General features: G+C 38.3%; 1 long non-coding RNA gene and 2 pseudogenes across 1 annotated transcript; all 3 read right to left on the bottom strand.

The window, feature by feature from the left end:
* Positions 1-1,290: 1,290 nt before the first annotated feature.
* LOC107786452 (uncharacterized) lies at positions 1,291-2,887 on the bottom strand. The gene is made up of 2 exons (XR_012701043.1): positions 2,793-2,887; positions 1,291-1,563 (listed from the first exon to the last, which is right to left on the bottom strand). It is a non-coding gene; the product is annotated as an uncharacterized LOC107786452 (long non-coding RNA).
* Positions 2,888-6,238: 3,351 nt separating this feature from the next.
* LOC142171680 (subtilisin-like protease) lies at positions 6,239-17,161 on the bottom strand (annotated as a pseudogene).
* A 910-nt stretch (positions 17,162-18,071) lies between these two features.
* LOC142171679 (sodium/hydrogen exchanger 3-like) lies at positions 18,072-23,890 on the bottom strand (annotated as a pseudogene).
* Between the last annotated feature and the right edge of the window lie 37,058 nt (positions 23,891-60,948).

Genomic DNA, 60,948 nt, shown 5'->3' with positions numbered 1-60,948 from the left:
CATACCATGCTCTTGGATCCTGCTTGAGCCCATAAAGTGCCTTGTCAAGCTTGTACACATGATCAGGACATTCCTTGCTTTCAAATCCCGGAGGTTGCTTGACAAACACTTCTTCCGTTAGATAGCTATTGAGGAAGGCAATCTTGACATCCTTATGATGGAGAGTGAATTACATGTAAGTATCAAAGGCTATAAGGAGTCTAATTGCTTCCAATTTTGCAACTGGAGCAAAGGTCTCATCATAGTCTATGCCCTCCTCTTGACTATATCATTGAACCACTAATCTTGCCTTGTTCCTTATAGCTGTTCCATCTTCATCAAGTTTGTTTCTGAAGACCCATTTTGTGCCTATTACTGATCAGTCCTTGGGTCTTGGTACCGGATGCCAAACTTGACTTCTCTCAAATTGGTTGAGTTAATCTTGCATTGCATTCACCGAGTCTACATCATGCAAAGCCTCAACAACATTTTTAGGTTCAATAAGAGATAGACACTACAAAAAAGTGCTATATTTGCGGAGGTTTTATTTACATATTGTGGCGGTCAGAAACCTTCGCAATATGCTGTTACGATGGTTTTCAAAACCCCCGCAATAATGTTTGCCGCAATCAAATCTTGCCTTGTTCCTTGTAACTGTTCCATCTTTATCAAGTTTGTTTCTGAAGACCCATTTTGTGCCTATTACTGATATGTCCTTGGGTCTTGGTACCAGATGCCAAACTTGACTTCTCTCAAATTGGTTGAGTTCATCATACATTGTATTTACCCAGTCTGTATCATGCAGAGCCTCAACAAGAGTTTTAGGTTCAATAAGAGATAGACACTACAAAAAGCGCTAAATTTGCGGAGGTTTTATTTACATATTGCGGCGGTCAGAAACCTCCGCAATATGCTGTTACGACGGTTTTCAAAACCCCCGCAATAATGTTTGCCGCAATCAATTTGCGGGGTTTTTTTGGGAGACCGTCGTTATCATATAGCGACGGGTATTTAGCGTCGGTCTAACCTTCGCAATTCGATATTTTGACTTTTTAAGAACCCACTTATAAAAATTTAGCGGCAGTCAAAACCTCTACAATATTTTTATTTAACCCCCGCAAGTTTTAACACAATATTGTTATACATTAAATTGCAGCAGTTATAACCTCCGCTATTCATTATTTATTTTTTTTGGCAATTGTTACCCATAATTGATCCGATTTCAATTATGTTAATATAATGAAGCATCATCAGATTATATAATTTGCTTACTAGAATCAAGTAACATCAATATATTAATAAACCATAAAATACATTAAAGTAAATTATCATTAGTCTCAAAAACTTGCTTTAAACACAACTAATCCATCCATTAAACACAAAACATCAGTATTATAGTTAGTCTTAAAACTAACTTTAAACAGAACATCTACTCCAACTATTATGGACAAAAGATCTACTATGACCATTCAATCGAGTACGATACATTTGCAAGCAACTTCAATGGTTGTTGTTAGGATTACTTCCACCAAATGATCTTCTTACATCCATGGGTGAAATGGATCAGCTAGCCGCATCACTTGGCTACAAAAAAATCAAAATAAAATATAATTAACAAAAAGCACCTTAACAATACCTTAATTAATAATCACTTAGCTTCAGTCAAGTATCAGTAACTTCTATGATTCGAATACATAGTACGTTTATTGTTGAAAGTAAAGGTATCACAACAAAGTTTAGCTCTGCTAATGGTGGCACTGTAGCCATCTTTAATTACTCCGTATGAACTGAAAGCTATTGTGTGTTAAATGATTCGGTTGCAAATAGTTTTTCAAACTGAGCACTTAAGATTTTCTTTAAATATTTTACAAACTTTATGGTTAATTTTAAGGGGAATTTTTTATTTTAAAAAAAAAGATTTCATCCAGAACACCAAGAAAGTTTCCTCTAATCCTAGAAACCACAATACCATAAACTGCACAAGACACCTGAAGAATCAAATCTGGGAGTATTGCATTGATAGGAATTTGTAGACAAAGTTACGAAAAGATGGGTTGGGAAACAGAAGAAAAATATAGGACACGATAACTGCAAAGATAATAGACAAAATGGTGATTCAAATCTCAAAATTGAAGGTCAAAATCTAGCAACATCAGAATCGAGGGAAGGTGGAGGATTCTGATGCTTAGTACGTTCATGTGTTAGGTGAGCTATACTTATCATGGCCACTGATGACTATTGGATGAAAGTCTCATATGTTGTTGTACTGTGTATAACATGCATGTTTATTGTTCTGAGTTCTGAGGGAATTAAACTACTATATTTCTGGCTCTGTGATAAAGAATAATGACTACAAATTTAGTTTGCAATTTTAATACATTTCAGTTTTTCAGTACTTACACATTTGGTATTATTCATAGAAAGCATATGTATTTATATCACAGACCATTCAAGGAAGCAAATTAAGTTAGCAACAGAACCTTACAAAAACTTAGCTTTTGTAATTACATAAGCTACTTAGCTTATGTGACTTAGCTTTTGAAGAAGAATCTAAAGCTCAAAACTTTAAATCAAAACCTCACAAAAACCTAACATTTGGAGAGAGCAGCAACTAAGCACAAACTGAAAGTGGGAAAAAAAGCACACTGACAACAAAATGAGAATGCATGTGTAGATATAGGAGTGAAGAAAGTGAGAAAAAGAGTCAAACACCACATAGCACAAAAGTTTTCTTCTTTCTTAATTCAGAGTCACATTTGGACTGATTAAGCACACTTTCAAAATTAAATAAGAAAGTTATGAACTTTTCTTACCGTTGAATGAGGAGGAGAAACAAAGATCCCTGCAAATTCTTCAGGTATCCTCCCTTCTTTCATTATCATATACGCCTTAAAAGCATTCATCATTTGGGTGTTAACATTCATCATTTTTCTGTAGTTCTCTTAGATTTGATTGTGAGCATTAACATTTGATTGTACTTCTCTTGCTATTGGGAAGAACATGAACCATTATTATAACTTGAAGCATTCAAATCACTATAATGATGTCTTGTTTGTCTAAAATCTCTGCCAGGAACAGCTCCTAATCCCAAGCACCTTACCCTTCCAGAGTGCTCTTTTTCCAGCACCTTACCAACGGTATCATTTGGCAAAATTTCAGACTCATCCACGGTGCTTTGGCTCAATTCTAGTTCAATTTTTTCCTAAATACATTGCACACCAAAAATCAGTGTCCTACCTTCAATCAGTGATTGATAAGTTATTAAAAAGGAAAAACAAGAGAAGAAGAATATCTTTTTCTTTGTATCAATTACAACAGCAAATTTATCATACTTACCAGCTTCTCATTATAAAGACTCAAAGATATGATGGAAAATTGTATCTATATTGAATGCCAAGCTCAGTTTAAATACAAGTCTTCCTAAGAATACTCCTTGAATTAGGAGACTTATTCAAATCAAAACACTATCAAAAGCTAACTAACTAAATGATAAATATGAATTGAAAGTAAAACTTCTTCGGTTTTTTATCTTCGAGGACGGGGCCTCTCTTCCTCTTATTATCTTTCGTCGGCTTTGGGACGGAGGCCGAAGCCTCTTCTTCGACGGATGAGGGCCTCAAAACCGCATCCTTGCCCACACCTGCATACGGAAAATTTTATTGAAGTGTGTGAAAAGCATCTTATTTGAATTACCAAAAGATACGAGAGAGGTGCTTACCGTAATTTTTGGCCTCCCATTGGCCCTTTGACAAATCGCGCCATGAGCACTCGGCATATGAGGAGGTCGAAACCAAATCACGTACCCAGTTCTTGAGATCGGGCACTGTGCCGGGCATCCAGGGAACCACTGCATCACAAAAGGGGAATATTGGTGAGAAAAGAAATGGAAGAACAAAATAATAGGAGATAACAACAGAATTACACTTACGCTTCATGTTCCACTCCTCGGGAAAAGGCATCATTTCGGTTGGGATCTGGTCCAAAGTCCTCACTCGAACGAACCGACCCATCCAACCTCGATCCTTGTCCTCGTCTATACTCGAGAACAGAGCCTTGGAAGCTCGACGTTGAAGTTTTATTAACCCTCCTCGAAAAAGGCGAGGACGGTATAATCGAACAAGATGATCGAGGGTGAAAGGCATCCCCTCGATTTTACTCACAAATTATCGGATCAAAATAACGATCTGCCAAAATGAAGGATGTATCTGACCTAGGGTTATTAGGTATTTATGACAAAAATCTATGATAACGGGGTCGAGGGGACCTAACATGAAAGGGTAAGTATACACGCTTAAAAATCCTCTCACGTGAGTAGTAATATCCTCTTCGGGAGACGGCACTACCACTTCCTTGTTCTCCCAATTACAATCCTTTTTTATCCGCTCGATATGCTCCCGGGTTATCGAATAAATATATCTCGATACGGGCTCATATCGTCTAGGAACCGGTGAAACTTAATCGATTTTGAAATCGGAGGTAAGAACACATGCCGCCGGAATGCATTCCTTAACACGAGGATCCACCAGTGTTTTATCGGCGGCGGATTGGGAAGAAGAAGCTTTTTCTTTTTGGGGGACGGTTTTAGATGTCTTCACCATTTTGGATTTAAAGAAGGTGACGAAGATTTGGTAATTTGGAAGAAGAATTTTGCAAAGAGGAAAAACAGATTTGCGAATAAACTCAAAGAATACGAAAAAGAACTTGGGAAATTTGGAAGTTTGAAGATGTAAAAGTGATAAATGATAAAAGGAAGGGTTATTTATAGGTTTAAAGCAATGGCGATTCAGTATTAGCGGTGGTCGAACACCATCTGACATGCATTAAATACCTTAAAAGACTAAATTGACGGGACAACTATCACGTGCCTCATGGTCGAGCCCAATGAAAATGTCAGCTTATAATCCGATCGAGCCATTGAAAATCATATCATTTTTCACCACATTCTTTCTGAGAAACGAGGGGACTATCTGTATGCGGTCGAAATAGATTTTGGCCTTCGTACGATTGATCGAGTTCGAGACGTGATCGATCGAAGTGAGACTTCGAGATGGGTTCTGAAGATGGTACAAACAAGCTTCGAGCCCGATATCATTATCAAGCTCGAATCCAAATCGAACTATGATGCAAAGTAAAGTTATCGAGCTTATGATCCACAGACCGACCAACATTGACTCCGAATCAATTCAAAGGTCCGAGTCAGAATCAAGCTCAAGCCAAGATCGAGAGCTCGAGTCAAGACAGAAAACTCGAGTCAATATCGAGCTCATAGACAAGAGTCGTTGCAATCCCACTAGAGGAGAGAATCTTGGCAGGAATTGTGGAAAAGTTGATTTATTATGGGCCTCCCACTGTGTATTTTTAATTATATCTATAGTAAGATCCCTCTACTGTAAAGGGGATGGTTATCATTTCCGTAGAGGGAAAATTTTTGCTAACATTATAATTCAAGCACCATATTCTCCTATAGCGAAGAGTTGTTCTTTCGAGCTTCTTAATTTGATTCCACTTGTTTAGTCCTGAAATTCATCTTCTTTACAACCTTGTTTATTTTGCATTCTTTGCAATCCATACTTGATATTTCTATTTATCCTTACGATTTGTATTAAGCTACACCACATATATTTAGAACTACGTACAAATTCAACTCTATCCGTTTTTCGGGTAAACAAAGTCGTATTTCAAGAATGTGATCCGTCACCTCAGTTAACTCAAGACGAATGTAAATCGCATTTTATCGAACTAGTTGTAAACATTCTTTCACTTTTGCAATTGTTTCAACAAGAATCACAAGAGCATACGCATTTGATTTTTAAGCAGCAAAAAATGGCGAAAGAACAAATAAGGAACCTGTTTTAGTTCTGTCACTTTATTCTCCTGCAAAATGTTTTGCTCATAAACTGATTTTCCTTTTTCTCATGGCAAGCTGTTGTTGTTTTTGTATTTTGTAAATAATGAAAGATTCTGTTTTTGTTGATTTCTGCATTGTTTCTCTCTTGAACGAATAATTTCCATGGTAAGAAAATCGGATACTTGCTTTCTCTTGCCAACTTCTAGTCTAACTATGGTTAACGGGGAAGCTAATTTTAAATAAGTCTTGATCCTGAAAGTGTATAAGTGGAAAAGATCTAAGCAAGTTCTGGACCAACAGGAGGAAAATGATAATGGAGGGGAGCCTTATCTGCATCCATACATGTTTATTGTACAAGGACAGAATATAAGAAATAACTGAAAATAGAAATTCAATAATCTTGCAATTTGACTAGACTAGCACAACTGCGATGGGGCTTCTTACGAAGCGCCTACTACTAGTCCATTTCAAGAATCCTTGAACTACATCAATGTTTGAGTTGTTGGTTTTTTTGGAAAAGATCACTTGGTACGTCAACTTCTGGTTCAACTTGGAGAATTTTAGAGTAGAGGGCTTAACAATCATTGAAACTCCTCGTGGTGAAACTATCTCCACACTGTAAGATGATTTAGCCTCCCCGACTTTAGTGACTGTTCTTGTATATGTTTGAGAATTTGCTCCGAGTGTGATAGAAAATGAAGGATAATTTAGTTATGCTTCGGGAATACTTTTCACTTTCGAGCAATTCACACTGCGTTGTAAAATGCTTCCAACCTCTTGATTTGTGTAATTCAAACCACACAGATAAGGTAAGTAGTCCTTAAAAGGGGTATCATAAATTAGTCCAGGATCATTTGCTCTTGATGGATTGACATGTCCTGCTCCAATGGCAAAGACGTTAGCAGGTAGAAGCCTTTCATCCAGGATGGGCTTGTTGCCAAGGTTTTCTATATCGGCAGTTGTCATGATTGCTGACTTGATAGCTGCAGGAGACCAAGTGGGGTGTGCGCTTTTCAGCAATGCTACTATTCCACTAAGGTGAGGACAAGACATAGAGGTGCCAGAAATAATATTGAAGGTGGATTTTGTATGTGTGTTGTTTTCCATTGAGGTAGGCAAAAGAAGCAAGAATGTTAACACCAGGCCCAATAATATCAGGCTTCAAGATTCCAGGACTGGCATAATTTGGTCCTCTAGAAGAAAATGAAGCAACCACTGGTGCACTTTTATCTCCTATTATTGTTCCTTGGAATGTAATTCTAGCAACAGGTTTATTTGTTGAATTCATGTATGCAAGAATTTTCATTCCATCTGCAAAAGTAACATCCAGGGCAGGAAGGACGTGAGCATCGGCTGACATTGTGAAACCATCTTCCTCTCCATTGATGCTAATCATGCCAACACCTCCAGAATACACTACAGCTTCGTCTTTCTCAAATCTGGTAACACCACCACCTAACTTACACAAGACTATTTTGCCTTCATTACGTGGGAACGTTAAATCCGGTTGGCAAAAAGGGCTCTCATCAGAGTCACTTCCATTTTTTCCAGGTTCATATAGAGGGAAAAATGCTGAATTGAAAGCCTTTGGATGAAAAGATGATTCAGCCTCGAATTCTTGTTTGTTTCCAAGCTGAACGGTGGCCTTAATTTTCCTGTCAAGAGTACTTGCTCCTACGGTGAGAATGCATGGGGCTGCGTTTGCGACAGAGCTATTATCTGGACCACAATTACCCGCAGAGCAACTTACAAGAATACCTCTTTTTGTCGCACTATACGCACCTTGTGCGACAGGATCACTGGGGAAGGTCCTAGTGTTTCCACCAAGGGAAAGGGATAGGATATCAACACCATCGTCAATAGCTTCATCCACGGCAGCCAAAATGTCACTGTCATCACAACCGTCATCACCACAGGCCTTATAAATAGCCAGGTGAGCAAGAGGGGCAATCCCGATTGCAGTGCCATTAGCATTCCCATACACGTTGGCGCCTTTCACGAAACCCCCAGCAGCTGTGATGGCAGTGTGAGTACCATGTCCATCAGCATCTATAGGTGAGCCATTGACTTGTATGAATGACTTTGCTCCAATTAGCTTGTTGTTACACTTGCCAGCGAATTTTGATGCGCACTTGCCCTTCCATTTAACAGGTGGAGGAGGCATCCCTTCGTCGCTAAATGAAGGATGGTCAGGTGAAATGCCCATGTCCACGACTCCAATGATCACACCTTTACCATAGTTGGAATCCCTCCACAAATCCGTGTTCTGCTGCAATCCAAGAAAGCTTGGAGTATGTGTAGTGTGTAAAGCCAATACCCTCCGTGGTTGTGCAGATATGAAGCCCCTTTCGCGATCAGAGACTGACCCTTTCGCGACAAGGCTCTGTTGGCCAATGCTGCAATGCTGGAGACTATGTGATCCCTTTGGATGTTTAATTGTTCAGTAAGTTTTGGAGCTGCTAGGTCATAAGTTACCAGAGCTTAATGTTGAAGTTATAGCTGAGAGGGGTAATCCGGAAATGAGACCAGAATCGACAAACTTTACATATATAGGACAGTGGCAGGATAGAGGGTAGACGCCCCTGACTTTGTTTGGATAATTGATGAAGATTCAGCATCAGCGCGATATAGTAATGGGAATTGCTCTGTGGCTTCTGTTTAGGAAGAGAGCAGGTATTTATTTGCTTGAGCCTTGTGTAGTTGCAGTGCTGGTTCTTGTGGGAGCATTGGGAGCTAAATTGTAACACTCCTCAAATCTATAAAAGTTTCAACGCATGCTAATTATAAAATTTAATTTTTTTTTATCTTGGCTTAAGTGCATAAAAAAAATTATACTTCTATTATGGATTTAAACCCTGGCGATTAACTTTTGAGTTACTTCTTTATTTAAAAATAATTGGATATACAATTAGGGGAATATTAATAACTTTAGTATTATTAATTATTAAAAATGGGTTTCATTAATTATTAGTTAAGTTAAAAAAAAGAAGGGGACAAGCCTAAAGCCCATAAAGTGGGAAGGCAAAAGGATAGCCTTAAACAAATCAGAATTAAAAAGCCTCAAGGCTGAAAAGCCTTATACGAACAAACAGAAGGCTACTTCTATTATTCACACAAAGGCGGAAGGCTAAAAAGCCTTATTCGAAATAGAGAACAGCAAGCACAAGGCTACGAAACTTGCACGCAACGAAAATTCTAGGATTCTTTACAAATCACTAATTCTTAAACTCAGGTATATAAAATTCCCTATTGTCAACTATCCTAAAGTAGTGGTAGGTAAGAATTGAAAAGTTAATTTCATTCTTTCTCTGTATCAATATTAAATTTCATGTTTAGGTGTTAAACTTTGAAATTAATTAAAATGCACTAGTTGTTGTAGAATCAATTGTTTGACGGGTATAAATTGGACTGGGGCCTACGTATTGGCTCGAGGAGTTTTGAGGTGAGTTGATATAACTCCTTACTAAAGTGGTTTAACTCACAAAAGCACACATATAAGGTGTTTGATTAATTGCTTAAAAGATTTAATATGTACCTAATTGGAACGAGTGAGTACCTATTAACTTAGAATTGTTCTAGCTAAAATTTAGATGATTTATTATGATATATGTGCATAAATTTTCCGATTTTTATGTTATTCTTATATGCCATTTTCATGTTGAAAATTCATGAAGAAGCAAGAATCTTTAGAAATACTTTTGAATGTTTATTTCATTCTTATGCCATGCTTTACATTTAAAGATACCAATATGAGTATGTATAGGATGTTCCAGAAAAGATTTAGACTTGAAAAGTCACAAGAAGAAGTTTTAGAAAGAAAAGATTTTTGAGAGTATCCTCTATTCTGAGAAGGGGTCATCGTCCAGGCCGAGGGTCCTGACCAAGGCGTTGACTTCCTGAAACTACTTGTGCCAAAGTAGGGAGCACACGAGCCGAGGGTCTCGTTGCTGAGAATTTACTTAGCCAGGCTAAGGTATGATACATGAGCGCTGAGAACCATGAAGCGAGTGGCACCTTGTAGATTGGGCCTATTCGATCAGGTTGGGATCGAACCCGTGCCGATCACACGGTGACTAAGACAGAAATAAGTCAGGATAGTTGGAACTCCCGAAGTATGAAGTGAAGTATTTTTTTTTAACAAAGAAAAAGAAAAGAATTTCTTTTAAAATATTCATAAACAGTTGTTATGCAATTATTTTAGAATTGTTGTTAAAAGCTTTATATTTTCCATACATCTAGAATCTTTGCTTGTAATGTATATTTTATTAAGGTTTCGTCCCCTGTCGTTGAGACTCACTGAGTACAATGCATGGTACTGATGTTCTCTTTTGGGAACCTACGTTGGTCTGCGGTACAACGTAGGAACCGATTTTGCAGTCGAGCAGGCTACATGTTAGGACTTCCCTCTCTTCCAGTCCTATTGGTGAGCTCCACTTTTGTTCGTAGAGTATTCCTTTGAGTCATCTTTCTTTAGTTATTTCTTTGTTTACTTGAAGAACTAGCCAGGTAATCTCATGTCCTGAGCAGTGCGTTAGTTTATCAGTAGAGGATTCATAGACACAGTCAGTGGGTAAGATTCAGATATTTTTGATAATAACTTAGCAGTATGTCAGCAGTTACTACAGACAAAGTTTGGAGTTGGTTATTTTAGATACTCAAATTAATTAAAAGTATTTGGTTAAAGTATTGCCTTGTTGCATATAAAGTTTGAAGTTATAACATATTTGGTAAGCACAGATGGTTCGCTTGGTCAAGTTAGTGATCGTGTGCCGGTCACGGCTTGTTCAGAAAATGGATCGTAACAAACTTGGTATCAGAGCCTCAAGTTTATGGAGTCCTAGGGGTCTATGAAGCCGTGTTAATAGAGTCTTATTTATGGGTATGAAGCGCGCCATACTTATAAATAGGAGGCTACATGCATTTAGGAAAAGTCTCAATTTTGTTTTCATACTTTAGATCGTACAGTAGAGCCTACCTCTAAGAAATTATCTAATGTATTCATTTCTCCAAAAACTCGCAGAAATGGCTCGTACCCGCAATTCTGACACCGACACTCAGGATGCTGCTCAAGAAACTATTGCTACTATTGTGGCTCAAGGTAGAACTAAGAGGGCTTCAACTAAGAAAAGGAAGAGTAAATCCACAAAGGGGGTTCAAGTACCTCGGGTTGAACATGAAGAAGGGGTGGAGCATGATGAGCCAGTACCTCAGGATCCAACTCCGCACCAACAACAGTTCCGGCTCAGAAAAATGTATCTCCAGAGGTGGGTCAGATGCTTAATATTGTCAACAGTGCTATGGAGATATTTAAAGCCTTCATGGCCAACCAGAACGATAGAAGAGATAGATTCCACCTCAATCAAATATACAGAACAATTCTGAATCCTCAAGAGTGAATGAATTTTTAAAGTTGAGTCCTCCATTGTTTCGTGGTACTATAGTTGATGAAGATCCAATGTTGTGGCTGGAGGGTGTCAAGAAAGCCCTCCGAGCGATGAAGGCATTTGATGATGAAGTTGTGGAGCTGGCTGCCTACCAGCTTAGAGATGTGGTTGTCGCTTGGTTTGAGATGTGGGAAAAAGAAAAGAGATAAAGATGATGGTCCGCCTACTTGGGAAGAATTTGAAGAGGCCTTCATGGATAATTTTATACCAGAATAGGACAGGGAAGCTAAAGCTACAGAGTTCGAGCAACTCAAGCAAGGGAATAAAAGTGTGCAAGAGTACTACATGGAATTCATAAGTTTGGCTAAGCATGCGTGCGCAAACAAAAAGTTTCCAGAAAGTCCGTGCGCAGTCCGTACAATTTTTCGTACAATTTTTCATGGCTAAGCTTGCGTGCGTAGTCCGTACAATTTTTCAGAAAGTTTTTATGTGAAAAAATAGATTAAAATGTGAAATAGAGCTTTAAAACTCAACTAAGTTGACTTTGGTCAACATTTTGAGAAAATGGATCCAGATCAGTATTTTGACAATTCTGGTAGGTCCGTATCGTGATTTGGGACTTGGGCGTATGCCCGGAATCGAATTCCGAGGTCCCTAGCCCGAGATATGGAATTTTGATCAACAATTAAAAGCTTGAAAGCTTAATGAGTTTTAAGAAATTACTGATGTTGGATTTATTGACCTCGGGTCCGTATTTTGGTTTCGGAGCCCGGTATAGGTCCACTATAATATTTATGACTTGTCTGCCGAATTTGGTGAGAATCGGAGTTGATTTGACGTGATTCGGACGTCCGGTTGTGAAAATATAAGTTTTAATGTTTTCTTAAAAATTTCATTCGATTTGGGGTCCAATTCGTAGTTCTAGGTGTTATTTTGGCGATTTGATCGTGCGATCAAGTTCGTATAATGTTTTAGAACTTGTGGGCATGTTTGGTTTGGAGCCCCGAGGGCTCGGGTGAGTTTCAGATGCTTAACGGACATTTTTGGACTTGGAAAAAACTGCAGAAATCTACTTCTTGTATCCTTCTCCGCGTTCGCGAGAGGGGACTTGCGTTCACGAAGAAGAAACTGGAGGCAGGTGAAAATTACTATTCGCGTTCGCGAAGAGGGGGTTGCGTTCGCGAAGGGAAGAGGGCAGTGTTAATCGCGTACGCATGGAAGCGTTCGCATTCGCGTAGAAGGAACGAGGCACAAGATGAAGCACAAAATTTGTGCTATGCGATCGCACAAGGTGGTTCGCGATCGCGGAAGGCTGAGAAGTTGTGGTTCACGTTCGCATAAGCCCTTCCGTGTTCGCGTAGAGTTAAGAATTTGGCAGCCAAAATGTGCTTCGCGATCGCGAAGCCATTCCCCCGATCGCGAAGAGTAAACTGAACCTGGGCAAAAGTTGTTCTACGCGATCGCGAACGAATTTCCGCGATCGTGATGAGTAAAAATCCCAGAAATAGAACTTTAAGTTTTGAAAAATGGGATTCGTCCCATTTTCAACTCTTTTCCATTTTTGAGCTCGGGTAAGGCGATTCTTGGGCGATTTTCACGGGAAAATATTGGGGTAAGTGTTCTTTATCCTATATTGATTATATTTCATGATTCCATACTCATTTATATCATGAATCCGTGAATTTATGGAAGAAAAATCAGATTTTTATAAAATTTTCCAAAAATGAAAGTTTAAGATTTGATGGTCTATTTGACATCGGAATTTGATAAATTTTGTATGGTTGGACTCGTATCGGAACGAATGTTCGGATTTCATAGGTTTTCCCAAGATTTTGAGATGTGGGTCCCACTGTCGAATATTTTAATGAATTTCGGATTTTTATCTGGAAAATTAGTAAATTCATATGGAATTAATTCCTATGATTCGTATTGAGTATATTGAATTGTTTATGAATAGATTTGAAGCTTTTGGAGATAAATCTAAAAGGAAAAATTGTGGTCGAGTAATTGATTGGAATTTGCAAAGCGAGGTAAGTGTCATGGTTAACCTTGACTTGAAGGAATAGAACCCTTAAACTATTTGTTATGTGAAATGCATGTGAACGACGTATAGGCGAGGTGACGAGTGTCTATACGTCATCAAATTCATTATTTGCATAATTACTTGAAAAATCATAAACCGTTTTAAATCATGAATTAATTATTATAATAATTATTTTTCTCTTATTCTTTGTCAAGTGTTAATTCTTGAATTCCTGCATTAATTGTTACATGCTATTTGAATTACGTGTCTTAATTGTTATTTGACATTTAGCATATTAAATATTAAACTACCTATTTTCTCCCTGATTTCCTTAATAATTTATTATTTGTCATTGTTTGTTTCATAATTAAATCATAATTATTGTATGCTTGTTGTTTTATAATTTTATATTAATTGTTGCATTTATTGGGGAAATTTCATCTATAAGAATTGGTAAATGAAAATGTTGGAGGAGCGGATTGCACGCCGCAACAGAATTGATTGAAATAGATATATTGAAGGATCGGGTTGCATGCCGCAACAAACATATTAAAAGTCCATATTAGAGGATCGGGTTGCACGCCGCAACAGACTTATTAAAGAGTCGATATATATATCGGGTTGCACGCCGCAACAGACTTGATTAAAATAAATATATTGGAGGAGCGGGTTGCACGCCGCAACAGAATTGAATATGAATATATTGTGAGAGCGGGTTGCACGCTGCAACGGAAATTGATGGAAATGATAATTGGTTATGACTGCTGAGTTGACTTCAATTATTATAAATGAGTTACCTGATTTATTTCTATTATTTGTTGTTGTTACTAATATTGCGTACATGTTAATGTAAGTGACCCGCCTTAGCCTCGTCACTACTTCGTCGAGGTTAGGCTCAGCACTTACCAGTACATGGGGTCGGTTGTACTGATACTACACTCTGTACTTCTTGTGTAGATTTCGGAGTTGGTCCTAGCGGCGTACTATAGACTTGCTCGGATTTCAGCTACTCAAAGGAGATTTGAGGTATAGCTGCACGGCGTTCGCAGATCTGAAGTCCCCGTCTACTTTACTTTAGCTGTGTGTTTGTTTTTAGACAGCTTTATTTTATTCAGATATTTATTTGTATTATTCTAGAAGCTCGTGCACTTGTGACACCAATTCTGGGATGGTATTTAGACACCGTTATTTTTAAAGGATTAATCACTACATTTCAGACTTTACTTCCGCATTGATTCTTTGTTATTAATAAATTTAAAAATTGTTTTAAAAATGGATAATATTATTCTAACGTTGGCTTGCCTAGCAAGTGAAATGTTAGGCGTCATCACGGTCCGAAGGTGGGAATTTCGGGTCGTGACAACTTTTGTTCGTGGAGTATTCTTTTGAGTTATCTTTATTTACTTATTTCTTTGTTTACTTGAAGAACTAGCCAGGCAATCTCATGTCCTAAGCAGTGCGTCCGTTTATCAGTAGAGGCTTCATAGACACAGGCGGTGGGTTAAGATTCAGATGATTTTGATAATAACTTAGCAGTATGTCAGCAGTTACTACGAACAAAGTTTGGAGTTGGTTATTTTAGATACTCAAATTAATTAAAAGTATTTGGTTAAAGTATTGCCTTGTTACATATAAAGTTTGAAGTTATAACAGATTTGGTAAGCACAGATGGTTTGCTCGGTCAAGTTAGTGATCGGGTGCCGGTCACGGTTTGTTCAGAAAATGGGTCGTAACATAAATATTATGAGAGGATTGAAGCTCATATGACCATCAATTGTACCCTTTATTGAGCGACTTCACAGCAATTAATTTCAAATAAAGAGTTTAAACTCTTCGCGTTGTGATGTTATATCATATTTTTCGGTGCGAGGGGGCATATTTAAACTCCTCGCAGACTTTTGTATCATTATGTAGCAGTTCTTTTTTTTCTTCTCTTTCTAGTGACATGTTCTTCTGATGAAATGGTGCGGTTATATATGTACCTCTTACCGACTAATTAATTATGTAATGTATGGTTAAACATTAGTTGTAATTCTCTCTGAAAATTAATGTGTATCAAGTCATTAATTTTTGTCATGTCTTGTAAACTAATGCAAATGGAATTCCATTTGTTGAACTTTTATAGTATCTGCTACTTATATGCTCTTGTCAAGATGCTATTTTTGATGTTGACTATTCTTTGATGTGTATTGATAATATAGTAACCAGAATTGCTCTGTGGCTTTTGCTACGGTATTAGTTCTGCGTTTATCTTTCTCCTGCATTTATTTGCCCGAGTCTCGTGTAGTTGCAGTGCTTGTCATGGTGGGAACATCGGGAGCTAAAAGTTATGGGAGATGATTGAAGATCATATGACCATCAATTTTACCCTTTTGTTAAGCTGGCTTATCCACATTTAGTTATGAATAAAGAGTTTAAACTATTCTGAGCAGATGCTTCAAGTTGAGGGCTCCTCCATAGTTCGATAATTTTTAATGAACCAAAATCCACGAAACTATATCAGCATTTGGAGCATCAGGCAACCAGTGTTGCATGCCAAGATCATCAATAAGTGGAGCCGTATCTGTATTTTTAAGACAATTTGCTATGGTTCCCTTGTTAATTAAATCATATAATATGTATTCTTTTGTAACTTCTGAATACCCCTTGAATACAGCTGGTATGGCTCTTGATTCAAATTTGTCATGATTATTCACTCTTTTAGCATAAGACAAGCATCCTAAAACTCATAAACGATCCCAACTTGGTTGCTTGTTATGCCCCAGAATTTTAAAGGGATGTCCCCTTGAAATCTAAGAGCCCTTTCCACCTCCAGAATGTGTCTATGCTTTCTCTCAGTTATGCCATTTTGCTGAAGTGTGTAGATACATGTTCTCTGATGTACTATGCCATATGAGTGAAATACTCCTGATAATCATGATACACAAATTCTGTGTCTCCATTACTTAAAATCAGGAAGAAAAAGCACATTATCTACTAAGTCTCCATTACTTAACTCACACGATCCTATATGGGTTATAAAAGTAACACCTTCATTGAGAAAATGAACTTTTTTGGCCTTTGCTTCATTAAGCTTAATCTTATTAAGCAACAAGGTAACATCAGATATCATATGGTTGGTCGCACCAGTGTTAATTGTCCATTCTTTTCTACCGGCTTCTACTAGAAAAGCATGAAGTGTACCTTCCATATTACCTGAATTTTCTCCAATATTTTCTTTGTTGAGTAGCTTCAGAATCTGAGTGTGGTGTTCATAAGTGAAGGCAGGTCCTCTAAGTGCATCTGAACTGGTAGACTGAAACTTTTTGGCGTTACAAGTTCCTCCTCCAGGAACTTGCCTGTTGTGTTCTTCAACAGATTCATTGTGCGCAGCATGAAAACCTCCTCACGTGTATACCCTTTCTTTTTACAATGGTCACATTGAATATTGTAATTCTTCTTTTGTCTCTGCATAATTGCCCTCCTTCAGCTGAGGCAAAGGAATTAGTCATGCTTCACTGACTCTCTCGTTTAGTAAACATTGAGTAGGCCTTATTTATAGCTGGAACTGGAATCATCATAAGGATCTGGCATCGAGCCTGCTCATAGGACTCATTTAGACCCATGAAAAATTGCAGAAGTTTCAGCCGCTCCATGAAGGTGACAAATTCACGAGATTTCACACAATCACATCCTGGAATTGAAGCTAAGCAGTCAAATTCTGCCCAAAGCAACTTTATTTTTGAAAAATAAGCAGAGATTGAACTTGTACCCTGACTTATTGTCGCAAATTGCTTATGAATCTGAAAAATCCTAGAGCAATCGACCTTGTTGAAATGCTCTGTTAATTGTCCCCAAACTGCACTGGCATTTGATTAATACACGATTCCAATTAGCAATTCCGGTGAGACGCAATTCATTATCCATGACAATACTGTAGCGTTGCATTGTTCCCAAAGGTCAACGAGATTTGGGATGTAATTCTCTTTCTTGCATGTGCCTTCGATGAACTCTAGCTTGTTGCGACCTAGAATCGCAATTCGCATCGCTCCGCTCCACAGAGTATAGATCTCCGACCCTCTCAGTTGCAGAGTGATCAACACTAGCTGCTCCAGAATTGTCTGTAGCGGAAAATCGGTCATTGTGGGATTTTCACTTCCCTTCGAGTTTGAAAGATCTGTGGTTGAGAAATTACTACTGTGGGAATCTCGTAAGCTTAAGGAGATTCCGCCTAGCTACGGTGATATTGGTTCATTAAAAATTATCCGACTTGTAAGGAGTCCTCATCTTGAAGATTCTGCTAAGGAGATTAAGCAATATGTTGAAGATATGATGGGAGAAGACAGGATTCAGGTCATTGGCCTGAGTGAGTTTTGAGTGCTCTTATCAGGGGAAAAATATGCGGAGTATAGATGAATTTATTACCTCCTTCATTTCATTTTATGTGGCGGAGTTTGACCAGTGTAATTTTCTTTGCAGAGTGCATGTATGGAATATGAGATACAATTCCCTTTGGCAGTACATCAGCTTTAGAGGCTAAAGATAAATCCTCAAACTTCTATTGCATTGTCCCTTTCTTTTCTTTTAGTTAAAAATGAAAAGATTATGAAGTCCAAGATTTGTTCTACTTCAATTTGATGTTGTTGTATACTCTATTATCTTTTTTTGGCATGGCTTCAATTGTTTGCATATCGTACATTACATCATTGCTGACTCTCTGATATGATGGGCAACAAGGAAGTGAAACAAAAGATGGGCAAGAAATACCATCACTAACATGTGATCAAGATTAGGTGCTTCTGTACAACATTAGGCTTCATCTGTAACAGTAAGTGTTATTAGAAATCCTCTAGTGCCTATTCATACATCAATCCCATCTCAAAACTTCAGACAAATTGGTGCAAAAAAATGCACTAATGAGAGTGGGAAAGATGCAGTGTTGCACTCAAACTAAGAAAAAGAAGTTTAATTTGAGTAGTACAGCTACTAGTAGTTGGGATACTCTGCCACCATTCCACCCTCAGCAAGGCACTTGGTCACCTCGTCGCGATACATAGTGTTCCAAGTATGTTATTTGTGCTGGTTTGGAAGTGTTACCTCTGGTTTGCCAATCCAAGTATGCTATTGCTCAGGACTTTGCATATAGATGCAGCTAGCTCTACATGTGTAGATAATAAGTCCATTAAAGAGAAGTTTGTTTACAAATACACTTAGATTGAAGGTGATGCCTTGGTAGACAAACTCGAATTGTCGGTCACATTATGCCAGATATAGTGTGACATTACAATCCCACAGAAAAGTACTGTGAATTTTTTCCTTAAAACTAATTTGAGTTGACTACAGTCAATATTTTATTCAAACGGACCCGGATCAATTTTTTGACGGTTCCGGTGGGTCTGTATCGTGATTTGGGGCGTAGGTCTGGAATTGAATTCGGAAGTCATTATCTTGATTTAACATGATTTTTTGAAGAGTTAATACCCTAAAATCCCCCTAAACTATCAAGTTTTTGTCAGTTTCCTACTTAAACTATTCGGTATCCTCAAAACCCCCCTAACTATATTACCCTTCATATTAAAAATCCTTCATTGCATTCTTAGAGGTGCGTGTAGTACATGCTCCTAATTATTTAAAAAATGTGACATGTAGCACTACACGTGGCTATTTAACTTAGCCTAAAACCTGTTTAAACTATCACTTTTTTGTCAGTTACCTACTTAAACTATCTGGTGTCTCCAAAACCCCCCTAAACTATATTTTCCTATATATTAAAACCTCATGTTGGACTTTTAAAGGTGCGTCTGCCTAACTATATTAACGTATGGTTTGTAAAAAGTTTTTTATATAGTTTATTCATGATGTATTACTCTCGGATGATTGATTAATTTTAGAAGTTTTGGCCAAAACAATATTTAATGTACTGTGTTAATTTTAGGTTTAATTGTGATTGTGCTTTATGCTAAACTCCAATAAGTCCTTATTTATATTCATTTTGTAGCACAGTAAAAATATAAATAAAGGCATATAGTGTTGCATTTCTTAAAAATCATCTTATAATACATAAAAAGATTACACAAAATAAAATTTCGCAAATAAAAAAATAATTGGCCAACAATTACATTTTCTAATTCCAAATTACATAAAGAAGGTTGAAGATATTCAACTTTATTCTCTACAAGGTGTTGAGTTTAATAAGAAAATTTAAATTGGTATTCTTTCAACAATATGTGTAAGACATGAAAAAAGACTAAAATAAAAAAGAGAATAAATCATTTCAGAGGAAACAAGAGAGGATGATTTTTTTCCAGAGGAAACTCATATGGAGAACCGAAGAAAAAAGGTTAAAAAATGAAGAAGGTGAAAAATAAAGAAGAAAGGTAAAAAAAATAAAATAAGGAAGAATGGTTAAAAATGAGGAAGAAAGGTGGATATAACTGAAATAAGGAGAATATTTATTAAAAAATTAACTGTGAAAGAGGGTTAGGCTAATTAGCCATTATTTTCCGTCATATGAGTCATGCCACGCGCTTCCAAGCGAGTGTTTACACACGTTATGCCAGGTCAGCAACGAGGGAGTTTTATTATGAAGGACAATATAGTTCAGGAGGGTTTTGGGAACACAAAATAGTTTAAGTAGGGAACCGACAAAAATGTGATAGTTTAATGGGGTTTTAGGGTATTAACTCTTAAGAAAATGGACTTTGCACCCAACTCTGCCTAAAAAACTAACTCATGAGATGATGACGGCCCAAGATTATAAGAGGAGACAATAACCTATCCCATCAACTGATGTGAGACACTTAAGCCCCCCTCCCCCTCCGGACATCTGGCACGTGGACTATATAACTGGGGAACCAAATATTTCACAGGGACTACAGATTATTAAGGCATGTAAACTTCAAGAATAGCACTGATTACAATGAGTTTATCATAGTAGGAATAAACCATAAATAAGAAAAAGGATTGCTGTTAAGAGCCAATGAGTCAAAGAAAAAACTCTTATAATAGCTTATTACATTCAAGAAGTCCATCCTCGGAATAAATCTACTATGAAAGGAAAACTGTCCTAGCTTTCCAATCACTTCATTTTCTTTTTCCTATTTTGACACGTAAGCCAAAGACTTGAACGGTGATGTGGGTTGAATAAAATCAGGTTAATTAATAGCTCGATGAGCGCCAAATGACATACAGTAACAAACTAAATAATTAATTAAATTAAAAGAATGAACATGGAAGAAAATTAAGCATACCTACCTGCCAAGATATATCTTTTTGATTATGTATGCGCTTAGCAACCCAACCTGCATTTAAGAGCAAGATATCATATAACTAGTCTGCTTTAAGCCTCGTTAAGGCATAAGCGGATTGACCAGACATTTGATGTGTTCAACTAAACCCATTATTTTCCATAGGGAGTACAGATATACATGTGAACAATTACTAAAATGTCAACAATTATTAAATTATGAACCCATAATTCCAAAAGTCCAACGAGTTTAGTAGTAAGAACCTTAGGCTGAACCCATCAAGTTTAAATATTGGATTTGCCTTTGCGTTAAGGTTTTTGTCCGTTTTTTCCATAAATAAAAATAGATAGTTAGCATAATCTGATCAAATGAGGAAGTATGAAAAACTAGAAAAAATTGACCAAGTTCAAACAACATTACTTAAGGAGATATGAAAATTTTTAGACTTCACAAATCAAAATCCGCTTTATCTAGGAACAAGGCAGCTATAAGTATTGCAACTACTTATAAATCTTATAAGAGTTTGATCCTGGCTCAGGATAAATGCTGGCGGTGTGCTTAACACATGTATTTGTGTTTGATCCAAATACCTGCTTTTGGAAGGGAAGAACGGCTGTTAACACCCCGTAGTGTGAGGAGCAAAAGGAGAAATCTTCCCAAAGGAGGGGCTTGTGCCTGATTAGCCAAAAAGTAAGAAAATAGTTGGTGATGATCAATAGCTGGTCCTAGAGGATGATCAACCACACTACGACACGGCCCAAACTCTTATGGGACAAACGTAGGAAGGAGTGGCTAATGCGTGTAAAACATAAACCAAGAAAGCTACTTACCAAAACTCCCAGCAAAGTGCTTGCAAGAAATAGATAGAGAAAACTTCCGGTGAACGATAAGGCAATCCTTGAGTTGATGTTGGAGAGATCCATCTTCTGGATTGCATTAAAAAGCACCACAGATGTTGCATCATTTACGACTCCTTCCCCAAAGACTACACTGTAGAGTAGAGGTGTCTCATCCTGATTAAGCACCTGAGAATTAAACTCACAACATTCAGTCCACACAAGTTGCTATCTCATATCTCTTTTACTCATATAGTCCATCTGCAATTTTTGGCGGAAATCCGTACCTGCAATGTGCAAACAGAGTCTGTTGCTGAAAAAATAGCTCCAATCGCTACAGAATAAGAATTTGAAATCATCAGAAGATGAGAGTCAATCAATCTAAAGAAAGATGCCAACCATGAAAAAGATAGAGGTAAAAACTTTACGTATTTCATAAAATGAAATGATTATATAAGGAATGGTTCTTTGACCATCAAATTCGGATCAAGAAAATATTTTTACAAGGTTATGGCACGACGATGGAATTTATTTTGAAATTCAGGTCAATCAGATAGAAAGCACGGAAAGGAAATTGCAGTCTTTCCATATTTTTGTAGCTTTTTACCCTCCTACTACTCATTTTTCTCCTTTGCTTACTCTTAAACAAATAAAGCCTTAACAACCAAAATTACAACACCTACAATTGATATACTGAAACATCAACTACAATGTGAAGAGGAGGAAAGACTAGTACCAAGATAATCTCGTAGCTCCAAAAAACCAATATCCAGCTTCCCAAATAACTCATTGCACCTAAAACAGAATCTTCAAGTTAGCACGACTGAGAGAGATACCAAATAACAAATAAGCGTACGAACAGTGAACTACTTAATAAGTAAGGACAAAACGAACAATTGTTAAAACCTGATAACTAGTAACTTGCTTTTAGCTTCTGTACTGCTGTACAGTGAAGATCTATATCAGAGAAGCTGCAAGAAACTGTTTTGCTTTACGCAGTGGCAAAAAGGAAAAGACACTTGGAATATATTAACACAATAACCTCGATCGCAACAGCTTTTTAGCACCCTACATGAATGCGGGGTACGTTTTACATGTGACAAACAGTTTCAAAATCATATAAATCAGTAAATGTGTAAAACTGTGTCTCTAACATTGCGTCAACGCTTTTACGGAAATATTAATTTTTCTTAGGGAAAGGACAATGTCTTGGCAAAGTAATTTGATCATAGCAAACTTAGAAATTCTTAACTACGGAGTACTTTTTTTAAGTTGCTCCCCTACATTCTGTCATAGTGTCCTGTCATTCAAATGGCAACTCACAAATGATTGAAGAGAAGGACTGAGAAAGTAGGGCATACCAAATGATATGATATCAATGTGCCAACGGCACCAAACAACATAATGGTCGTAAAGTTCCTGAAAAACTGCTTCTTTTTCACCTGGAAACTGATAAAGTGAAAATATTGAATTGTCAGTCCCATCAAGTTACAGTTAACACCTAAATAACTTGCTAAATAGAAAAAATGGAGCATGCTTTTATCTGCTTTCTGTCTAGTTGTCTGTTATCCAATAACACCAGCAGTGAATTAAGGCGACATCCTGAGTCTAATGCATCAAAGCTTCTTTTTTTTTTCTTTTTTGCAAAGACACCAAAAATAACTTGTTACAGTAAACTGAAAATTATTTAAGCCATATATCACTGAATCAAAATAGGGAAAGAGAAAACAAGTGTTCTTTCTCTTCCATTTTAAGACGGGGGAGCACTAAACTATAGTATGCGAAAATGCAATAAACGAACTCAAAACTGTCACAACCACATTATGATTGACACACAACTATAAACAGGCATGAATCGGACAACTTACCCAGCATTTAATATGATGGGTGGTAGAACATAAATAAAGAAGAGCTCATGTTCGTCAAATTCTAAGAGATGAGAGCTCTTTCCATTAGTAGTTAATAATTAATATAATGCCTCCAGTACATAAACCCTACAATCAAAATGACAATTATCATCTATTGCAGCAAAAACCAAAAGCATAGTCTACTATAAAACTGTTTTCAGAAATAATATCATCAATCATGCACGTAATATGTGTTTGCACTGACTAAAATTGCAGTCTAATTACAACTTTACTAAAGGAATTTCCTCTTCGAGCTCGTAAAACCCACTAATGTTTCAACAAATATTTAATTCTGAACCCAAAAAGTCACAAGAACGACGTGTTTAGTGCTAAAGATCTTAAGACTGAACCCGTTATTTGGAATTCCGAATCCGCCTCTATTAAGGGCATTCGGTCTTCTAGATCATACACGGGACAAGCCCTTTTTATATGTGTAGAGATACAACATTGATTCAGTAAAGGAAAAAAGACTCACGAGACGGACTCGTTAATCCAACGATTCTCTTCAAGAAGATGACCAATCACAATGCATCCACAAAGAAGAGCCACAAACAGAGTTATGGAATCGACAGAGACTTGATCATCATCTGACAACATGCTTACCCTCAATCTTGCCACAGCATCCAACCCCATAACTACAACTAGCCACACTGGTAGACAAACTCGAAATAATAACGCCGTTACCATTTTTAATACCCTGCACCTAATGGACCAACGGACCCACCTTTGACTTGTATAAGGGAAAACAGAAGATGTATCATGATAGTGAATTTAACGGAAAGTGAAACTATAGTTATTTTCTATACAAGAAGAAAATCACATTTGTTGAAATATATCTGATGCAATGAAAGACAATTTTCTACAATATCATAGCAGAGACTCAGTAATCCCATGTATATGCAAACAATCTGAAAGAACAAAGCTTGGAATACATAAACTAGAGTACCTGTTTTAAGCATACAAAATGAAGAAAAAGTGGGATAGTAATAATTGATATCAATACAATATTCACCACACAGCAGAGTAAAAGAAAAGGAGTGAAATAGCAGGGAGAATGCATTAGATATCTGAGGATTCATCTTTAGCCTCAAAAGCTGGATGTATTCCTTGCATGCGTTCTGCAAAAGAAAATTATACTGGTCAAATTCCGCCACATAAAATGAATTGAAGGAGGTAATAAGTTCGTCTATACTCACATATTTTCCCTGGGTAAAAGTGCTCAAGACTTATAAACAAGGACCTGAATGACCTGAATATCCCCCCATCAAATTTTCCCAGGGCAATGTTTATGGCACTAGTGTTGTCACAGAAATTAGGAATACAATCAACAAAAATACCTTAGTCCCTTAGCAGTTGTCTTATCTACAACAATTGAGCATATCAAGATTCTACTGCCACATATTCAGCCTCAGATGTAGATAAAGACACTGGGTTCTGCTTTTTTGTTCCCCAAGATACCAAACAAGAACCAAGTAAATGTGTTGTTCCTGAAGTGTTTTTCTTGTCAACATAAAAACTAGTCAGCATCAGCATAACCAACTAGATCAAAGTTATACCCTCTAGGATACCATAGACACAGATCATGAGTCTTTTTAAGTTAACTGAGTATCCTTTTAACATCCTTCATATGATATTGTTTGAGATTTGCCTGAAATCTTGCACACAATCCTACACTGAATACAATATCAAGCCTGCTTGTTGTGAGATCCAATAGTGACCCAATCTGTAATGACCCGACCGGTCGTTTTGAGTGATGTATTATAACTTATGTGAATCATTGGTTTTGTTTTCAGGTTATTCGGAATTGATTTGGAAGAATGCATTTCATGATTTAAGTCTTAAAGTTGGAAGAATTGACCAAGTTTGACTTTTTAGTATTTGAACTTGGATTGGAGTTTTGATGGTTCAGATGGTGATTTTGGGCTCGGACGTATGCCCAAATTTGCATTTACATATTTCTAGAAGGTTTCAGCGCTAATTGGCAAAAGTTAGAAATTTAAAAGTTTGGAAAGTTCATAAGTTTGACCGGGAGTTGACTTTGATGATATCGAGTTCGGATTGTTGTTTCGGGAATTTGAATAGATTTGTTATGTCATTTGAGACTTGTGTGCAAAATTTGAGCTCATTGCCGGTTGATTTGATATGTTTCGGCAGAAGTTTTGGAAGTTGAAAAAATCAAAGTTCATTAAGTTCAGTTTGAGGTGAGATTCGTCGTTTCGATATTGTTATGTGTGATTTGAGGCCTCGAGTAGGTTTTTGACTTGTTGGTATGTTCGGACAGGGTCCCGAGGGGCTCGGGCATATTTTGGATTGATTTCGGACTCTAATGCCTCGATTGTCCTTCGCGGTCGCGAAGATGGGTATGTGTCACGACCCAAAATCTCACCCGTGGTGATGGCTCCTACCTTAATACTAGGCAAGCCAAAAATCTCAATAAATCACAATTTCTCTCAAGATTGAAAATATAATATTTAAATACAATACAAACACCATTCAAAACCTGGTGTCACTGAGTACATGAGCATTTAATATGAATACAAGTCTGGAAAATATAGTCTGTAATAGTCTGAGGCCAAATATAGTGAACAAAGAGATAGAGAAGGAGAGACAAGGTCTACGGTACATGGCAGCAATCTCAAAATCTCCTTAAATTCAACCACGCGAAAGGATCAACACCCGCTATATCCGGGAATACCTGGATCTGCACACGAAGTGCAGGGTGTAGTATGAGTACAACCAACTCAGCAAGTAACAATAATAAATAAGGAACTGAAGATAATAACGAGCTACATAGTTATGGTTTACTTCCAGTAATTCCAGCAAAGAATAGACATGCTATCAAATCTGGCAGTTTAATGTCAAATCAATTTTTTATACATTTCCTGTTCATGTAATCCGTATATCAACTATCTTTCAAAGATTTCTCAATAATGACAGATAGCAACTAAGTGCAACAACAAATGAAAATCAAGTACAACCTCTTAGGACAACAATCACTCTCTGGGCTCCCAGCCCTCATCACTCCTAGGGCTCCCAGCCCTCATCACTCTCTCAATGGGTACCCGTGCTCACTTGGGGTGTACAAACTCATGAGGGGATCCTACAGTCCAAGCGCTATAAGCACGGACAACTCACGTGCCATAATATAAATATCTGGATCCGCACGGCCAACTCACGTGCAATAATAATATAAGGATCCGCACGGCCAACTCACGTGCTGCACGGCCAACGCACGTGCAATAATAAGCCAATAAGGCCTGCTGCAGGCGGGCAACCTCGATCTATAAAATATCCTCACAATCAGGCCCCCGGCCTCCCTCAGTCATAAATCTCTCCAGTCTCTCGGGCTCTCAATAATCATGAATCAACTGAAACAACAATGATATGATGTATCAATAATAATAACAGAGACTGAGATAAAATGTGCAAGTAAAAACTGAGACTGAGTAAATATAGCATTTAGCAGGCAATTCAACAAGTACACGACCTCTGTGGGTCCCAACAGTACTATCACATAGCCTAAGCATGATTTCTAACATGATTCACAGTCAAATTTTATCAACACATAGAGGGCATATAGCTAACAATAAATTATTCAACTTTACAGTTTCCCAGGACGGATCAAATCACAACCCCCTCGGTGCACGCCCACATGCTCGTCACCTAGCATGTTCGTCACCTCCAAAATAATCACATGATACCAAAATTCCGGGTTTAATACCCTCAGGACCAGATTTAAAACTGTTACTTACCTCAACCCGTGTAATTATTTATTCCGCTATGCCCTTTCCACGAGAATTGGTTTCCGAAAGCCTCATATCTAGCCACAATTAATTCGATTCAATCAATACCAATTATTGTAATTAATTCCATAAGGAGATACTAAGTTTTCCAAAAAAATCTAAAATTAACTCAAAATTAGCTCGGGGCCCACGTATCGGAATTCGACAAAAGTTACAGAATATGAACGCTCATCCAACCACGAGTCCAACCATACAAATTTCACCAAAATCCGACACAAATTCGACCCTCAAATCTTCAATTAAAGTTTATGAAGATTTCTACATTTTCAACCCAATCCTTACCCATTTGAACTTAACAATCTTTCCACAACCTTATTGGTATGTATATATGATACTCTACACCCAAGAATCACACTATTAATCACCCATCTTTACTCCAAACCCGAAATTGAAGAATTAGAGAAAGAAATTCGTACCTCTTTGAAGCCCTAGCAAGATCCTTGTAAAATTTTCAAACTTTGAACAAATATTGATAGATAAATGACTAAGTCTTCACTTTCTCTCTCTAAAATGCTCTCACCTCTCTCTGAAATATCAGATTTTGGCTAAAAATTGAGCTTCAAGGGCTATAAATCGAAGTTGGGTCGGGTCAAAAATTAGAAAGAATAGAAGCTCTGACGCAGTTATGCGGTCGCATATGCGATCGCATAACAGGTATGCGGTACGCATACCAACCGCATAATTTGGCCTCAAAAGCTAGGCGTTACTGACCTGTTCTGCGATAATTATGCGGTCCACATACTTGTTCTACGATCGCATAATGCACCGTAAAATAGGTCTGCGGTCGCATAGTGCACCGCAGATTTTCCTCAAATCTTGCCCTCCTCCTGCTCCACTTTGCAACCATTATGCGGTTCGCAGAGTGATTCTGCGACCGCAAGGTCGCAAAAATGACCATTTTCTAGCAAAATGTTTTCTTTACACATCGGTGCATTGTTCATCCCAAAAAGTCCGAGCCGCGGCAAGTTTGCGAACCGCGAGAAATTTCTATAATCTTTGTACTAATTGATCTACCTCGGCACCACCAAAGCTTAATTTCCTTAGCAAAATTTCTCCGAGGTCGTTACACATAAGTTAGCATCCGGTCAACCTTTTCAACTTAAATTCTAAATCTTGGAACTAAGTGCTCCAAATCATTTCAAAACCTTACCGAACCCAAACCAATTACCCCGGAAAGCCAAATAACAACTGTAATTCACAATTTGAGGAGTAAATAGGGGAACGAGATTGCAATAGTCAAAATGACCGACCGAGTCATTACAGTATGCGATCGCGTAGAGGAAATATGGAGCTGGGCATTTTCTTCATCGCGGTCACGATTGGGTAGCTGCGTTCGCATATAGTTGGGGCTGGTCTTCATCGCATTCATGTATGCTTCTATGCGTTCGCGTAGTGTTTGGGGCTAAACTGGGCAGGGTGCTAGTTACCTCTTCGTGTTCGTGATGGTGTTTCTGCGAACACATTGTTATGTCAGCCTTATGTATCGTATTCGCGAGTCTATTTCTGCGATCATGTTGTGCATTTTCAGAAGTAGTGCATTTTCTTCTTCGCGATTGTGATGGTATTTCCGCGATCGCGATTCATTGATTCGCCCAGTGAGTATAAGTACTCTAATTTTGGGGGTTTCAGCCATTTTTGCATATTTGGAGCTATGAGGCTCAGATTGAGACAATTATTGAAGTATTATTTACCATATGGATTAGGGTAAGTCTTCTCTACTCGGTTTTGATTATACTTCATGAATCTATTTTCATTTTTGGCAATTGGTTATTGATTTTAAAGAGAAAATTGGGGGGGGGGGGGTTGTCTAAAGTTTCATAGAGTGAATTTTTGAGTTTTGAACATCGATTCAGAGTTGGATTTGAGTTAAACTAGCATGGTTGGACTCGTAATTAAATGGATTATCAGATTTTGTAAGTTTTGTCGGGTTCCGAGGTGCGGGCTCAGGTTTGACTTTTTGGTTGACTTTGGGCTTTTGATTAAAGATTCAACCTTTATCGATTGGGTTCGTTTCCTTTTAAATTATTTGATGTTCTTGAGTTGCTTTTGGCTAGTTTTGAGTCGTTCAGAGCTCGGAACGCGCGATATGGTGTTTTTAGAGTATTGATTGGCTTGCTCGGTATTGAATTTGGCTTGTTCAAGGTAAAAAATACTTCTAAACATGGAGCTGAGGGTATGAACCCCTGGATATATATGCTATATGTTGGGGTTGAGGTGATAAAGATGCTAGGTGACGGGTGTGTGGGCGTGTACCATATGAATTATGACTCGATTGATTCTGTGGTACTATGTAGTGACCTAATCTTATTTCTATCCATGAAATTGCTATATGCTAGAGTAATTGAGCTGTGATACATGTTAGAATCCATGTCTAGGCTATATACTTATCCTGTTGAGACCCACTGATTGTGAGGATGTTTATGGGATCGGGTTACACATTGCAGTAGGCTTTATTGATTCATTCCATGATTGGCTTATTATAGCATTTGGTCTGGATCTGCCCATCCGGAGTCTGCACACTCATAGTGAGCGCAATTGCTATTAATGTTTGAGCTAGATCTTTCCTGGGCTGGATCTTCCCTATATAGTGGCAAGCGCGAGTGCCGAGTGACTATGAGGATTGCGTGATTGTGAGGAGTGAGTGACTCTGAGGACTGAGTGACTGTGATGATTGAGTGATTGGGAGGACTGAGTGCATTGATACTCCGAGAGTATGTATATGGTTTTACCACGGCGTTGCATTATAGTTGGCATGCATTCTTGGTATGTAGGCATTGAGATGTATTTCCTCGCGTTGTACGGTATAGTGATATTCGTGACATTAACATGCACAGTGACATGTAGGCATAAAGATGTACTTTCCTCATGCCATCTGATAATGAGACTTCTTATCTGTTGTTGAAAGTCTTTGGAAAAAATCACAGATTTCTGATTTACCCATATTTGTTTTGGAGATTTCTGTGAAAGATTTGGGATTTACTGTTATACTTGAAAAGTATGACTATTTTCCATAATTGTGAACTAGGTGAGTATTATATCTCTGAGTTGGTTCTTGTACTACTTTTATTATATTGTTATGAGTTGTTATTGGATATCGATGTCGAACCTTGACCGTTGTCCAAGCTCGTCACTACATTCAACTTAAGGTTAGGTTTGTTACTCATTGAGTACATGTGGTCGGTTGTACTGACACTACACTTCAGCACCTTGCATACTGATTTTGGATGTTGATGTTGCTGTATATGGTGGGAGCTGGAATTGAAGAGGTAACTACGCTTCGGTCATAACTGTCTCTTATTCTTGGCAGCTTTAGGATTTTTAATTTGTTCATGTATATTTTAGACATATGATGTATTTATTTCATACCAGCTTTGTAAATTCTAAATCTTAGACGCTCATGATTTGTACTATCAGTCCTTGGAAAATGTATAAAGGTTCAGTTATTTTATCATTTAAACTTCCCTTCTTTCTTTTCTTATCATGCGACATTGATTCACCTTGAAGCGTATCTCTTTGAATTCTTTCCACTCACTCGTATCTGTATGTGATTGATCGGTATCAACTGTACATTAACGACCTGTGCAATTCAATGGATAAGGTACGAGATGTGTTTTCTGTGTTTTGGTAATGGGCCAGTCTGAAGGACTTGAGTCTAGGTTTAGACCGCACTTTAGGCTCGGCAATTTCGGTTGTGTGAATATATGTTTTTGGACTTAAATATATGGTAGTACCCCTATAAGTGGGATTTGTGTTTCGATGAGTGGTTGGATGGATATATGATGAGTATGATATGACTGCGGGATATATTCATATGGTTTGAACATGATGCGTGAGTTTGCTTGGGAAGTGAAAAGGACTATTGGGTGCTTAATTTCTATCTTGATTTGACATATAGTCTTAAGTTATGAGTGGGTTGAAGGGTCTTTCAGGTTGCCTAGTTGTGGAACAAATTATATTCTCAAGTCTTGTTGATGAGTTCAGACTTAGGAAGATTAAGTGATTGCGTATAGAGAGATTCCAACTTGGGGCTAAACAGATGAGTTATGACCTGTGGGGTAATCTACGGATGTGTGATTCTTATGATGTTATGTGGAGGCTTTATTTTCTTCCAGTGTGTTATATTTTTTCGATTTGAGTTTGGATCGATTGTAATAGTTGACCTGACCGTCACGAGGATGAATGCGAGATTTGAAGATGATTTGAGGTATTATATGGTTTGTGTTACATGAGCTTATGAAGGATTGAGTTGAATCTCACTGCGATATTATGGCATTAATAAAGTATGTGCATTGTGAGTTAACGAGTGTTTTGATCTATGGCTTTAAGCCAAGTGGGGGAGTCTTCTATCAACGATTTTTGTTGCATGGTTACGTATTGTACTGTTTTCAGTCTGAGGCATGCTGACGGATCGGTTATGTCTTGAAGATGATCGTTTTGAGGATGACTTAAGCAAGAAAATTTCTAGATGCATAGTGTATTACACTTTATGGGTGCATTAGAAATCACAGAATGATTGAGTTGTTATTCATGGAATATGTAGTACTCATGGAGTAGGAATTTGCTCGATTGCATTAAGGTGGGGTTATTTCTTTGGGTATTATCGTGCTAATGGGGCACAATTCGTTTGGCCCGTTTGAGGCGGTGCGATTGAGATTTGAGCAGAGTGGATGACTGTCGAGAAGGTTCTAATTGATTCAAGATTTATATGTAGCAATTGAGAATTTTCCGGATTTGTATATGGCTAGAATCTGAGATTTGCATTGGATGGTGTCGAGACTCGTAGTATTTCTATGTCATTATGGATTCTACATTTCAGTATCAGGAAGATAAATGAAACAGTTTTAGGTTCACATAAGGTCTCCTCAAATTAGGTGTCTTGATTGTGGTGATTTAGGGTGCTAAGAGAGTATACAACGGCTTGTGGGCCTTAGGGCGGTGTGGTTTTATATTAGGATCTCTTATGGTGAGCTTTGGGGGTAAGGATAATGGCATTCTCGCAAGGACAAGTATCAACTTGAGGGTAATTTGGAAGGAACTCAGAGAAATGGGACATCTTAGTAGTGGGTTGGATCTACAGGTGTTTTGTGGCAATTCTCTTAGGCTTGGCGACCTGCGTTGCTTGGTTGAGTTAGAGAGATTCAGTTCTGATAGCTTAGTTATGTACAAATAGGTTTTGAAGAGTTCTTGATGATTTTTACCACAGTTCGAGGTGGATATTTTCTACTGACGTGAGGAGCATGTTGCGTATTGTGAATTTTTCCTAGATTAGATCAAATGGAGGGTTTCTGACTGACTGGGTATGTATTCTGCTTGTGACTCAGAGTTGATTATGAGATACTCATACTTTTCATATGATGGAATGATAGATGTGGTGTGTTATGTGGGATTGAGATTTGCATGTGCAAGGTCACAAGTCAGTTTTGAAGGAAAGGTCATGAATTCTTAGACAGTATAGATGGTTTTCGATGTTTAGATGAATGCTATAACTACTTGGTATTGCCTGAGAAAGGTGCACATCTTAGAAGGCGCACTGAGTTTGGACTTACGAATGCTTCATTGGTATTGTGGTACTCGCCTGGTTGATCGACTACTGATATTCAGATTTTTCTACATGGGATAGAAGAACTATAAAAGCATTCCTCAAGGGATGATCGTGTATGAGAGATGTGCTAGACATTCGGGTGGTGGAGTTGGGATCAGATATGGTAATTCGTGTGTTCTATAGATTTGGAGACCGGGAGTTCTTAGAAAAAGATTGTTTCGTGGTTGTGGACTGTGAAGATGTGTCCAAAGCTAGTCAAATTATAGTATGTGTTATGGTTAGGTCATTGTGGACTTTCGGAGGGTTATTTATCTATTTATGGATGACCAGGGTTGATTTGGAGGCTCATTGGTAGGCCTAATAAAGATGTGTATTCTATATCGGGTCAGATTGGTTATCTCCGCACTGCTATTGTTGAGGTATGTGTCATTCGGTTAGAATTGATCTCATTCATATCTCGTATGTTCTATGAATTACTCTTCTATGCTACGAGGGGTTGTGATTTGTTGGTTATATGCACACATGGTGCGATTCTGTGCGGTTCTATTGTGTTATTACCTCTTGGTTATGGTCCTTTTCTGGTTGTGATATATTATGTTATTTGCTTCTTCGTGGTTATGGTCATGCACTTGGGTACTTGACATCGAATTGTGTGTGGTTGTTGATTTTGAGCATTGTAGCTTGAGGTATTTCACATAGGTCAGTATTTGAATAGGGTCTCACACTGCAGCGAAGTTATGTTGGGATGTGATTCTTTGTGTTAGATTCATGTGTTTTGGTTCTACGACGTGTGATGGTTTCTTAGCATTTCGTTTTGGTGGTACTTGTTGAGCTTGCGGAACGGTTCTCTCGTTTGAGTCATTTTCTATTTTTGAGTGCATTTGAATTGTTGCGTATCGGTGCATGGATTGCACAATTTGTTGATCTAGGTAGTAGTGGTGTGGCATGTCAATAGAGTAGCTTGTATGTGATGAGATGATGTCATTGGGACTAAAGTGATTGCTATCGAATTTGATTACAGTGTGTTTGGAGGAATAATACCGGAAGTCGGCTTAGCATTTGGCTTTGGTTCTGATTGGGCGAGAGAGGGCTCCATGACTTGTTGATCTGATACATGATTATGATTTTTGCGTGTTTCTTCCATCATCGGCAGTGGATGAAGGTTTTAGAATAGGGTTTTGTGTGATATAAGATTACTACCGGTACCAGGTTTGTTTTGAGCAATTACTGTGATCGAAAATTTGGCTACGAGTATGCGAGCCATGTGGTATGTCATATGATTATATCTTGGGTTAAGGTTATGGCTTGATATAGCTTGTTCAGACTTATACAGTGTATAAATACGGGATTTAGGTCTTATAGGAAATTCAGGATTTTGGAAATCAGATTCTAAGGTTTATGGGCTAAGGTTGAATTAAGGATATTCAGTTAGGTTATGTCGACAGGCTTATATGGATTAGTGTGATGTGGGATCACCCCCGGGTATGTGCATGGTAAGGTAACACAGTGATTTGACGGATATGCAACATATCTTGGCACGTTCAACGATGAACGTATGTTTAAGTGTGGAAGAATGTAATGACCCGGCCGATCGTTTTGAGCAATTGCACTTCGCTCGGTGGTTTAAGAGCATGAGTAGCTCCGTGTGATGTATTATGACTTGTGTGAATCATCGGTTTTGGTTTTCAGGTTATTCAGAATCGATTTGGAAGAATGAATTTTATGATTTAAGCTTTAGAATTGGAAAAGTTGACAAAGTTTGACTTTTTAGTATTTGACCTCGGATTGGAGTTTTGATGGTTCTGTTAGGTCCTGATGGTGATTTTGGACTCGGGCATGCCTGTATTTTCATTTGGATATTTCTAAAAGGTTTTGGCGCTAATTGGCGAAAGTTAGAAATTTGAAGGTTTGGAAAATTCATAAGTTTGACCAATAGTTGACTTTGATGATATAAGATTCAGATTGTGGTTCTAGGAACTTGAATAACTTCATTATGTCATTTGGTACTAGTGTGCAAAATTTGAGCTCATTCCGGGTTGATTTGATATGTTTTCGCACGCGTTTTGGAAGTTGAAAAGTTCAAAGTTTATTAAGTTCGATTTGAGGTGCGATTCATCATTTTGATGTTGTTATGTGTGATTTGAGGCCTCGAGTAGGTATGTGTTTTGTTTTAGGACTTGTTGGTATATTCGGACGGGGTCCAGAGGTGCTTGGGCGTCTTTCGGATTGATTTCAGACCATTTTTCTTCATGTTTTCATTATTGGTTGTTGCTGGTTTAAATTGTTACACCCCATGTTTTCGTACGTGAAAGTGCTCCATAAATAAATTGATGGAAGCTCGGAAATGAGATGTTACATCCCGTATTTTCGTACGTTAAAGTTTCGTCGTAAGTTAATCGACGTAAGTTCGGGAATGAGATTATTTTGAGATTATAAGCATTATGCTATTTCAAATAAGTGACGAGTAAATTCGTGAAGGTGAGAGGGTAAGCAAATCGAAGAAAATGAATTTCGTCGAAGTTTGACATTTTGAGATAAAATACGGTCCAAGCTACAATACTTCGTATTTATGGACTAGTGCTATACAAGGTACTACATGACCATGAAAGCAAGATGTATAAAGTGTGTTAAAAAGTGAGTAGTATTTTAAGTAATTTGAGATAATTCTTAATTATATGGGTAATTGGTTAATTATTGGATTTGTGGATAAATATTTAGGTGAGATTTGTTGGATAATTATAAGGGGGCAACATCTATGTGGGATTTTGGAAATTTGGCAGCAAGTTGCCATCTAGTCATATGCTTAAGGAGGTGGTGGCTTATTTAGAGAATTTTGTGGCTTAATCACCACATAAAGTGGGACCCACGTCCATATACAAAGCATCTCCAACTTAAGAGACATTCTAAGTAACATAAAGATCTTCCAATTTCAACTTACGTAGAAGGCTCTCTAACTTGGTAACATGAATTCTTCAATATGAATTCACTATGGTTTCTAAAGGCTTGAACATGAGTTTCTTAATATAAACTCATGCGTGCCTTACAAATCAAATGGAATTTCTTGCGCAAGTAGAGTGGGCTGATCGTGAGTAAGTAAGAAAGCAAAACAATTCCATACCAAATTCTAAGATAATCGGTTCAGGTATGTTAAGGCTATCCCTTCTTTACTTTTGGCATGATCTATACGACACGAATGAAATGAGCAAATGCACAACTTCCATAAATAACTCTATTCATAGAAGTATTAGAGGTGTCTATGTTCTTGAATTCCCATGTGTCTTATTATTACATCATCCGTTCATGGGTCTCAGGAAATACGTAAGTTGATAAAGTTTGTTTTATGATATTAATGTATAATGGTCTTATGACGTTCCAAGAGATTTTATTGACGTAATTCTTATGCATTTCATGCATTTAAACATGTACATTGACCCATGACCAAATGGCGTTATATATGCGTATATTATATGTATATGGGATATGAAAAAAGGTTATGGCGTTATATACGTACCACCATCTGATCAGCTGGTATACGTTGATGATTTGCCTACAGTGGCCTAAATGATATGATGGGATGTCCTCAGAGGCTTAATGATGTTATGTACTCATATACCTATGCATGGTATGACATTTTATATGCATATGCACGGCATTATAAATATTAATAATTCACAGAGTTATTCAGACATACATGTTGAGTTTTTTACTCCATGTTTTTCTTATGTCTATTGTTTACTAATTTTCATTCCTTACATACTCGGTACATTATTTTTACTGACGTCCCTTTTCCCGGGGACACTGCGTTTCATGCCCGCAGGTCCCAATAAACAAGTTGAGAGTCCTCCAAGTAGGCTATCAACTCAACGGAAGATGTTGGTGCGCTCCATTTGCTCCGGAATTTTTATTTGGTCAGTATCATTAGGACATGTATTGATTGGTATGGCGAGACTCTGTCCCAACCTTTATGACAATTATGTGTTCTTAGAGGCTTGTAGACAGATGTCATGTGTACGGATATTGTATAGCCTTGTCGGCCTATGTTTTGAGTTTATAAATGATCATGTTGGCTTTATAGGCCCGTATGTCACGTGTATGAGTTTTTATATCAGGTTGGGTCGTTCTATGTCGGGAAATTCCCTCATGTTTACTCTTTTTATCTCATGACGCCCCTTCTGGCCCACTTACCTATGATGATGTAATAAGAAAGATATGTTATGTTGGTACTCGATTGAGTAAGGTACCGGGTGCCCGTCGCGGCCCATCAGTTTGGGTTGTGGAAAAAGTGATGCCTCAATTGTCCTTCGCAATCGCGAAGAAGGGTATACGATCGCGTAGAGAAAATATGGAGCTGGGTACTTTCTTAATCGCGGTTGCGATTGGGTGGCTTCGTTTGCGTAGAGTTGGGGCTAGTCTTCATCACGTTTGCATTTGCTTCTACTCGTTAGCGTAGTGTTTGGGACTAAGCTGGGCAGAGTGCTGGTTATCTCTTCGCATTCGCGATGTTGTTTCCATGAACGCGTAGTTCTGTCAGCCTTATGTATCGCATTCACGAGTCTATTGGTGCGATCGCCGCGTAGTGCATTTTCAGGTGAAGTGCATTTTCTTCTTCACGATCCCGATGGTATTTCCGCGATCGCGATCCATTGATTCGCCTAGTGATTATAAGTACTCTAATATTGGGGGTTTCAACTATTTTTACATATTTGGAGCTATCGAGCCCGGATTAAGATGATATTTGAAGTAATTTTCACTATATGGATCGGGGTAAGTGTTCTCTATTCGGTTTTGATTATATTTCATGAATTTATCATTTGTGACAATTGGTTATTGTTTTTAAAAAGAAAATTGGGTTGTTTTTTTTGTCTAAAGTTTAATAGAGTGAATTTTGAGTTTTAAACATCGATTCAGAGTCGGATTTTATTGAAACTAGTGTGGTTGGATTCGTAATTGAATGAGTTATCGGATTTTGTGAGTTTTGTTATGTTCCAAGGTGTGGGCCTGGGTTTGACTTTTTGGTTGACTTTGAGTTTTTGATTAAAAATTTGACCTTTATCGATTGGGTTTATTTTCTTTGTCATTATTTGATGTTCTTGAGTTGCTTTTGGGTTGTTTCGAGCAGTTCGGAGGTCGGTACGCGCAATATGGTATTTTTAGAGATTGATTGGCTTGCTTAGTATTAGATTCGGCTTGTTCAAGATAAGTAACACTTCTAAACTTGGTTCTAAAGGTATGAACTTCTGAATATTCGTGTTATGTGTTGGTGTTGAGGTGACGCACATTCAAGGTGACAGGCGTGCACCATGTGAATTATGACTTAATTGATTCCGTGGTATTGTGTAGTGACCTAATCTTGTTTCTCCTCGTTAAATTGCTACGTGCTAGAGTAACTGAGTTGTGATACATGTTAGAAATCATGTCTAGGCTATATGCTAATCCTGTTGAGACCCAATGAGGTCATTTCTGTTGTTGAGTTGTTTGCTTACATTGCAATTACATACTCAGTCATACGCATTCATTTGTATATCATATCTCAGTCTCTATTACCATTTATTGATACATCACATCATCATTTTTGGGTTGATTTTCATGACATTGTGAGCCCAAGAGACTGGAGAGATTGATGACTGAGTGAGGCCAAGGGCCTGATTGTGAGGATGTTTATGGAATCGGGATGCACGCTGCAACATGCTTTATTGATTCATGCCATAATTGGCTAATTATAGCGCTTGGGCTGGATATGCCCATCCGGAGTCTACACACCTACAGTGAGTGCATTTGCTATTAAATTTTGGATTGGATTTGCCCTGTACGGTGCCGAGCGCGAGTGCCGAGTGGCTAGGATAATTGAGTGATTGTGAGGACTGAGTGACTGTGCAGACTGAGTGACTGTGATGACTAAGTGATTGGGAGGACTGAGTGCATTGATACTCCGAGAGTATGCATATGATTTTATCACTGCGTTGCATTACAGCTGGCATGCATTATTGGCATGTAGGCATTGAGATGCATTTCCTCGTGTTGTACGATATAGTGACATTCATGAAATTCACATGCACATTGACATGTAGGCATAGAGATGTACTTTCCTCATATCATCTGATAATGAGACTTCTTATCTGTTGTTGAATGTCTTTGGGAAAAATCACAGATTTGTGACTTACCCATATTTTTTTTGGAAATTTCGGTAAAAGATTTGGGATTTACTATTGTACTTGAAAAGCATGACTATTTTCTGTAACTGTGAACTAGTTGAGTATTATATCTCTGAGTTGTTTCTTGTACTACTTTTATTATACTGTTATGAGTTGTTATTGGATATATATGTCGGACCCTGACCGGTGTCCAAGATCGTCACTACATTCAACCTAAGGTTGGGTTTGTTACTTATTGAGTACATGAGGTCGGTTGTACTCATACTATACTTCTGTACCTTGCGTGCAAATTTTGGATGTTGATGTTACTGTGTATGGCTGGAGGTGGAGTTGAAGAGGTACCTCCGTTCATGTCATAGCTGCCTCTTGTTCTTGGTAGCTTTAGGATTTTTAATCTGTTCATGTATATTTCAGAAAGGTGATATATTTATTTCATACCAGCTTTGTAAACTCTAAATCATAGAAACTCATGATTTGTACTACCAGTCATTGGAAAATGTATAAAGGTTCAGTTATTTTATCATTTATTTGTCTCAATAAATCTCATTAAATTAGATAGTTATTAATTAGCTTACCTAGCGAGTTGGGTTAGGTGCCATCACGACTAGTTGATTTTGGGTCGTGACATAATCATTCCTATGTATAGCTTATGTTCAACACTTTTCTCTTGTTCATTAAGGTCCAACTTTGTTGCAATGGAAATGGGAGTGTCTATGGACTTAGAAGAGTCCATGTTGAATTGTTTTAGCAGTTCCACGATGTATTACTTCTGATGTATCATTAGTTCTCGAAGGTGTTTGCATGATTTGTAACCCCAAGAAGAAGTTCAATTCACCTATCATGCTTATTTCAAACTCATTCCTCATCATCTTAGCAAATTCATTGCACATTGCTTCATTAGTAGCTTCAAAGATAATGTCATCCACATATACTTGTACAATCAGAACATTTTTGCCTTTGCTCCTTAGAAACAGTGTGTTGTCCACCTTTTCTCTTACAACATTATTGGTTAAGAGGAATTTTGAGAGTCTTTCATACCAAGCTCTTGGAGCCTATTTCAGTTCATACAGGACTTTGTCTAACTTGAACACATAGTAAGAAAATTCTTCACTCTCAAACCCAGGAGGTTATTTAACAACCACTTCCTCCTTCAGATAATCGTTCAAGAATACTCTTTACATCCATCTAATACAGGGTGAACTCCATGTGTGTAGCAAAAGCTATTAGCATCCATATAGCTTCCATTCTATCTACAAGTGCAATGTCTCATCATAGTCAATGCCTTCTTCTTGATTGTATCCCTTAACCACAAAATCTAGCCAGCACTCATAAAGTGTGCTCTTTATGTACAACGACTACACATTGTAAGCCTTGCCTTATATTAAAAATTTTGAGAACGCTTATCCAGATATTTCGCAACGGCTTACAAGCGTTATTCCTTTAAACATTTCCACTAAAGTCTGAACTTTTGCTCCTTCTCTAGGGTTTGAAACCTACAAAACTTCTTCTTCACTTGATTTTTCCAAAATTAGATAGTCGATTGCACCAAATCTTCGTCAAGAAAAGGAAAAGAAAAAAGATTTCACCCAAGCGGCGATGCTCTTCAGAAGCAGGAGCTCTGATTTGCTTCACTTGATTTTTCCTAAGGTGTGAGTTATGCCACTCTATTTCTCAAGACAACAAGAAAGATTTGGCATTCAGGCTTTATCGATTTCTTTTGAGACCATCATAGGGTTTTTTCAAGTTAGTACTCGATTTTACACATATATGTATACTTTACTTTTATTCAGTATTTGAATTTAACCATCAAAATTCTAGAATTTAGATTTTTTTCTAAACACAGAGCAATTGGATTTTTCAGGGAATTTCTTATACTGTCATTTTGTTATGGATTGGGAAAAACTTGGTTAAACGAGTTGTATAATTTTTAATATATCTGTGTATGAATAGAATTTTTGTAGGTTTAGATGAGAGGCTTGAAATTGTTATATTGGAATTTTGTTATACTAGCTTAATCGTCTAAAATGATTCACCTACATTTGTATACTTTTACTGAATGCCGAGGGTATTTGAATTGTCTACTTAAATGATAAAATGATATGGAACTCCCAAATTTAGCTACACCTGGATTTTTTGATGGATCTCAACTTGATTGACGTAATAAAACTAAAAGCTTTTGTTTTTTTTTATTGAAGAACTAGAATAATTTGATCTGGAGATATTTGGCTAAATAGTTACAAGCTTGGATTTGATATAGTGAATCAATAAGAGTGGTATACAAAATTATATAATTTTAGTGAGAGGATAAACAAATTGAACAAAGTGGCAGCAAATAGAATATCTTTGAACTTGTAAGTAAACAAATTTTACTATTACGATCTCTAAATGAAAAAGAAGTGAAGGCAGTTTCATGATCCTTCATTACATGATTTAATTACTTATTTCTAAATTTTCTATATGTCTTACTTATTGTAACGATCCGGCCTGTCGTTTTGAGTATTTTAGCCCCTATTTATTGCCTTCTGTATAATATATTATGATTAAGTGACTTGCCGGGGTGTTTGATTTTGATTTTGGGTGAGTTTCAGAGTGAAATGGGACATATAGTCCCTAAGTTGGAGGTTTAAGTTAAAAAAAAATGATTGTAGTTTGACTTTTATGTAGACGACTCCGAAATAAAGTTTTGACGATTCCATAGCTTCGTATGGTGATTTTGGAAATAGAAGCGTGTCCAGATGTTGATTTGGAGGTCCGTAGGTCATATCGGCGTGGGTTGGAGAAATTTAGAAGATTTAAGGTTTGGAAGATTGGAAAGTTTGACTGGGAGTTGACTTTATTGATATCTGGGTTGGATCACAATTTCGAAAGCTGGAATAAGTCTGTCATGTCATTTATGACTTGTGTGCAAAATTTAAAGTTAATCAGAGTTATTTTGGTACAAATCAACATTAGTTTTGAAATTCGGAAGTTCATAAGTTCCTTAAGGTTGAATCCATGTGCGATTCGTGGTTCTAATGTTGTTTGATGTGATTTGACGCTTCGAGTGCATTCATATGATGTTTTAGGACTTGTTGGTATGTTTGGTTGAGGTCCCGGGGCCCTCGGATGTAATTCAGACCATGTTTGGCACATTTTCGAAACATTGGAGACTACTGAATCTGCCGCTACTGGTTTACTTATACGCGATGATGAGTGGGTTATCGCGATCGTGAAGATTTGTTTGGCACTGGTGGATTTTTTTCTATGTGATCGCGTGGTTGGGGTTGCGATCGCGAAGTGTGCTGAGGTTGTTCATCGCAAACGCGTAGGGTAGATTGTGTTTACGTAGAAGGAATGGCGAGGCTGGGGGCTGAGGCAGATTGTGCTACGTGTTTGCATGACCTGGGATGCGATCGCGTAGGGGAGTCAGCACGTTTGTCACGTTCGCGGTTGCTTTCACGCGATTGCGAAGTGTAATTTTTGATCTGGGCAAAATTTGTGTTACGCGATCGGGAACTAAATTCCACGATCGCAATGTGTAAATCATTGGGTAGCAGAATTTAAGTTTCAAAACGAGGCTTCGATCATATTTTTCATAATTTTGACCTAGAAAGCTAGGTGTGAGGCAATATTTCAAGGGGTTTTCAAGGAAATCATTAAGGTAAGTGATTCTACTATATTCCAAGAATCTATTACTATTTTCATCATCTAATTAGGGATTTGAGTTGAAAATTTGGGAAAAATTTGTGAAATCTTCCTAAACTAATTTTTGGGGTTTTGAAAGGTGATTTGAGTTCGAATTTGAGTAATTCTTATATGGTTGGACTCATTATCGAATGGGTGTTAGAATTTTGGAATTTTGGTTAGGTTCCGAGACGCCAGCCCGGGTTGACTTTTTGAGTTGACTCTTTATTTCTTTGCAGAGATCGTAATTTTATTATTCGAATTAGATTCCTATAGTTTATATTTATGGTATGAAGTTGTTTTGTCTAGATTCGAGCCATTCAGAGTTGAAAAATCGAGGGAAAGGCCTACTAGTGGATTGGGTTAGCGTGTTTTGAGGTATGTGTCTTGCCAAACCTTGTGTGGGGGAATTTTCCCTTAGGATTGGTGTTGTTTGTGATAATTGTGATGTATGGAAGCCGGGTACGCAAGGTGACGAGTGTGTACGCGAGCTAAATATGGAAATTTACCGATTTTAGCTATGTAGATTCTGTTCATGTCTTAATTGAGTTATCTTATCATGTTATATTCATCATGATTAATCTATTTTCACACGTTCAACGTGTCTTATCTCTTACTTGCTAATTACTCTACATGTTTAATTGAAGTTCTTATTTTCTTTATTCTGTGTTCATTATTTAACCGTTGATCTCTTTACATGAAGTTGTTATTCTTAGAATATCTTATTGTTGAAATTGGTATTGAGTTATAAAGGTTGTGATTCACATTGAGGCAAAGTGTTAAGTTGTGAAATACTATTATGTTGAGTTATTCACTTCTGGTTGTTATTGTTGAGACTCTTGTGTACCTTGTGGCTAAGCCATGGACTCCTTATTGTGAAACACTGTTATTGTTGATTTCTTTGGCTAGTTGTATTTTTGAGCACTTGAGGTGCGATTTATGATATATTGTGATATTGATACGTATGCGGTGGTATAAGATTTTAGGGTTAAAACGCATGCAGTGAGATAAGGTGGGCTTGATACGCGTGGCTAGAAGGGAACTACTATATACCATGCGATGTGATAAGGTGGGCTAAAATGCGGGATGCTATTTCGGAAAAAATAATTTTTAAAACTAAATGCAAAGGCTCCCACGGTGATATAAGGAAAGATTGTGAATTATTCTTGTAATTTGAGACTACGAGGTGTTACCTCTGTAATGACTCTTGTTGGTATTCTCTATTACTTCACTTGTGTTTGGTTGTTTTGTTTCCTTGACTTACCATTTCTTGTTTTCTTCCGTGATGCATTATTTTTCTTGATTTTGTGTAGTTAATTTGGCATATTCCTTATATGTTCTATTTCCATTGTTATTATTATTGTATCGTTAAATTATTCATCCTGTTTCTTATTTGTTCCAGTTAGAGCCTTGACTTGACCTCGTCACTACTCTATTGAGGTTAGGCTTGGAACTTACTGGGTACCGTTGTGGTGTATTCATGCTACATTTTTGTACTTCTTTTGTATATATCCAAGTACCTCCTACCAGTCCAGGCATCAGTGAGCCGAGTTCATACTTGGAGACTTCGAGGAAAACATGCCGGCATCCGTAGACCTCAGAGTCACCTTCTATCTATTTCTATATTTTTCTTCTTTTATTAGATACAGTTGTATAAGGATGACTATGATACCGTTGTAGAGCTTGTGACTCGATATCACCAGGTTTTGGGAAAATTGTATATGTTGAGCAGCAGAGTTTACTTTATCTAGTTGTTTAGTATTTAAGAGTTTATTTGATTCCTCAATTATTTCCTCATGTTTGTTAGACTAACCTAGTCTTAGAGATTAGGTGCCGTCACGATATCATACAGACGGAAATTGGAGTTGTGACACTTATACTACCCTTGAAGTCCTTTTATGAAACTTGAACTTCTGTTTCTATTGCCTAGAAACTCTAAATATTGTTGAGTTTGTCACTCTATATTTTCATGCTATTCTATTATTTCCTCTCCATATCCATGTCTTAATATGTAGACTGCAACCTTATTCCTTTCAGTTTTATGTTTAATTTTTTTACAATATTTAATAAGCAAAGAAACTACATACTATTACTAATTTCTATTATAGCATGGTGATATAACGACCCGACCAGTCGTTTTGAGTATTTGTACTTTGCTCGGTGGGGTGAGGGCTTGAGTGTCTCAATAATGATGTATTATGACTTGTGTGAATCATCGGTTTGGCTTTTAGGTTATTCAGAATTAAAGTTAAAAGAATAAATTTCATGATTGAAGCTTTAAAGTTGGAAGAGTTAACCAAGTTTGACTTTTGTGAATTTGACCTCAGATTGGAGTTTTGATGGTTTTGTTAGGTCCTGATGGCGATTTTGGACGCGAGCGTATGCCTAGATTCGCAGTTGGATATTTCTAGAAGATTTCGGCGCAAATTGGCGAAAGTTGGAAGCTTGAAGGTTTGGAAATCTCATAAGTTTAACTGTGAGTTGACTTTGAGGGAATCAAATTTGGATTGTGGTTATGGGAATTGGAATTCGGGACTTGTGTGCAAACTTTGAGTTCATTCCGGGTTGATTTGATATATTTCGGCGTGAGTTTTGGAAATCGAAAGTTCAAAAGTTATTTAAGTTAAATTAAGGTGCGATTCATCATTTCAATATTGTTATGGGTGGTTTGGGGCCTCGACTAGGTCCGTATTATGTTATGGAACTTGTTAGTATATTCGGACGGGGTCCCAAGGGGCCCGAGTGAGTTATGGACGTGTCTCAGACCATTTTTCATCCATATATGGCTGCCGGTACTGATGTTGCGCACCTGCGGATGATTTTGCACAGGTGCGGTGGTAGCAAAAGCGAATAGGTGATTGCACATACGAAATGATCCGAGTTTGCAGTCATCACAGATGTGGACCTTGAGGCATATCTGCGTCCTCGCAGAAGCGATGTCCTTGGGCGCATAAACGTGATTGAGTGCAGAAGTGGGGTTTTTGCATCGCACCTATGTTTGTGCAGAAGCGGAGATTTTCCGTAGGTGTGATGGGCTGGTTGGAAGTGCTCTTCCGTAAGAGCGAGATTTTGGTCGCACGCGCTAGTCTGCAGTAGCGGAAGTTTATTCGCATAAGAGAAAATGGCTGGAGAGAAGCTTTAAATCGAGGATTTGGTCATTTTATTCATATTTTGAGCTATAGACCACAGATTGGGATGATTCTTGAAGATATTTTTGCCATATGGATTGGGGTAAGTGTTCTCTGCTAACTTTTGATTATATTTCATGAATCTATCTTAGATTTTGGCATTTAGATTATGAATTTTAAAGAGGAAATTGAGGGGTTTTGTCTAAAATTTTATAAAGTGGATTATTGAATTTTGAACATTGATTCAGAGTCGGATTTGAGAGAAACTAGTATGGTTGGACTAGTAATTGAATGAGAAGTCGGATTTTGTGAGTTTCATCGGGTTCCGAGGCACGTGCCCGGATTTGACTTTTTGGTTGATTTTGGGCTTTTGATTAAAAATTTAACCTTTACTGATTGAGTTTTTTTCCTGTGGTATTATATGATGTATTTGAGTTGTTTTTGGCTATTTCGAGCTTTTCAAAGATCGGTAGGCACGGGATGGCATTTTTGGAGCATCGCTTGGCTTACTCGGTATTATATTTGGCTTGTTCGAGGTAAGTAACACTTCTAAACTTGGTGTTGAGGGTATGAAACCCCAAATTACGTGATATGTGATTGATATTGAGGTGACGCATATGCTAGGTGACGGGCGTGTGGGCGTGAACCATAGTAATTGTGATTTAGTTGATTCCATGGAACTGTGTAGCTATCTTATCTGAATATATTTATTGTATTGTATGTGTTAGAGCACTTGAGCTATGATTTATGCTAGAAGTCATGTTTATGTTATATGTTGGTACTATTGGGACCTACAGTGGTCGTTCTTTGTTGTTGAGTTATTTGCTTAATTGCAGTTATGTACTCGGTCACATTCATCATTATGTATCATATCTCAGTCTCTGTTATCGTATATTGTCACATTTTGTATCACTGATTAGGGCTGCTTAGCATGAGTGTCGTGAGCATGACAGACTAGAGAGATTGATGACTGAGTGAGGTTGAGGGCATGTTATGAGAGATATTTATGGGATCGAGCTGCATGCCGTAGCTGGCATTATTGATTCATGCCAAGATTTAGCTTATTATAGCGCTTGGGCTGGATCGGCCCCTCCGAAGTCTGCACATCCATAGTGGGTGTAGTTGCTATGGATTTTTGGGTTGGACCTACCCTGGATTCATTTACATTGTGCTGGATCTTCCCTGAACGTATTTGTGATTGGGCTGCATCTGCCCTGGACTTATTTATGATTGGGCTGGATCTGCCCTGTATTTATTTATTTTTGGGCTGGATCTGCCCTGTACAATACTGAGAGACTAAGTATGCTGAGTGTTGAGCATGGTGAGTAAGAATACCAGATAGTGAGATTGAGTACTCTGAGAGTGTGAGTTCCTGAGTTCATCACTAAGATGCATTGTATTTGACATGCGTACTTGAGATACAGGCATAGAGATGCATTTCCTCATGCTACCCGGTTTGGGTGATATTCATGATTTTACCTGCATATTGACATGTAGGCATAAAGGTGTACTTTCCTCATTCTATCTGAAAATGAAACATCTTTTTTATTGTTGAAAGGTTTTTGTGAAAATCACAGTTTTCAAACATACTAATATGATTTTGGTGTTTTCGATGAAAGATTTGGGATTACTGTTATACTTGTAAAGCATACCTATTTTCCATTACTTTGAACAAGTTGAGCATCTTATCTTTGATTTATCTTCTTGTACCATTTCTATTATACTGCTATGAGCTGTGGTTGGTTATTTGGCAACCCCGGCATCGCCAATATCACAGTCTTAGCATGACAGTCCAGAATAACATGACATGGAGATAACCAATCCATACCCAAGATCACGTCGAAGTCCACCATGCTAAGCAATAAGAGATCAACTCTAGTCTCCAATCCCCCAATAGTTACTACACACGACCGATATACACAGTCCACAACAATAGTATCGCCCGCTGGCGTAGATACATGAATATATGAAACTAAGGACTTATGGGGCATATCCAGATAATGAGAAAAATGCAATGATACATACGAATAAATGGAACCATGGTCAAATAATACAGAGGCATCCATGTGGCATACTGAGACAATACATGTGATCACTGCATCAGAAGCAACAACGTCTGGCCTGACAGGGATAGCATAGAATTGGGCCTGGCTCCACCTGATCAGTCTCCCCCTCTTGGTTTACCCTTAGCTGATTGAGCCTCGCCACGAGTTGGCTGGGTGGTGGTGAAGTACCTGGTGCTGAAGTTGTAGCCTGACTCCTCTACTGCACTAGACCTCCCAGGCGACAAGGACACTGCCTCCACATATCCCCAAACTCACTGCACTCGAAGCAACTCCCTGGTGCTGATGGTGGGGACTGGAGGGAGCCTCAAGCACTATTTTAGCTACTGGAAGGACCCAGCATAGATAAACCCTAAACCGATGGAGCACGAGAAAAACTCTGAGCTGGAAGGGCACTGAGAGATGACTGACCCTGATGAGAACTGTATGAACCATGGTTGGATGATGCACCACGATAAACTGGATGAGCCGTCTGATTGTGCCTATAGGGACGACACCTACCATGGTAGAACTGACCCCGAAAAGGAACACCGCTAAAACCACCCGATCCACGGGCCTCTTGGCTTCCCTCTCTCCTCGCTCCTGGCTACGGACCATCTCTATCTGCCGAGCAATGTCAACCACCACATAAAAGGTAGCACCAGACACCCTTTCCCTAGTCATAAGCAACAACAGTTTATATGTGAGGCCATCAATGAACCTCTTAATCCTCTCCCTATCAGTGGGAACCAACCAAACTGCGTGACGAGCCAACTCAGAAAACCTCATCTCGTACTGCATCATAGATATGCCCTCCTAACATAACTGCTCAAACTGACTGTGTAGCTCCTCCCTTCAAAACTGTGGCATGAACTTCTCCAAGAAGAGAACGGAGAACTCCTGCCATGAAAGTGGTATTGTACCGACCGGCATGCTCCTCTCATAAGCCTCCCACCATCCAAAGGCAGCCCTAGTGAACTGAAAAGTAGTGAACAAGAACCCACTGGTCTCCAGAATACCAGCTGTGTGAAGCATCCGCAGGTACTTATCCAGGAAACACTGAGCATCCTCTAACTCAGCACCGCTAAATGATGGAGGCTGAAGCCTCCAGTCTCCTCTGCTTATCATCAGTCATAACGGGGACCACCTAGGCCTGAGCAGCTGCAACCTGCTGGACTGGTAGTGCCCCAGGTGTCTGGAGTCACTACTTTCAAGCTAAGACTATGTTTGTTACTTATTGAGTACATAGGGTCGGTTGTACTAATACTACACATTTGCACATTGCATATAGATGTTAGATGTTGATGTTGATGCGTAAGATGGGAGCTGGATTTGAAGATGTACCTGCGTTCTAGAAATGGATATCACTTGTTATTGGTAGCATTAGATTCCAATTCTATTCATTTACATTTCAAACAGATGTTGTAATTATTTCAATTCAATATTTGTAAAAGTCTAAATTTTAGAAGCTCATGATCTGTACTACCAGTCCTTGGAAAAATCTTTGTATAAAAGCTGTTGTATTATCATTTCTTCTCTTGGTAAATCTCATTAAATTGGATACTTGTTAATTGGCTTACCTAATTAGTTTGGTTAGGTTCCATCACGATTAGTCAAATTTTGGATCATGACAAGTTGGTATCAGAGATCTAGGTTCATAGGTTCTACGAGTCATGTGCAAGTGTCTAGTAGAGTCTGGCGGATCGGTATGATGATGCCCATACCTATCTTCGAGAGGCTACAGGGTATTTAGAATAAACTTCCCATCTTTCTTTCCTTATCGTGCTGCATTGATTCAGATTGAAGCGTAACTCTTTGAATTCCTTCCATGCACTCGTATGCGCATGTGAGCGCTCGGTATCAACTGTACTAGATGTTTTGTGATTCCATGGATGATGCAAGATTTGGTTTTTGTGTGCTGATAATGGGCCAGTCTGGAGGACTTGAGGCTGAGTTTTGACCGTAGCATGAGCATAGTGATTTCGGTTGTGTGAGCATGTGCTTTTTGGACTTATATGTCCGGTAGTTTTCCTATGTATGGAATTGTGGCTCGATGAGTGGTTGGATGGCTATATGATGAGTAAGATGTGACTGCGGGAAGCATTCAGATAGTTTGAATGTGAAGAAAAGAGTTTGCTTGGGATGTAAAAAGAACTATTGGGTGTTTGATTTCTATCTTGATGCGACGTGTCTCGAGTTGTGAGTAGGTTAAAGGTTCTTTCATGTTACCTAGTTATGGGACGAATTAGATTCTCATATCTTATTGATGAGTTCAGACTCAGGAATATTAATTGATTGCATAGTAGTTGTAACTGCGAAAGGGTATAGAGAGATGTCAGTTTGAGGCTAAGTAGGTGGGTTATGACCTGCAGGGTAATCTACAGATGTGTGATCCCTATGGTGTTGTGTGGAGGCTTTCTTTTCTACCTGTGTGTTATATTTGTGCAGTTTGAGTTTGGATTGGTTGGGAAGGTTGACATGTCCGCCACGAGGATAAATGCAAGCATAGCAGATGATTTGAGGTATTATGTGGTTTCTATTACATGAGTTTATGAACGATTTAGTCGAATCTCACTGCGGTATTATAGCAGTAATGGGGTATGGTTATTATAAGTTTTCAGATGTTTTATTCCATAGCTTTGAGCCAAGTGGGGTAGTCTACTATCGACTATTCAATTGCGTAGTTATGTGTTGTACTAGTTTCGGTTTGAGGCATATTTGTGAATCAGAGAAGACTTGTAGATGTTAAGAGTGAGGATGGCTCGAGTAAAGGAATTTCTGGATATGGGTTATGTTACACTTTATGGGTATGTGGGAATCACGGAATGATTAAGTTATTATGTGTGAAGGATGTCGTGCGCATAGAGTATGAATTGGATCGGTTATGTTAAGGCATGGTTACTTCCTTGGGTGTTGTTGTGCTAATGGGGCACAAGTCATTTGGCCCGTTTGGGTGGCGCATTTGAGATTTGAGCAGAATGGATGACTCTCGAGAAGGTTCTAAAGGGTTCAAGATTTATATGTAGCAATTGAGAATTTTTCGGATTTGTATATGGCTAGAATCTAAGATTTACATTAGATGATGTCGAGACTCACGATATGTCTATATCATTATAGATTATATATTTCAGTATCAGGAGGGTGAAGGAAACGACTTTAGACTCACAAAAAGTCTCTTCAGTATGGGTGTCTTAGTTGTGGTACTTCTGGGGTGCTTAAGTGGGAATACAATGGCTTATCGTTTTTCAGTCGTGTGGTTTTATGTTAGTATCACTTATGGTGAGTTTTGGGTGAGAATCGTGGTGTTCTGGCAAGGAGAAGCATCAACTTGAAGGCAATACAGAAGAAACTCTTAGAAGTAGGACAACTTAATAGTAGGTTGGATCAACACGGTAATGGTTATGGTCGATTATTTAGGTACGTGTGATGTGGTGAGATTCTACAGGTGTTTCATGGCAATGCTCTTGGGTTTTGGCGGCCTGCATGTCTTGGTTGTGTTAGAGAGATTCAGTTCTGATGGTTGGATTACTTACAAATAGATTTCGTAGGGTTCTTGGTGGTTCCTTCCACGGTTTGAAATTGATATTTCCTACCAGCGTGAGGAGCATTTTGAGTATTGTGATTTCCTACTGGATGGGATCAAATGGAAAGTTTCTGGCTGACCTGATACGGATTCCACTTGTGACTTAGGATTGATTATGTGATTCTCGTACTTTTCTTATGATGGCATGATAGTTGCAGTGTGTTGTGTGGGATCGATATTTGCATGTGGAAGTACATGATTCAGTTCCAAAAGGAAGGTTATGAGTTTTTGTAGCACAAATGATTTCGGATATCAGCACTAATTGGTAATTCCTGAGAAGGGTGCGTATTTCAGAAGGCACACTGTATTCTGACTTACGGATGCTTCATTGGTATTGTGGTACTCGCATGGTGGATCGACTGCTGATGGTTAGATTTTGCTATGTGGCACGAAAGAATTATAGAAGTATTCCTCATGGGATAATCTTGTATGAGAGACGTGTTAGACATTCAGGTAGTAGATTTGGGATTAGATGCGGTGATTCATGTGTTATATGGATTTGGAGACTGGTAGTTCTCAGAAGTAGGTTGTTTCGTTGTTGTGAACTATGAAAATGTGGCCAAAGCTAGATAGATTATAGTATGTGTTATGGTTAGTCATTGTGGACCTTTGGAGGGTTAATTATCTATTTATAGGTGACCAGGGTTGATTTGGGGGCCCATTGGTAGGCATAATGAGGATGGGTATTCTACACCGGGTCAGATTGGTTGGCTCCGTACTGCTGTTGTTGAGGGATGTGCCATTCGGTTAGTGTGAGCTTATTCATGTTTTGATATGTTCTATAAGTTACTCTTCTATGCTACGAGGACTTTTTATTCGTTGGTTACATGCACACATAGTGCAGTTCTATTTGGCCTTATAGGGGAATTTGAGCGAGATAGATATTAGAGCGTTGAATGACTGATTGCGCATTGGTTATGTTCTTTCCGGACTTTGGTATTGTGTTACTTGTTACTCCGTGGTTATGGTAATGCATCTAAGGTACTTGATGTCGAATTGCGCGTGGTTGTTGATTTTGGGAATGGTGGCTTGAGGTATTTCATATGGACCAGTGTTTGGATGGGGTCACGCATTGCAGCAGAGTTATGTTGAGATATGATCCTTTGTGTTAGATTCGTGTGTCTTGGTTCTACTATGTATGATGGTCTCATGGCATTGCGGTTATGGTGGTACTTGTTGAAATTGCGGGACAGTTCTCTCATTTGATTCATTTTCTATGTTTGAGTACACTTAGATTGTTGCGTATCGGTGCACGGATGTCATGGGTTATGGCTTAAGGTTGTATTGCTGTGGCATGTCACTAGGGAGGATGTATTTGATAAGATGATGTCGTCGGACCTAGAAAGGGTGCTATCGGATCTGATTGTTGTATATTTGGAAGAACAATATTGGAAGTCAGCATAGAAATTGGCTTTAGTTCTTGTTGAAGAAGGGAGAGTTCCATGACTTGTTGATCGGATAAGTGGTTACGCGTTTCTGCATTTTTATTTCATTATCGACAGTGTACGAAGGTTTTAGAGCGAGGTTGTGTTTGATATAGTGTTTGTTACGGGTATTGGGTTGGTTATCGAGCAACTATGCTGATTAGAAAATTTTGCTATGAGTATTCGAGTTATGTGGTATATCATGTAATTGTGTCTGGGGTTATGGTTATGGTTTGATGCAGCTTGTTTAGACATATAAAGTGTATAGATATGAGATTTGGGTCTTATAGCAAATTCTGGATGTTGGAAAATTGGATTCTAAGGTTTATGGACTAAGGTTGAATTAAGGATCTCTAGTAAGGTTGTATCGTCAGGCTTATATGGATCAGGGTGACGTGAGATCACCCCCGTGTATGTGCATGGTAAGGTTACTCGGCGGTTTGATGGCTTTGGAACGACTCTTGGCACGTTCGAGGGCGAACATATGTTTAAGTGGGGGAGAATGTAACAACCCGACCGGTCGTTTTGAGTATTTGCATTTTGCTTGGTGGGGTGAGGGATTGAGTATCTCCGTATGATGTATTATGACTTGTGTGAATCGTCGGTTTGGTTTTTAGGTTATACAGAATTAAAGTTGGAAGAATAAATTTCATGATTGAAGCTTTAAAGTTGGAAGAGTTGACCAAGTTTGACTTTTGTGAATTTGACCTCGGATTAGAGTTCTGATGGTTCTATTAGGTCCAGATGGTAATTTTGGACGCGGGCGTATGTCTTGCATTCGGATATTTCGAGAAGGTTTCGGTACAAATTGGAAAAAGTTGGTAACATGAAGATTTGGAAAGCTCATAAGTTTGACTGAGAGTTGACTTTGAGGGAATCAGATTTGGATTGTGGTTTCGGGAATTGGAATATCTTTATTTTGTCATTTGGGACTTGTGTGAAAAATTTGAGTTCATTCCGGATTGATTTGATATGTTTCGACGAGTTTTGGAAATCAAAAGTTCTAAAGTTCTTTAAGTTGAATTGAGGTGCGATTTGTCATTCCTGGACTAGGTCCGTATTCTGGGACTTTTTAGTGTATTCAGACGGGGTCCCGAGGGGCCCGGGTGAGTTATGGACGTGTATCAGACCATTTTTCATTCATATGTGGTTAATGGTGGCTACTGGTACTGATGTTACGCACGTTATAGAAGTGGAGAGGTGATCACACTTGCGAAAGGAGCTGAGTTTGTATTCATCATAGATGCAGAGCTTGAGCCGCATCTGCGTCCTCGCAGAAGTGATGTCATTGGACGCAGAAGCGTGATTGAGCGCATAAGCGGGATTTTTGCATCGCACATGCGTTTGCACAGAAGTGGAGATTTTCCGTAGGTGCAATGGGCTGGTTGGTAGTGCTCTGCCGCAGGAGCGAGATTTTGGTCGCACGCGCGAGTCCGCAGAAGCGGAAGTTTGTTCGCAAAAGCGAAAATGGCTGGGCAATAGCTTTAAATCGAGGGTTTGGTCATTTTATTCATATTTGGAGCTATAGACCTCGGATTGAGATGATGTTTGAAGCAATTTTCTCCGTATGGATTGGGGTAAGTGTTCTCTACTAACTTTTCATTATATTTCATGAATCTATGTTCGATTTTGGCATTCGGATTATGAATTTTAAAGAGTAAATTGGGAGGGGGGGGTTGTCTAAAACTTCATAAAGCGGATATTTGAGTTTTGAACATTGATTCAGAGTCGTATTTGAGTAAAACGAGTATGGTTGGACATGTAATTGAATGGGCTGTCGGATTTTGTGAATTTAATCGGTTTCCGAGGTACGGGCCTGGGTTTGACCTTTTGGTTGATTTTGGGCTTTTGATTAAAGATTCGACCTTTACCGATTGGAGTTGTTTCCTGTGGTATTATTTGATGTATTTGAGTTAAGTTTTGGCTAGTTTCGAGCCGTTCAGTGGCGGTACGTGCGAGATGACATTTTTGGAGCATCTATTGGCTTACACGGTATTAGATTTGGCTAGTTCGAGGTAAGTAACACTTCTAAACTTGGTGTTGAAGGTATGAAACCCCGAATTACGTGCTATGTGATTGATGTTAAGGTGACGCGCTTGCTAGGTGACCGGCGTGTGGGTGTGTACCCTAGTAATTGTGATTTAGTTGATTCCATGGAACTGTGTAGCTATCTTATCTGAATAGTTTTACTGTATTGTATGTGTTAGAGCACTTGAGCTGTGATTTATGCTAGAAATTATGTTTAAGCTATATGTTGGTACTATTGGGACCCAAAGTGGTCGTTCTTTGCCATTGAGTTATTTGCTTAATTGAAGTTATGTACTCAGTCACATTCATCATTATGTATCATATCTCAGTCTCTGTTATCATATATTGTCACATTTTGTGTCACTGATTAGGGTTGCTTAGCATGAGTGTCATGAGCCCGAGAGACTGGAAAGATTGATGACTGAATGAGGCCGAGGGCCTGTTATGAGAGATACTTATGGGATCGGCCTGCACGTAGCAGGCATTATTGATTCATGCCAGATTTGGCTTATTATAGCATTTGGGCTGGATCGGCCCCTCTGGAGTCTGCACATCCATAGTGGGCACAATTGATATGGATTTTTGGGCTGGATCTGCCCTGGATTTATTTATGTTTGGGCTAGATCTGCCCTGTACAGTACTGAAAGACTAAATGTGTTGAATGTTGAGCATGGTGAGTGAGAATACGAGATAATGAGATTGAGTACTGTAAGAGTGTTAGTACCTGAGTTCATAATTGAGTTGCGTTGCATTTGACATGCGTACTTGAGATACATGCATAGAGATGCATTTTTTCACGCTACCCAGTTTTGGTGATATTCATGATTTCACCTGCATATTGACATGTGGGCATAGAGATGTACTTTCCTCATGCTATCTCAAAATGAAACATCTTATTTATTGTTGAAAGGTTTTTGGGAAAATCACAGTTTTTAACTTACTCATATGTTTTTGGTGCTTTCGGTGAATGATTTGGGATTAATGTTATACTTGAGAAGCATGCCAATTTTCTGTAACTGTGAACAACTTGAGCACCTTATCTCTGATTTATCTTCTTGTACCATTTTTATTATACTGCTATGAACTATGGCTGGTTATTGGAGTTGACTCTGACCCTTGTCCCAGCTCGTCACTTCTTTCAACCCAAGGTTAATTTTGTTACTTATTGAGTACATGGGGCTGGTTATACTCATACTATACTTCTGCACCTTGAATGCAGATGTTGGATGCTGATGTTTCTACGTACGACAGGAGCTGTATTTGAAGATGTACCTGCGTTCCAACTATGGCTATCACTTGTCCTTGGTATCATTAGATTCAAATTCTATTTATTTATATTTCAAACAGATGTTGTAGTTATTTCAATTCAATCTTTGTAAAAATCTAAATCTTAGAAGCTCATAATTTGTACTACCAGTCCTTGGAAAAATCTTTGTATAAAAGCAGCTGTATTATCATTTCTTCTCTTGATAAATCTCATTAAACTGGATAGTTGTTAATTGTAACGTCCTGACTTGTCGTTTTAAGAATTTATGTCCCGTACAATGACTTAAGGTCCTAAACAAATTCGTAATACGTATTATGACTTACGTGTGTGGTTGAGTTTGATTTTCGGACGTTTTGGGATCAAATTAGGAGAACTATTCTTAATTAAGAAGCTTAAAAGAAAAGAGTTGACCAGAGAGTCGACTTTTGAGCAAACGACTTCATAATGGGATTTGTATAATTCCAATAGCTTCGTATGATGATTTTGGACTTAGGAGTATGTCCGGATATTTATCTGGAAGTCCGTAGTTGATTTTGGCTTGAAATGGCGAAAGTTGAAATTAGAAGGTTTGGAAGTTTGACCGGGATTCGACTTTATTGATATCGGGGTTGGAATCTAGTTATGGAAATTTTGATAGGCCCGTTATGTCATTTATGACTTGTGTGCAAAATTTGAGGTCAATCGGACTTGATTTGCTATGTTTCAGCATCGAACCTAGAATATTTCGACATCAATTTTTCAAGAATACGTGGTATCACATTAAGAATATGATCTACAAATTTAGTTTTGATTGAAGCATTAGATCCGTAGTGAAATTTTGGAGCCATAACAAAGAGAACTGTCGAATTCGAACATCGTATGGGAGAGTTATGCTCATTTTTGTGTCGGGAACGATTTTCCATCGCCGTCAATGCCCAGGGTAGCGTGGGGCGCTAGCCCTAGCGCTAGGATGCTTAAAGGTACTGGAAATAGCGCCACAGGCATCGCCCCATGCCACCTGTGATGCCGGAAACAGCCGAGGCCCTATAAACGGGGATTTTCTGCCTTTTTTGACAAAAATAGATTTGGGGAGCTCGGTTTGGGCGATATTTGGGTGATTTCTCGGGTAAACATTGGGGTAAGTGTTCCTTATCCTATATTGATTATATTTCATGATTCCATACTCATTTATATCATGAATCCGTGAATTTATGGAAGAAAAATCAGATTATTGAGAAATCTTCCAAAAATGTAAAATGAAGATTTGAAGGTCAATCCGATGTCAGAATTCGATAATTTTTGTATGGTTGGACTCGTGGTTAAATGGGCATTCATATTTTGTAACTTTTTCGTGTTCCGAGATGTGGGCCCCACCGTTGATATTTGAGTTAATTTAGGATTTATATTGTGAAATTTAGCAAATTCATATGTAATTAATTATTACGATTCGTGTTGACTATATTGAATTGTTTGTGACTAGATTTGAAGCTTTCGGACACGATTTCGCGAGGCAAAAGTTTTTTGGAATTTTGAAATTGGTTGCAAAACGAGGTAAGTATCTTGCCTAACCTTGAGTGGGGGAATTACCCCTTAGGCATTGAGCCTTATGTGAAAATTGTGTAATTGAAAACTATGTAAGCGAGGTAAAAAGTACGTACTTGGTTTATATGTGCAAATTATATCAGTTGAAATTCATAGACGCCCTTATGTATTAAATTAAAAAATTGTTGGAACTTAGTAAATCCTTGATTTGTCATGCCTCATTCCTTGTTTGTCGAATTTGTATTTTATATGATAATTTGGTGTTATTGTTACTTGAATTTTTATATGAATTCCGTGTATTATTGATTTGATATTTCTTGGAAATAATCACATTATGAATTTTTTAACTGCAAATAATTAATTAAATAAGTTTAAATTGAGGCGTTTACATATTTATCAAAAAGTTGGTTTAAAGAAGGCGTTGTCCTGTGATGAGTTATTTTCTCATCCTTGTGGTTGTTTTTGAGATTTTAAATATTTTGTGTTGAGCCGTGGACTATCTGTTGTGAAATTAATTGACTTTATTGTACCTTTGGAATGGTTGTGGCCTACGGGCAATTTGTAAATACGAGTTGATGATGTTGTGTTGTTGTGACAATATTCTGTGCGAAATGTTATGTGATTTGGGTTAGTGTTATGCGGCGTATAAGGGTGGCATTCCATTGTTGACATTATCGGGTATAAGGGTGGCATTTCACTGTCGTTATGTGTGTTGGGATATTGTCTAGGTGGAGTGATAAGAGAGGCTATTAAACAGAGCGATTAAGGAGGCTATTATAGGAGCGATAAGGGTGGCTACAAGAGCGATAAGGGTGGTATTGATATTGTCAGGGCGGAGGGATAAAAGAGGCTATTATAGGAGTGGTAAGGGTGTCTATAGGAGAGATAAAGGTGTCTATTGTAAGGGATGATATGTGATGATGTGGGGTTATTGTGTTGGTAATTTTTATGTGATGTTTGGGGATATTGCGTTGGAAAATTTCATTAATGTTGTGATTTTCCTTGTGTTTATTTTATATCTTGTGCAACTTGTCTTGTTGTTTTGGTAAACTTGATAATAGTCTGATCTATGTTCAAATTGTGAGCCTGTGGCTATTGCCGAGCGAATTATGTTATTGGCACGTGAACTGTCCATGAAGATGTGACATGGAATATGGGCACGAGGTGCCAGGAAAATATAATGATTATATTATTGGCACGTGAGTTGTCCGTGCAATTATGAAAGAAATATGGGCACGAGGTGCTGAGAAATATGATGAATTTTATTATTGGCATGTGAGTTATCCGTGCGGTTTGATAGATATATGGGCACAAGGTGCCATGGAATATGAAAGTGGACTGAGACCTGTGTCTTATGATTATGAAATGAGGTGTCACATAGTGACTTTTATTTGAAAGATATTTACTTGAAAGAATTTTATATTCGAAAGATATTTATTTGAAAGAATTTTATATTCGAAAGATATTTATTTGAAAGAGTTTTATATTCATAAGATATTTATTTGAAAGAAATATATTCGGAAGGTATTTATTCGAAAGAATTAATACCTTAAAGATTTATATATGAAGGATTTGTTTAATTGGTTGTACTTGTGTTCCTTATTCGTTTGAGCAATAATTATGGTGCTCTTGTTGCCTTGCTATTTATATCACTAGTTAATTTTTGTTGCTATCACTGCTAGTTGTTTTCCAGTACTATTATATACTACTATTTTTCAGAGGTTATTTTACTAGTGAGTGTCTTGACTGTACCTCATCACTACTCCACCGAGGTTAGTCTTGATACTTACTGGGTAATGATTGTGGTGTACTCATACTACACTTTTGCATATTTTTGTGCAAAGCCAGGTATTGGAGATACCAGACTCAGGCAGAGTTAGTGTGCTGATCACAAGGATTCAAGGTAGAGCTGCTTGGTCGTTGCATCCCTTGGAATCTTTCCATTTTTTTGTACTATCAACTCTTATTCAAACAGTATTGTATATTCGATCCTTGAGATCATTGCATGTATTCAGTTAGAGTACGTGACTCAGTATTACCAGTCTTGAGAGGTTGTAATATTTGTTTCCGCTTCTTATTTTGACACTTGTATTACATTATATCTAAAAGAAAATGGCTTGAAATGTAATTTTAATTGGCTTACCTAGTCTTAGAGACTAAGTGCTATCACGACGCCTATGGTAGGATTTTGGGTCGTGATAAATCGGTATCAAAGCCCTAAGTTCATAGGTTCTACGAGTCATGAACGAGTCTAGTAGATCTTGCGGATCGGTACGGAGACGTCTACACTTATATTTGAGAGGCTACAAAACTATTACGAAATTTCCACTTCTTCAATTCTGTCGTGAAGAATTTGTTGATCTTGGAATTTGAGCCTGTGTAACTCTATTCCCTCACAGATGGCAAGGACACATGCTACTGGGTCAGCTGAGCAGACACCCGCGCATAATACTAGGGCCGCAAGAGGTAGAGGCCGAGAAAGGGCACGTGCCGCGACTAGAGCACCTGTCAGAGCAGCAGCTGAGGAGCCGCCAATAGCTCTAGTTGGGGGACAGGTACCAGAAGCACTTGTTGTTACCCCTGGACTTCAGGAGACTTTAGCACAGTTCTTGAATATGTTTGGTACGTTAACTCAGGCAGTATTGATCTCTGTTTCATCAAATATTTCACAGATTGGGGAGTAACTCAGACTCCTACCGCCCACACTCTAGAGTAGCGAGTTCACATTGGTTAGGTTCCGGGTGTAGTACCGGTACAACCTATTATTCTGGTTAAGCCTGAGGTGAGGCCAGATGCATCAGAAGAAGAACAAAAGAGACTTGAGAGGTTTAAGATGTATAGTCCACCTACTTTCAGTGGCACAACTACAGAGGATGCCAGAGATTTCTAGAAAAGTGTCACCGTATTCTCAGCAGCATGGGTATTGTGAAAGTGAGCGGAGTTGCCTTTACTACATTTCAACTGTCAGGCGTATTGTATCAGTGGTGGTAAATCTATGAAGAAGGTAGACCAGCTGATGCAACACCGCCAATTTGGGCTTAATTTTCGGAAATGTTTTTGAAAGAATTTGGTCCCTAGACTCTCTTGATGCATGGCGCACAGAGTTTGAACGGTTGCGTCAGGTCACCATGACGATGTTAGAATATGTTATCAGGTTCAGTGAGTTAGTCTGACACACACCTATCTTGATTCCTACAGTCAGAGAGCGGGTCCGCAAATTCCTTGAGAGGCTCGATTATGATCTTAAGATATGCATGTATCGAGAGTTGCAAACTGATACTCTATTTCAACAAGTAGTGGAGATTGCGAGGAGGATTGAGGGTGTTCTAGGTGAGGAAAGAGGGAGTCTAAGGAGGCCAAAAGGTCTCGAAAATCTGGAGGGTTTAATGGATTTTACTCTTCAACTATGACCCATTATGGCGGAGGCTCGAGCAGTCGGCCAACTCGGTCCGCATATCAGATTACTCGAGGTGCTCCAGTAAGATCTTATAGTACCCCACCGACACGAAATTATTATAGTGGTTATTTCAATTATCCGGCACAGACTCAGTACGAGCAACCGTAACCTCAAAGGGGTTGTTATGAGTGTGGT

The sequence above is a fragment of the Nicotiana tabacum genome, chromosome 17, assembly GCF_000715075.1.
Source record: "Nicotiana tabacum cultivar K326 chromosome 17, ASM71507v2, whole genome shotgun sequence".
Lineage (NCBI taxonomy): Eukaryota > Viridiplantae > Streptophyta > Magnoliopsida > Solanales > Solanaceae > Nicotiana > Nicotiana tabacum.
This window is presented reverse-complemented; position numbering and strand designations above follow the sequence as displayed.